The sequence below is a fragment of the Tachyglossus aculeatus genome, chromosome 10 (genome assembly GCF_015852505.1).
Source record: "Tachyglossus aculeatus isolate mTacAcu1 chromosome 10, mTacAcu1.pri, whole genome shotgun sequence".
Taxonomy (NCBI): domain Eukaryota; kingdom Metazoa; phylum Chordata; class Mammalia; order Monotremata; family Tachyglossidae; genus Tachyglossus; species Tachyglossus aculeatus.
Genome location: NC_052075.1, coordinates 12004764 through 12076852, shown reverse-complemented (window position 1 = coordinate 12076852; position 72089 = coordinate 12004764).

Here is a 72089-nt window from a genome sequence, read left to right as displayed (position 1 = left end):
TGACAATCATCTGATAATGGTCTTCAAGAAAATGCCAGTCTCATACAGAATTGAAAGGCATTTATATTTTCTAAATGCATTTGTTATTGTTCCACACTACTGTGAATATAGCTTAACAATTCAAGATACCAATATATCATATAAATCTTGTTTCCTAGAACATCTTTAAAACTGGTCAGATGGTAAACAGTTTGAGTCGGTAATAATTAGAGTTAAAAGGAATCACTGACTCCAAACAACACTAAATGACATTCCCACCAGGAATGAGTTTGCTACTTTAAATATTTGCACTGCAGCTACCATATTTATTTTAATAAAATATTAATTCTGTATTTGCTCAAGATGAAAGTTAAAATATGAGCTTTTAAATGAAGAAACATCCAAGGCATTTTGTCTCATGAATGTTCATTATCATTTGATCTTGAATTTTAGTTGGGCAAAAAGTCATTTTTACTTGCCTGCTACATTGTAAAACAAACTCATTTATAATGATACAGTGTAGGACTTTGATTTCCAAATATCATTTGACAATGACACCATATTGGAACTTCCATTAATAAAAACATATTAACAACAGAATCCACAATGTCAACATTAGGATTTTGATGCTTACTGATTTAGGGTCTACTTTTTCCAAATTTAACTCCCTTCCTCCCAGGCATATGGAAGAGTTTCTTCAGCTTCCTATTCGTTCTTTATGGTGTTCTCTATTTGATTAAATTCATTCATTCAATCATATTTATTGAGCACTTACTGTGTACAGAGCACTGTACTGAGTGCTTGGAAAATACAATACAGCAATAGAGACAATCCCTGCCCACAACAGGCTTACCCAAAAATGACTCCATGGAGTCCTTGAGAGAGCCACACTTTGCCATATTGTACTCTCCCATGTGCTTAGTTTACGGCTCTGCAAACTTGTACTTCCCAAGCACTTAGTACAGTGTTCTGCATACAGTGAGCGCTCAATAAATGTGTTTGAATGAATGAACAAATACCATTGATTGATTGATTTGTTGATTCTCTCCCTGACAAGAACTTATTGAGGCTGTGATGGAATGGTAATGGAGACACCTGAAAATGGAACATCTCTTCCCTTCAACAAGTGGAACCAAATTTTCCCAAGGAGGGGTTGAGCGCACGGAAAAGCCCCCAGTGAATTCATTTTAGATTCCTACTCCAAGCCAATGTAGGAGTGGAGCATATTGTTCCTGCAAGCATACCGGTGCCACTGTTGGAAGCAATACAGAGCTGGGTGAACCACTGGTCTGACACAATAATGACAACCTGGAAGGCTAAAGAAACAATAGCGCAAGTAAGAACATTTTCAATTTTGCGGCATAGCTATAAACTGCTGGGAGAACAGCGAAAGGCAAACCAGTCTGTCATACAGCAATTAGAAGCGAAGCTGTCTTAGGTCAGAATCTTTGAGAAGATTATGACGGAGAAAAAGATGAAAAAGAGCTAGGCGCCCTGAGTAACAAATGCCACCACGGAGCAAATCTTTACCATCAGACCATGGAGACGGTACTGTCAATCATAAATCGGCTATTTGAGAGGCACCACGGCCTAGTGGAAAGAGTGTGAGCCTCAGAGAAACAGATCTAATCCTGGCTCCACCACTTGCCTGCTGTGTGTCCTTGGGCAAGTCACTTAACTCCTCTGTGCCTAAGTTTCCTCATCTGTAAAAAAATGAGGATTCAATCATTGTTCTCCCTCCTACTTAGACCTGTATATATGTATATACCTGTATATATGTATATACCTGTATATATGTATATATGTTTGTACATATTTATTACTCTATTTATTCTACTTGTACATATCTATTCTATTCATTTTATTTTGTTAGTATGTTTGGTTTTGTTCTCTGTCTCCCCCTTTTAGACTGTGAGCCCACTGTTGGGTAGGGACTGTCTCTATATGTTGCCAACTTGTACTTCCCAAGTGCTTAGTACAGTGCTCTGCACACAGTAAGCGCTCTATAAATACGATTGATTGATTGATTGATCGATTGTGAGCCCCATGTGGGACAGGGACCATGTTTGGCCTGATTATCTTGTACATACCCCAGTGCTTAGAAGAATGCTTGACTCATAGTAAGCAATTAACAAAATACCATAATTATTATAATCACAAATACTGATACAATTTTCCCCAGCCTTAATGACATTTTTGAACTCATAGATAGATGTCTCTCACCTGTTCTCTCCCTCTCTCTCCTCTCATCTCTGTCTCTATCCCTCCCTCTTTATCTCTCAGTACTCTCTCCCTCCCACCCTCCTCTCATCTGTTTCTCTCCTCTGCCTCTCCATCTCTTTCTCTCTCTCCCTCTGCCTTTCTCTCTCTCTGCAGTGCAACACCCTTGTCTTTGAGAACATTAGCTTCTACCATTGTTTAAGCTGCATTTCTCACTCATTTTGAGCAGCTGTTTGGATGGAGAGAAAGGGGTGGATCTGGGAAATTTGGTGGTGGAAAAACCAACATGATTTTGCCAAGGACTTACTGTGAGATTTGAAAGAGATTGAACAGTCAGGGATAATTCCAAGGTTGCTGGCTTTGGAGATAGAGGGGACAGGGAGGTAGATCAATCATGGTGATCTAATCAGGGTTAAAAATACATAGTCAGGAAGTGAGTTTAGAAATGGGTTCAATAGTGTCAACAGTGAAATTTTATTCTGTTCAACCAGAGCAAGCTGAATGGCTGTATAAGAATTCCCTGCGTTAAAACTCTTCACTTAGCACTCTTTTAGAATAGCGTTCTTGAATTTCAACGTCCTTATTTTTACAGTGCTCTCTCAGTTCACTAGAACACTTAGGATTTGTAGTGCATGGCCTCTCAGTGTTCATGCGTTGTGCAAACGTGGCTCCCTGACACAACGACAAGCACAAAATCACACACTGCTACGTTTTTCACTGACAACAGAATTAACCAGCAAGTGATGAAAATAAGCCTGGAAGCCTTTGGGTTACTTACATGTCTGTATATATGCAAATTATTTAAAAATTACTATTCGATTATTGTTATACATGATCAATGCTATTTGATCATGTTTGTAAATTAATAATGATAATTGTTGAGCATTTAATTACAGGTTCTAATATATTTATTTCCTTTTGTTCAATTATTTGCATTTTACATTGCACTAGACAATAAACTCCTTGTGGGCAGGGAATGTGTCTACCAACTCTGTTGCCCTATACTCTTCCAAGTACTCAGTACAGTGCCCTGCACCCAGTAAGTGCTCAAAATATTCCACTGATTGGTTGTGCTTCATATTATTTTCAATGGGAAATGTTACTTTGTTTGACTCAACAGGGACATAATTAAGAGCAGTTGCCGGGAAGCGCCCTTATAGACCTAAATAGCAGTCCCCAGATGCAGGGTGAACAAGTCCTGACGTCTATTCAAGGATCAACTTCTCTTCCCATGTCTATCAGGAGAATTTAAGAAATCATCCTCCCTCCATTTCTCAAACCAACACAAATCCCACGGCAGACTGCAGCAGGGCAGGCGCCTCTGACAAGTAGCTGACGAGGCCATAAGGTCAAACCACCACCTTCTCTCAGCTATCTGATAAAATTTTCATCTCCCGGCCCTTCTCTTTATATCTGCCGAGGGAAAAAAATGTCTTGACAGCACTTTATTTCGCCTAATTTTCCGGCTTCTCCATCTTTACTGTGTTGTCATTAGTATCGTTATCTTTTTCTAGCCTTTCCCTTTCCTCTTCCTCCTTTCACACTCCTCACCCCCAATCCCACTCCCCGTACATTCTGCTTCTGAAGTTGTCATCCAGCTTTGCCTTATCCTAATAACTGGGGAGATGGGGACTCGGTTATCTTACCCTTCTCTTTGTCTTTTTAAATGCTCTTGTACCTCATCATTAGATTCTCCCAGTGTCATCACTACTCAGGCTTTGCCTGTCTGGATCATTTGATCCTTGAAGACAAACTGCATGAGCTGCTGTTTATTAGCTTTGCTCTGCAGGCCATCTAGTTGCTAGGCGATACCTCCCAGCCCCTGCCATAAATACTTGATAATTTTAAGATTAAATGTTCTTGTTACTTTTCATTTAAGTGGCAAGAGGCACCTGGCCGAGGGTGATTTAAACTGCATTATAAAGTGGCCTGGATTAAAGGAGCATCCTGATTGGCCTGTTAGATTAATGTAGAGGGCTAGGTTTATTTATGGGAACTTTCCAGTTCAGCTGAATCAGCTGTTTGGAATTTGCCAGTGTCATCCTATCAAATGCTGCTGTGTTGTTTCCCTCTGAGAATGAAGACATCAAAAAGAATCTAATAAGACATATCTAAAAGCGGGGTGTTTGGTAAGCAGGAGTTAACATTGTAGTGGGATGGAATTAGGAATTAGGCTGTAGCATTATTAGCTCTGATAACATTTTACTCCTCATTATTCCTGACTGCTTAATTCCTTCCCAATTAAAAGTGGACTCCCTGATGAAGGCATTTTGGAAAATACTCCTAACAGTCATATCTACCAAGCAGAACTGGTGGATCCTGCCCAAAGCATTGCCCAGGTGATGGAGATGATGGCCCCAACATATAGTCTGGGTCCAGAAGCCGAGTAGGAAAATTAAATTTCCTGGACTTGATTGAAAAATACGTATTGATCCTTCAGCGATTTTAATGTGGACAGGTCCACTCACTGAATTGCAACTAGTCAATATGGAGAGTTATCTCTTCAACGCTGAATCCTTTCTATTCTCAGTAATTAGTCTGAAGCTTCTCTCTGAGTCTGAGATCAACATTCCAGGAATCCAAATTTTGAGTACTCCAAAGTGCTTTCCTTTTAATCTACAGGCATTATGCGTCACAGACTCATCACATTCTGTTCAGGCTCTGCATCATTCATCTGGTTAACTAAAAATAAAACATAAAAACGGGGGAACAATGCATCCCTCACCATTTATATGTTTTTTCCTCTCTCCTTCTCTCATCAATGCAGGGCATTTGAAGGAAACATTCATTGACTTAGTTATTGGTAATCAGTATTTCCTCTCATGTAGACTTCATCTGACTCATTCTGCATCAGAAAATCATCATCATCATCATTAATGGAAATCACATTTTCCAACTAGTCACTAAGTCAGCTAAGTCAATTACAAAGGGCTGGCAGGCTTCGGCCCAAAATAAATCAACTCTGAGGAATAGAATTTTTTAAAAAATGGAAATGATCAGTCTAGAGCATCAGTTCTTTTCTTTAGCATGTGATGGTCACAGTTGTTACGTGAAACAGCACTAGCTATGTATGGAAGCTAGATCGCCGTTTTATGAGTGAGTAAAAATGTTGATAGGAAGCAGGATGCTTTCAACTAGTTGACGAGGCTAAATTCAGATCCATATTGTAAACTGGTCAATTTTTTTTCCTTCTTTTTCCTTCCCCCAAAACTTCTTTAGTCGCCCAGGCAATATCTCCTCTGCTGCCTGTGACTCAACTCCCATTCTAAGGAAAGCCACCAAGGGAATTCCACTCTGGGAAGTAAGTAGTAAGTAGTAAATGTTTAAAACTGAGAAACAGCGTGGCTCAGTGGAAAGAGCATGGGCTTTGGAGTCAGAGGTCATGGGTTCAAATCCCGGCTCCGCCACTTGCCAGCTGTGTGACTTTGGGCAAGTCACTTCACTTCTCTGGGCCTCAGTTCCCTCATCTATAAAATGGGGATGAAGACTGTGAGCCCCCCGTGGGACAACCTGATCACCTTGTAACCTCCCCAGTGCTTAGAACAGTGCTTTGCACCTAGTAAGCGCTTAAGAAATGCCATTATTATTATTAGTAGTAGTAAGGACGCCAAGCTTGTCAAAGGAGAAGGAGAGCTCACCTCCTCCAGAAGGCCTTCCCAGACTGAGCCCCTTCCTTCCTCTCCCCCTTCGTCCCCCTCTCCATCCCCCTCATCTTACCTCCTTCCCTTCCCCACAGCACCTGTATATATGTATATATGTTTGTATATTTATTACTCTATTTATTTATTTATTTTACTTTTACATATCTGTTCTATTTATTTTATTTTGTTAGTGTGTTTGGTTTTGTTCTCTGTCTCCCCCTTCTAGACTGTGAGCCCACTGTTGGGTAGGGACTGTCTCTATACGTTGCCAACTTGTACTTCCCAAGCGCTTAGTACAGTGCTCTGCACACAGTAAGTGCTCAATAAATACGATTGATTGATTGATTGAAGTACCCCCCCAAATAGCAGCATATGGGGTGAATGAGGGCCCAATACTGCCTGTTGTTGAGTAGCATTCTGTTCTCCTTCCACAGACCACGCCTTTAATCATGGCCAGTCATTTGTTGGGGAATGTTGGGGAAAGATTGTAGGTTCCTCAGTGAAAGCCACTACCCAATAAATCCAAGGCAAGTCCTAGTTTGACCTTGAGCAAATCATGGCCTAGTAGACAGAGCACGGTGCACGGACTCAGAAAGACCTAGGTTCTAATCCCGGTTCTGCCACTTGTCTGCTGTGTGACCTTGAGCAGGTCACTTCACTTCTTTATGACTCAGTTGCCTCATCTGTAAAGTGATGATTAAGACTGAGAGTCTCCTGTGGGACACAGACAGTGTACAATCTCATACGAGAAGCAGCGTGGCTCAGTCGAAAGAGCCCGGGCTTTGGAGTCAGAGGTCAGGGGTTCAAATCCCAGCTCCGCCAACTGTCAGCTGTGTGACCTTGGGCAAGTCTAAACTGTGAGCCCACTGTTGGGTAGGGACCGTCTCTGTATGTTGCCAACGTGTACTTCCTAAGTGCTTAGTACAGTGCTCTGCACACAGTAAGCGCTCAATAAATATGATTGAATGAATGAATGAATTTCACTTCTCTGGGCCTCAGTTCCCTCATCTGTAAAATGGGGATGAAGACTGTGAGCCCCCCATGGGACAACCTGTTCACCTTGTAACCTCCCCAGAGCTTAGAACAGTGCTTTGCAAATAGTAAGCGCTTAATAAATGCCATCATCATATGTTCTGTTTTGTTGTCTGTTTCCCCCTTCTAGACTGTGCTCCTGTTGTTGGGTAGGGAGTGTCTCCATATGTTGCCAACTTGTACTTCCCAAGCGCTTAGTACAGTGCTCTGCACATAGTAAGCGCTCAATAAATACGATTGAATGAATGAATTATTATTATTACCCAATGTTTAAAACAGTGCTTGGCATATAGTAAGAGCTTAACAAATACCACACACAAAAACCCCCCATGACTTCTCTGTGCTTCAGTTTCTTCATTTGTAAAATGGAGATTCAATATTTATTCTCCCTTCTACTTAAACTGTGGTATACGTACAACTACACTACACAACTACTGAGCCCCATGAGGTGTCAGGGATTCTAATTTGATTATTATGTCTCTATCATGGGAAGCCACTAGTATGGCCTAGTGATAGAGCCCGGGCCTGGGACTTAGAAAGCCATGGGTTCTAATCCTGGCTCTGGCACTTGTCTGCTGTGTGACCTTGGGCAAGTCACTTCACTTCTCTGTGTGGCTTAATGGGAAGAACATGGGCTTGGGAATCAGAGGACGTGGGTTCTAATCCCAGCTCCACCACTTGTCTGCTGTGTGGCCTTGGGCAAGTGACTTAACTTCTCTGTGCCTCAGTGACCTCATCTGTAAATTGGGGATTAAGACTGTGAGCCCCACGTGGGACAACCTGATTACCTTGTATCTACCCCAGTGCCTCGAACAATGCTCGACACATAGCAAATCCTTAACAAATACCATCATTATTATTATTTTCTCTGGGCCTCAGTAACCTCATCTGTAAAATGGGGATTGAGACTGTGAGCCCCAAATAGGACAGGGACTGTGTCCAACCAGATTTGCTTGTATGCACCCCAGTGCTTATTACAGTGTCTGGCCCCTAGTAAGCATTTAACAAATGCCACAATTATTATTATTATCATTATTATTATTACCATAATGCTTGGCATATAGAAAGCACTTAATACCTCAATTATTATTTTTATTATTATTACCAACTGTTTGATTGGGGAAAGGGCTAGAAAAGCTCATAAATATTGCCTCCACCAATTCTAAGCAGTCCCTCCTTTCAGTCCTCAATCAGCTCTTCCATAGTTTCTTTACACATTATTACACCTATCCATCAATCAATCTTCACAAAGGCATGGTGGAGCAAAATAACTCGAACTTGGATAAATCTTAACTACCTCTAAAACATCAAATTCACTTTAGTTACCATGTTTTCTTCATTAAAAAATGTATTCTTTGCAGGTATTATCCAGCCTGACAATTGTGGGAGAACTATGAAGAATGGAAGCGAAGAAAGGTGACGGAATAAATAATTGGAACTGTCTTATGAAGTATGGTTAAAACATAATAAACAAAGCAAAAAAATCAGAATGAAATGAGAGCATGAGGAGGACACAAAAAAGGATGCCACACTGAAAGAAAGCACACAGGGAGCCAGAAGAACGATCAACAAAAGAAATTAGAGTAAAACTCTAGAGACGTTAAGATTGTGTCAGACAAAAGGAGAGGAAGAAGAATCTGAAATTCAAAAGCGCAGCAGGAGAAAAGATGCTTATTTTTTCAGGATAACTAGAAATCATTAGTGGTAAAACTGAAAATAGAATTCAAAACTCCATATTCCCTAAAAAACAGAGACCTGTCCCTCTAATGCAGTAAATAATATATATTATATATATGTACATATATATAATATATATATTATATATATATTACATATATATATATAATATATATAACTTCCTATGCAACTTCCTACGAGCTGCATGATCTGAAATCCAATCATAAACTTAATTTTGTGCTCTAGCTGTCTCAGGACAATTAGTGCAAATTAAATTTCAAGTTAATAGCCACACCATGAAACTCTGATTTCCATGGAGTCTAGTAAAAGAAGTATGCGACATATAAATAGCACAAGCAAAACATTCAGCACTGGACTACCTCATTCACATTATGCTGCATGTAACATTGAGGAAAAGCTCACATTTCTCCTGTACAAATTTCATTTTTCTTGGAATCTAAAAAACGATGTGCATGTCTGCTTTAGGCCTTCAGACTTATTTAATAAGGACAATTTTGCTTCTAGAATTACCTTCATAATCCCAACGTTAGGACACTACAGCAGGAGACAATTATCAGCATTCAGACCTGGAGAGGTATTTGTAAAAAGTCAGCCCGTCGTTGGGTAGGGATTGTCTCTGTTGCTGAATTGTACTTTCCAAACTCTTAGTACAGTGGTCTGCACACAGTAAGCGCTCAATATATATGATTGAATGAATGAATGAATCACAGGCCCAAAAGATCATTCCCTTTAGACTGTAAACTCATTGTGGAGCAGGGAATGTGTCTGTTATTGTGTTGTCCTCTCCCATTCGCTTAGTACACTGATCTGCACACAGTAAGTGCTCAATAAATGTGATTGATTGTAATAGGATCGATTGACTGTCATCACTGGAATAGACAGATGCTTCAGTTATTCTTCTTCTAGACTGTGAGCCCGTGGTTGGGTAGGGACCGTCTCTATATGTTGCCAACTTGTACTTCCCAAGCGCTTAGTACGGTGCTCTGCACACAGTGAGCGCTCAATAAATACGATTGATTGATTGATCTGATCAGTGTAAAACTTGGACGTTCCAGATGCCATCTCTGCCGTTGAACAGCATGCAAACTAAGGATATCTTCCAACTTCCCCTCATACAAGAAGAAAAGCCTTCTCCCTCCATAATACAGGTGAATATCATTTGGAGACACTGTTCTCTTAGAGAAATGCTCTCTTCCCAGATATTTCACACAGCATCTTTCAGAGGAAAATTGGTAAAGTGAGACTGCTGTGCTTAATTGGCCAGTTGATCTAGTCCTGAGCGCTTGGTCACTTTAAGAACACGGACCCAGGAGTCAAAAGTCCTGGGTTCTAATTCTGGTTCCACCACTGGTCTGCTGTGTGACCTTGGGCAAGTCACTTCACTTCTCGGGGCCTCAGTTACCTCATCTGTAAAATGGGGATTGAGACTGTGAGCCCTATGTGGGAAAGGGACTGTGTCCAACCCGATTATCTTGTATCTATCCCAGCTCTTAGTAGAGTGCCTGACACATCATAAGTGCTTAACAGATACCACAGTTATGACTAGTATCATTATTTGAATGCTTGGATTTCCCTATCTGGATTGAGGCCTGCTCAGTTCTTACTCATTTAGGGTCTTATTCATTTACATTCTGGGAATTGTAGTCTGGACTTCCTGAAACCCTAGGTAACCTTAACCCTAAACTGCTCTTCATTTCAGGGAAAAGACCATAGTCATATTCTCTTACCGCCAGGTATGGCCTGTATAAATACAATTCTTAATACATCTTTCAATCGTATTTATTGAGTGCTGTCTGTGTACAGAGCACTGCACTAAGCACTTGGGAGAGTACAATGTTAGTAAACATGTTTCCTGTCCACAACAAGCTTACAGTCTAGAGGTGGAGACAGACATTAATATAAATTAAATAATGGATTTGTACATAAGTGCTGTGGGGCTGAAGGAAGGGTGGATAAAGGGTGCAAATCCAAGTGCAAGGATGACGCAGTGAAGAGTGGGTAATTACTAGATAATGAGGGCCTAGCAGGGAAGGCCTCTCGGAGGAGATAATAAAGCTAGGGTTTAAGATTTGGATTTTTTGAGGGGGGAAACCACAAGAACTGCTTACTATGACAGTGAGACTATGTCAATCACTAAAACTTCCAACATCTCCATCTTGTACTTGCTGACTCCCATGGGTTGATTCTTCATCTGGCTAATTTTGCTAATTGTGTGTACTTCCAAGACTTTCATGCAGTGGCTTTAAGAATGGGACCACCCCTTACTGTTTCCACTGATGGGCTTTATGCGGTATGAGAGGCTTGGGGAGGAAGGGAGATAGTAATGAAACTCCAAGGGGCTGGGCAGACAAGTAATCTGGAATAGACAGCACCAACAGATAATACTGACTCACTGACAACAGACGTGATGATGCGGGATCAATCATGGTACTGGTCACTGCTAAATGACTGGACCTGGTATTGCCTTGCTACAAGAATGTGATGACTGAAATAGAGCATTGGATTTGATTACCTAGAAAGGCCAATAAATGGCCTCTCTCCAATTGTGTTGGACCTCCAGTGTGGGCTCCAGATTTTGAATATACCAATGACTGAATACACTGTTGGAATTACTATCCTGCCATTAGACTGCAGAGTCCTCAAGGGAAGGGATTGTATATGCCAACTCTACCACCTCTATTTTTTTGGACTCTCCCAGGTGCTTAGTAGTACAGTGCTGGGCATGTAGTAAGCACTTAACAAATACCATAATTATCATTACATTGCTCTACACAGAGTAAGCACTAAATAAATACCACTGATTGGCTGATTGACTTTGAACTCTGGTTAATTAAGCGACTCACTGACAACTATTCAATTTAGAGCCTAACAGTAATACATCGAAATTCCCTGGAAAGCTTGTCTGCCTAAATTCTGAGGATTAAAGACGTGTCACTGCAACTCATTCCAGGAGCAGCAAAAAGGATTCTGTCAGTCTCACTTGTAAATATTTGGAATATCCGCTTTGGTCCCTGGGCAATTCTTGACAGGAAAGAAAGCAGTTGAGCTAAGAAAGGAAAAACAAGGAGTCTGGAAAGAAGGCCAGGCAGTCTCTTGATCTGAGAAAAAAAAAAAATGTGTTAAAGACTCAGGTGATTGTTGGGTTTCTTTTTTTACAAAGTGGCAGTGTTCACTGTATGAGAGGCACTGGTCCTCAAGGATATATAAGAATTCATAGGAATGCTTTACAGAAGTGTCTTTAAGCTCAAAACCTCAACCTGCAAATGGAGGCTAATTAAAAGCACTTAAAATTTCAACAAAATCATTTCCCTTGGATTGCTCAAATCCCTTGACAGGGAAAAATGCAAGTTGAAATGATTCAGTCTTTCAAATGGCACTGCTAGCTTTTTATAAATAAAGATCCGGGGCTTTCAGACTTACACTATACATTTAAATACCAGGCGCAAAGCTCCAGACCGAGCTATTGTAAATAATTCCTTCTCAACTGTGTAACACGGGGCTGATGACATTGACAAACAACTAGTTAAATTCATAAGAACTATCAAAGAGGACACTGTCAGACTGAGCACTCTGGGGAACCGTGGCTAAAATCAGCTAAGCTTATAAAACAGTGTTTAGTTGGCAGTTCAGATTGTAAAAAAGAATGGCTCTCCGAACTGTTTGTATATGCAAATTTGACATGCATTTTATGCGGCAAGCACAACTAACAAAGCTGTGAGATACGGTTGGATTATTTCCCAATCAAAAGCCTGACTTTCCAGATAAAGACAAGGGATTTCTCCATCATATTTCCCTTCCACCCCCCTCCTCCAAGTGTCAGTGAAACTAAAATAGCATTACCAGAGAGGAGAAGGTGGTCCACTGTGGCCAAATTGACGGAGCAGTCAAGGAGGAAGAGGCCGTAGTGGAGAACATTAGATTTGGCAAGGAAAAGGTGGCCTTGGAGAGTGCGGCCTTAGAGGAATAAAGGGGGCAGAAACTCGATTTAGGTGATCATGAAGGGAGAGGGAAGTAGAGGCAGTGAGTGTATAAATTCTGTTCCAGGAGTTTGGACAGGAGTGGAAACATTCACTTATTCATTCAATCGTATTTATTGAGCTCTTACTGTGTGCAGAGCACTGTACTAAGCGTGTGAAAGGTACAGATCCGCAAAATATAGAGATGGTCCCTACCCAACAACAGGCTCACAGTCTAGAAACAGGGAAATATAGTGAAAGTTGGAGAGGAGAGGCAGCGTGGCTCAGTGGAAAGAACCCAGGCTTGGGAGTCAGAGGTCAGAGGTCTAATCCTGGCTCTGCCACTTGTCAGCTGTGTGACTTTGGGAAAGTCACTTCACTTCTCTGTGCCTCATTAACCTCATCTGAACAATGGAGATGAAGACTGTGAGTCCCACGTGGGACAGCTGGATAACCTTGTATCCTCCCAGTGCTTAGAACAGTGCTTTGCACATAGTAAGCACTCAACAAATACCATCATTATCATTATTAGTATTATTATCAAGAGAAGACCTTTTTAGTATGGGGCAACTCTAGAGAGTGAATGGTTGAAAATGGCACCTAGGGAGGGAACAATCTATGGCATTGAGGGTTTACTGAATGCACTGTACTAAGTATTTGAGAGAGAATAGTAGAGTTGGTAGTTATGATCCCTGCCTTCAAGGAGCTTTCAATCTAAAGTGTGGAGGTAGACTTTCAATTAAATTACAGATAAGGCAAGCAGTAGAGTTTAAGCGTGAGTGCTGTGGCGGTGATATGGAGGGAGGGAGTATCAAAATGCTTAAGGGGTTCCAAGTCCAAGTTCATAGGAGATACAGAAGGAAAGAAGGATGATGGAAGGTAAGAGAGGGTAGTGGTTAGAGGAGAGCAGGTAGGTTTTTGAATGTTGTGGGAGTTTGCCTCAAGACATGGCTAGAACAGATGGGAGGAAGCAGAGGAGGTGATGAGGAAGCACGTACCTAACGATTTCCATTTTCCCAGCAAAGTAGTTTGCCAGTCATCAGGGGCAAGATGCAATGGTGATGTCGAGCAATTTAACCCCAGGGAAGGAGGATCACTGACCAGGAACTCTGCTCTCAAGCTCATGTAGAGCCTGTTCTTCTATGGAACCTGAAGTAAAGACCTGAGCTTAGAAGATCAACTAACTCTCCCAGAGAACCTCTTAACTTCTCCTCCATCAGACAGTTAGTTTGCTAATATCTTGGGAGCCTTCAAGAGAGCCATCTAGAGCTGTAGAAATTGTATTTTCAAGTTTTCTTGCTCGGACATTATATAATTTGGGGTTTGAGCCACCTGAATTAGAAATATTTCTTCAAATTTGGACATGGGGAAGACTGACAGGCTAAAGAAGGGGGCTGAGACTGCCTGTTTGTGAAGGAGAGGACACTATCTGGTTCTTGGAAGTGGGACAGTAGAAATGCCTTTTGTGGAAAGGAAAGCTCAGTACAGTGCTCTGCATGCAGTAAATGCTCAATAAATACAAGTGATTGATTGAAAGGGCAGATCTCAATGTCCTCCTTTTGTTCTGGACTCTTTTCCAACCAAGGGAGAACATTCAAATGAGCAATTAATGCTTTTCCTCTACTAGCTCTTCCTCTAAGAAGAGAGGATTTGCCTCTCTTCTTAAGAGCTGGTTCAAGGCTGGCCCATCCTGACCTTTCAGATTCAGATTTGAGGGGAAGTCTAGGACTGGTCCTGAGCCATTCAGAGTTCCTAATGAATAGCTTTCTCACCTTAGAATGAGGCCCATGGTAATAACCAAAGCCACCACTGAATTCAGTCCTTACCTCCACAGATACTCTCATTCAAAAACCAGAGGAGCTTTCAGCTGAATGAATGACACCGCCCCAGAAAACCACTGATTAGCCACTCTCCTGGCTGAAGACACTGAGTCTTTCACAAGGAATCCATCATTCCATAACTGTTTTTCTTCACAGCAGAAGGGCAGCCCCAAATGCCTCTTCAGATAAGCTTTCCCCCTAGGAAATTCCTCAGTTGAATTGTGACACAGAGTTAATCGCAATCACAACATATTACATTGATTGTCATCATTGTGCATTGTGACCCGGGGTCTCCAATAATCTCAGAGGCACTAGATTGTACATTCCTTGAGGGCAGGGACCTTGTCTATCTCTTTATTGCACTGTCCTCTTCCAAGTGCTTAGTATAGTGCTCCACACACACAGTCAGTGCTCAATAAATTAAATTATATATCATCATATTTGAATTTATGAATATAAATTATAATCACATTCATAAATTATATTTAAATTATATATTATAAATTACTTATTCATATAAATTTCTGTCTCCCCCTCTAGGCTGTAAGCTGATTATGGGCAGGGAATGTGTCGGCTAGTTCCATTGTATTATACTCTCCTGAGTGCTCAGTATAGTACTCTGCACATAGTAAATGCTCAGTAAACACCACTGATCAATTCATTGCATAAATACAATTGATCGACAGTTGCTTAGGAGATAAGAGGGCAACATTTCTGAAATAAATTTATAGAAAACTTTCTTCCTCCTTTATAAAAAGATTTGAGATGTATCTCAGGCAAGAGTGTTCTAGGCTATGAGCCCACTGTTGGGTAGGGACCGTCTCTATATGTTGCCAACTTGTACTTCCCAAGTGCTTAGTACAGTGCTCTGCACAGTAAGCGCTCAATAAATATGATTGAATGAATGAATGGTGTTGTAAATTAATTTTCCAGCAGAAGAATATGTTTTATCCACAGGGCCGCAACCAGGGAGAATAAGGGCAAAGATAAAGAATATATGCCCCAGGGGTTTCTGGCTCATGAAGACCTAGAAATTCTCCTGATAAATGACGGAGTGACTTGAGATTGCATTGCCACCAGTGAACGCTTCCCTTCTAGAAAATAATAAATGTAACATTTATTTAGCACTCACAATGTGCCAAGAACTGTGCTAAGGGTTGGGGTGTAGTCAAAGCAGTCTGACTGTAAAGGAAAACTGACTTAATAAAGACAAAGAACATTGTCTATCTTACGTCTGCTCAGTGGGGATTGTGCAGGCAAAACAACGGGAACCCAATCAAAGTCCGTTGGACATAGCTCCCGTTTGTTCTGGAAGCCTTCTTTACTTGCCCAAACACTTTCCTCAGGCTTGTTGACCTTAACAGGCTCCAAGGGATATGGGGCAAATCTGATAAATGGTTTGCTACCTCTAAGTAACCTTTCCACTTTGAGCACTTGCTTAATCAGTCTCCGGCCGAGTGTTATCCTGGCTCCATGGCTCTCTATGGTGAAGTCAGGGGGAACTTACCCTCCAACCCCTCTTTCCAGGATATGCATCTAGTTAGTCACCCCACTTTCCTCCCCTTCTAATAATAATAATAATAATAATGATGGCATTTTTTAAGCACTTACTATGTGCAAAGCACTGTTCTGAGCACTGGGGAGGTTACAAGGTGATCAGGTTGCCCCACGGGGGGCTCGCAGTCTTCATCCCCATTTTACAGATGAGGTAACTGAGGCACAGAGAAGTGAAGTGACTTGCCCAAAATCACACAGCTGACAATTGGCAGAGCGGGGATTTGAACCCATGACCTCTGGCTCCAAAGCCTGGGCTCTTTCCACTGAGCCACGCTGCCTCTAGGCAGCTCTGTCCAAGACTCCTGGGAATGTCACAGAGCTCCTGAACTATTTTCCCCAGAAAACACAATGAGTTAGAAACCAGAAGATAAATTACTTTTTCCCCCCGATGCAAGACACCTGGAAAGTATATCTGTACGAGGATAAATGGTTTATTTACCTGGCCGATATGATTAGAGGACAAAGACTCCAGCAGAAGCCTTTATGTGTCATTTCTGGAGGGATGGCCTGTTGGTAAGTAGGTAAGGATCTAGGAATTAGGAGTTTATGATCTTGACAATTTACCTATGAGAAGCACGCTACTAAACGGATGATATCCTGCAAATTATTTCTGTCCTCAAGGCTAATGTTTTGGATTGTCTCCAAACAAGACAGATTTGGGGCTAAAGAAAAACTACAGCTTAGAAGGGCGAGAAGCAAGAAGAGTTCACTTAGATGTAGCTTTAACCTGTGAAGTTCTGTGTTCCAAATCACAGCCCAGGTGCATTGTTCCTCCAGTTGTTTGGAAGCTGAGACCATCAGAGACACGGGTAGTGAGTGCCCAGAGGCAGGAAGTCTAATGTTGGCTGCGTGACCTTGGGCAAGTCACTTCTCTTCTATGTGCCTCATTTACCTCATCTGTAAAATGGCGATTAAGATTGTGAGAGGCATATAGGACATGGACTGTGTATCTATCCCAGCGCTTAGAACAGTGCCTGGCACATAGTAAGTGCTTAATAATGAATAATAATAATAATGGCATTTATTAAGTGCTTACTATGTGCAAAGCACTATTGTAAGCACTGGGGAGGTTACAAGGTGATCAGGTTGTCCCACATGGGGCTCATAGTCTTCATCCTCATTTTACAGATGAGGTAACTAATGCACAGAGAAGTTAAGTGACTTGCCCAAAGTCATACAGCTGACAATTGGCGGAGCCAGGATTTGAATCCATGACCTCTGACTCCAAAGCCCGGGCTCTTTCTTCTGAGCCACGCTGCTTCTCTCTGCTTAATAAATACCATTATTATTAATATTATTATTATTATTATTATTACCAAATTCAAATCAACAATGTGAGTAGCCCCATGCTCCCAGGCCCAGGCTCTTCCTTCTAGGCCAAGATACTTCCACAATTTGTGCTCGAATTCCAGGTTCCTGACACCATTGGCTGGCACAGCAAATGATTTTTCCATTCAGCGGAGGCAAGGATTCAAGCTGCAGTGCAAGATGGAGCTTCAAGAGGACTAAAAAAAAATGTGGTATTTATTAAGTGCCTACTATGCACCAGGAACTGTGCCAAGCTCTGAGATAGATATAACATAAGCAGATTGGACACAGACCTACCCCACAGAGGTCTAAGAAGGAGGCAGAATTGCATATTAACCCCAATTTACAGATGAGTAAACTGAGGCACAGAGAAGTGATTTATGTCAGGTCACACAACAGAACCAGGATCGGGACCCGGATCTTCTGACTCCCAGTGTTGTGCTCTATCCATTAAGCTACACTGCTTCTCTCCTAAAAGACATAATCCAGAGGTAGGTCCCAGGACTTTGGGGAGACAGAAGGTGAAGTGCCAGCCCACAACAGCTGCAGAATTGAGGGTAAGGCCCTAGATTCCTAAGGACTGAGGGGTTGGGCAGGAAACTGTCAACTGGCAAAATGGCAGTGTCAGGCGGGAAGAGAAAGGAAGGTTAGAAAAGGCCGACAGAGGAACAGAGGAACGGATACAACAGAGGAAAATCACCACTCTGTCCTCTGTCCTTTGGATTGCTACCTCGTAAAGATCACTGCCATCTCCATGGCAACTAGATGTCATTAGACTCAACAGTGAGGATTAAAAGGAATTCAACAAAGAATAAGAGAATTAGGTCACTGAGGAACATGATGGGGGATCAAATACAGTGTAGAGAAAAGCTCAAACTTAACTGATGGGAAGGAAGACCATCAGCGAGGCCATCACTTGGTCAGATCAATGATCCATCCATTCCAGGATTCCATCTTTGATGGGGGCATCAAAGGAGGCTGGGAGAAACTGTGTGATGGTTGCCCTCCTGACACACATCCATATGGATACGGATTTGCTATCTAAAATCTCTTTTTCCCTCCCCGTTCCTAACTTCTGTCTCTAACAACCCATCATGGCTCGGTTTAAAATTGGCTCAGGTTCACCCACAAGGAAATAATCTGGCTAACCCTATAAAATCTGGGAAATCAAGATTTAGGAAGGTTGAGGGTCACCTAAAATATAGTACCAGCATTAAAGCTTCAAACATCCAATACGGAAAGTTATCACAGGCATGTAAAATTCAGACAAAGTGATAAATGATTGTGTCTATGGCTGGAGATTTTAAAGCCAAGGGCTAGAAAACTGAGGGCAGGGATTATATCTGAATCCCTCCAACTGTTCATTGCCAAATGGTCACTTGCTTCCTTTTTCAAATGGCTTGTCACAAACCTAAGTCATTCAGGATGTATCAGATACTGCTGGTTTCATTTATATCCAGGACAAATCCTAAAAGAGGCAAATATGTAATCGCCTCCAGATAACTAAATTCCAGCAAATTTACTGAAAAAGGCCTCATGGAATGGATTGCTTAGCTAATATTGTGGTCAGCAGCCTACTTTTAATTACATCTTTTCTCAAGGTGATTCAAACCCAACTCAAAGCCCCCAGACAACGTGGTTAACTGTAGTAATATTCTATAATCAATATCTCATTTTTAGAAGAGTGAATAACTATGAGCTCAGTAAATCCCAGAAGCGCTTTCTCTGAGTTTGGCTTACATATTTATTCAGCCCTTAAACTGCAGCAATAGCCCAGCCTATATTCTAGGGTAAAATAGTGGGACAATTTCTAATTCCATGTTCCACCGAGTGCTGGGCATATATTTGGAGCGTAATAAATGCATGGTAATGAGAATAACCATCACTCTGATATACTATGCATAGCAAATAATGGCAAATTCACCTACAATCAATAAAACACTCCTGTTTCCTAGCAGGACAAAATGTCTGGCTTGGAAAACAATTTCATTCTGCAATCGTTTCCCAGAGGACGTGGTTGAAGATTTTCTTCTCTACCTACCCATTTCAAATTAAGCAGTTTGGGACGGAAGGGATAGGGAAAATGACTCATTAAACAGTTTAAACCCGAATTTCTATGATTCCAAGAGAGATTTTGAGATTTGGGAGACTTAATCCAGATCAAACCTTTTCGAGTGGAAAACAGCATTGACTGGAAAAAAGTAGAATCTCCCAATATCAGTGTGGTTCCTCGGGCCCCAGAGTTCCTTCACTGTAGGGACTCTGGAATGAATCCACGGAAGGGACCATCCACCTCAATCTGCCACTGGGAATGAGAACGCTGACAGGAGCAATGAGAAGATGACAGAAAAAGTTCTTCTTTGCTGGGCCACTAGATTGTAAATCCCTTGAGGTCAGGGATCACCGTGGCTACTGACTCCATTAGTCCTCTACTGCTGCTTAGGATGGTGCTCGGAATTATTATTGGTATTCTGAAAACACTCAAGAAATACTATTAATTGTTGGCTTTAATTTTGTTTAATTCAGCCTATTTTTACCCTCTGTCAATCTATAGAATTTATTGAGCATTTGTTGTGTGCACAGCACTGTGCTAAAACCGTCTTTCCCCACTTTTTGATTGTGAGCCCATGAAAGCATTGTAAATTTCCCACCACACTGTCAAGGGGCCAAATCTTTGAACTTTCATCGTATGCCTCCAACCACGATACTCTACAAACAATAGGCTCTCAGAAATCCCTACCGTATGAATGAGGGAATTAATTATAGATTTAATTAATTAAGTTACAAATGAATGAATTACCCACGGTGGGGCAAGTCGTTTCACTGCTCCGGATGAATGGATAAATGAATTTATGAAAGAATTAATTCATGAATGAACGTAGGCTAGGGATTGCATCTCATTCGGAGAATTCTTCCCAACACTTAGTGCAACGCTTTGTATATTATAAGCACTTAATAAATGCTATTATCATTACTTATTAATGGACAAGGGGCCACTAGTTGAAACTTGAAGCTTCAGGTGGGAAGAAAAATCACTCCATCGGCAAGTTGTGCAGGCAAGAAAACATCAGCAAGAAGGATTTGAATAAATGAACTGGCAAGCTAGCTGTACTGACTTACTAGAGGGATTGTTGGAGCTGTCGAGGGAGAAGTTAGAGACTTTATTCATCCAATCCAAGCCTTAAAAATAATATTCAGGAGGGACCATAATCTGAATTCTTCCAAGGGCTCTGGGCCCATTGACAGAGGCAGAATCCTGGATTAGGGCAGGATGAAATATCTAAGTACCGGTATCGCTCACAGTCTTATCATCGACCGTAACAACCTAACAACCAATAACAACCTAAGAAGATATGATTTCATCAGGTATTGCTCTACCCTGGAGGCCTCAGAAAAACATATTTCAGGACGTTCTTACCACACGCCCATCCCCACAGCACTTATGTACATATTGTTTATTGTATTACTTCCCTCTACCTGTAATTGATTTTAATGTCCATCTCCCCATCCACATTGTTAGCTCCTTGAGAACAGGAATCGTATCTACCTACCCTATTGTTGCACTTTCCCAAGGGCTCAGTATACTGCTCTGGCAAAAAGTCAGTACTCAATAAATTTGATTGATTGATTGACTACTAAGGTTGATTTCCCATCCCACGGAAGCAGCATGGCCCATTGGAAAGCGCAAGGGCCTGGGGGTCCGAGGACCTGGGTTCGAATGTGCCAATTTCTTGCTGTGTGACCTTGTGCAAGTCGCTTAACTTCTCTTTGCCTCGGTTCTTCTGTTCTTCCTCCTACCTGAAGCAGCGTGGCTCGGTGGAAAGAGCAAGGGCTTTGGAGTCAGAGGTCATGGGTTCAAATCCCAACTCCGCCAATTGCCATCTGTGTGACTTTGGACAAGTCACTTAACTTCTCTGGGCCTCAGTTACCTCATCTGTAAAATAGGGATTAAGACTGTGAGCCCCCCGTGGGACAACCTGATCACCTTGTAACCTCCCCAGTGCTTTGCACATAGTAATTGCTTAATAAATGCCATTATTATTATTACCTGGACTGTTAGCACCATGCAGGACAGAGTCTGTGTCCAATCTAATAAACTTGTATCTACCCCAACACTTAGAAGAGTGTTTGACATATAGTAAGCGCTTAACAAATACCATAGAAAAAAAGCATAATTGCTGGGCAACACATATGCCATTGGCACACCACAAAAAGCCCCAGATCAGATAGCCTCTGATTTGCTCCAGCCACCCTTAATAATAATGATAATAATAATCATCATCATCGTCATAGTGGCATATGTTAAGTCTTTCATATGTACCGGTCACTGTAGTAAGCCTAGGCACAATATAATCAGTTTAGATACAGTCCATGTACCTCAGGGTGTTCTCAGTCTAAATGAGATGGGCAACTGGTATTTGTCCCCCATTTTGCAGATGAGGAGACTGAGGCCCAGAGCAGTTAAGTGGCTTACCCCAGATCACCCAGCAGGCCCAGATTTGAACCCAGGTCCCCTGACTCTCAGATGTGTACTCTACCCACTAACAAGATCCACTTCTTCCCATAAACGAGCTGTCCAGCCAAGACCCCTATCAAAGAGTGGCTACCATATAGAGTGGGGTTGGCCATTTTGGGAGAGAGGGCTAGCCGTCCTCCCATTTTTGTGGGACAGTGGAGATGGAAGCTGAAGTTGTCTTTAGGTGCCATTCTGCTGATCCATTCCCCATGAAAAATGCTTTCAAAATATTGATCTAGATTTGAGTTTGTCTACCTAGCACGCAAATGTTAATTGTGTGCACTTTCAGATGAATATTTAATCGATGATCTTGATGCTATGTTCTGCATTGCTAAAATGTTTGAATTCCCATTGCCCTCAGATTAGATTAGTCCTTTGAAATCACTGTTTTCCTTTGCACAACAAAGCGGAAACCTTAGGTGAAAAAGATGCATTGAGCTTCTCTGAGTGATGGGAGAAGGCTGAAATGATTTGGGGTTACACACGGTTTTCAATTATGCACGCCACCCCTCTCCCCATTATGTAGAGAATCAGGAATTCACTGAAATGTTTTAGAATTGTGACCTGGTAGCTCAGACAACCTTTCTGGTTCTGCGGCTCTGTCCAAATGTATTCTCAAAGAGAAAGTCTTGGGGAGACTTTCATGGCCTAGTGGATAGAGCATGAGCCCAGAAGTCGGAAGGACCTGAGTTCTAATCCCGGCTCTGACACATGTAGGCTGTGTGACCTTGGGCAAGTCATTTCACATCTCTGTGCCTCAGTTCCCTCCTCTGTAAAATGGGGATTAAAACTGTGAGTCTTGCGTGGGACGGGGACTGGGTCCAACACAATTACCATGCATCTACTCCAGCTTTTAATACAGTGCTGATAAGACAAGGTTGAAAAGATGAGCACGAGGCCCAGACACTCGCTTGTGAATCTTAGGCTGGCTTGTCACTCCTAAATCAAGGGAAATATCTTTCCCCCTTACTAACTCTTCATATCCACTCCACCATATGTCCTACAGCAGCGTGGCTCAGTGGAAAGAGCACAGGCTTTGGAGTCAGAGGTCATGGGTTCGAATCCCGGCTCCACCACAAGTCTGCTGTGTGACCTTGGGCAAGTCACTTAACTTCTCTGAGCCTCAGTTCCCTCATCTGTAAAAATGGGGATTAAGACTGTGAGCCCCACCTGGGACAACTTGATCACATTGTATCCCCCCCAGCGCTTAGAACACAGTGCTTTGCACATAGTAAATGCTTAACAAATGTTGTTATTATTATTATTATTATTATTATTATTATTATTATTACAGCCCACCGAGGATGAGGTAATGGACAGACTTGGGGAGTCAAACTGGTGTTTCACTGTTGTAAAGGAAGGACTGCTACCTGAAATTTAAACATGTGTCTTCTCCCTAGAACTGAAACAAAACCAGGCTAAAAATAAGCAGGCAAGGAACACGTCTACCAAATCTGTTATATTGTACTCCGAAGCGCCTAGTACAGTGCTCTGCACACAGAAAGTGCCCAATAAATACCAATAATTAATTGATAAGCAGTGCTTTGTACAGGAAAAATGCTTCAGAAAACCTCTTGGTAGTATTTTTGTATCTTTGTTTTTCCTCTCATTCTGAGGATCTGTAAATAATTAGTGTCTGGCTTTCTTTTTGGACTGTAAAGGCCTTGAGGTCTAGGATTATGACTTTTCTCCTTTTCTACTTACTCTCACAAGGGTTTAGTAAATTTTCTGCATGCTAGAAGCTCAATAAATACTGACTGACCGATTAACAGAAATCACTTGTCTTATTGACCTACTGTTTAAATAATGGTTGCATTACTTGAAATGATGATGCTATTAATACTGAATAATCCCATTAAAGGACATTATTAACATTAGGATTCACTGCGTGCCAACTGTGTGCTGAAAACTAGCTTAGGTGTTTGGGAATATATGATGAAAGTAGAAGATACTGTCGGTTCCCTCAAAGAAAGTAAATCTAAGGGAGCTGAGCTCAACCATGAAATTAATACCACTTCATTTCTTCTTTTACACATGCTAGAAGTTCCTTTTGCTTTCTTGCACTTCCAGGCTTTCCCCATGAAGAAATTTTGATTAACCTTATGTCAGTGGAGCTCAGTTAAACAAGTTGTTACTAAAGGATTATTTCCTTTTGTTCTCTCCAAGACCCACTAAATCAGATCCCTGGACAACCACGGAGAATGGACATTGGTAAATTACAACCATCAAGGGGCTTAGGGTAGATGTGGCGTACCTCTTGGGTAGGACCTGGAATATCAACGAGCTCTTCTCATATACAACAAGGTCATAAGTGACAGAAAGGCGGAGGGGAGGTGGAGTCTCAAGATCCAGCATCTAGCTGAAGGTACACAGGGCTATGACCCTCAGCGATCACTCTAAATTTGGCTAAAATGGATCATCTGTGCATTTACTTCATCTAGGCTATCCCTCTCCAAGAGCACAACCTAAAGAAGCTGAGTGCCTCCAGGGAAAGAGAAGGGGCTTTGGAGTCAGAAGTTATGGGTTCAAATTCCACCTCCACCAGTTGTCAGCTGTGTGAGTTTGGGCAAGTCAGTTCACTTCTCTGAGCCTCAGTTACCTTGTCTGTAAAATGGGGATTAAGACTGTGAGCCCCACGTGGGACAACCTGATCACCTTGTATCCTCCCCAGTGCTTAGAACAGTGCTTTGCACACAGTAAATGCTTAACAAATACCATCATCATTATTATTATTACTTGGAATAACTGGAATAGAGGGAAATAATTCATTCATTCAATTGTATTTATTGAGCGCTTACTGTGTGCAGAGCACCGTACTAAATAGTGATAAAAGCGATAATTATTGTGGGGCTTGTTAAGCATCTACTATATGCCAAGCCGTGTACTCATCATTGGAGTAGGTACAAGATAATCAGGTGGACACGGTTCCTGTCCCAAAGGGGCTCAGTCTAAGTCAGAGGGAATCCTCATTTTACAGACGAGAAGCAGAGGAACAGAGAAGTGAAGTGACTTTCCCAAAGTCACACAGCCAACAAGTGTGCAGAGCCAGATCCTAGAACCTTCTGACTCACAGATGCATGCTCTACAATAATAATAACAATAATGATGGCATTTATTAAGTGCTTACTATGTGCAAAGCTCTGTTCTAAGTGCTGGGGAGGTTACAAGGTGATCAGATTGTCCCACGGGGGGCTCACAGTCTTAATCCCCTTTTTACAGATGAGGTAACTGAGGCACAGAGAAATTCAGTGACTTGCCCAAAGTCCCACAGCTGTCAAGTGGCAGAGCCGGGATTTGAACCCATGACCCCTGACTCCGAAGCCTGGGCAGTATCCACTAGGCCACACTGCTTCAAGACTCCCTTGCTTTCATCACTACTTTCACCACCTTCAAATTTCTCCTAAAATCCTACCTCCTCCAATAAGACAAGATGAAATTGAGACCCAGAGAAGTTAAGTGACTTGGCCAAGGTCACACAGACAGCAACTGGCAGAGCTGAGATTAGAGCCCAGGTCTTCTGATTCCCAGGCCCACGATTTTTTCAATAGGCCACACTGCTTCTCCTGTGTAGTGCTTCTCGTACAGTGTGTATCTGTATATTTGTGTTTGTAAGTTTCTCAAGGGCAAGGACCGTGTCCTCTACTTAGAAGTTCTTAGACACACTAAGTATTCAATCAATATCGATGATGAGTGTACAGATTCTAATATTTAGTGCCAAGCACAAATCAGATGTTGCCTTCTGGAAGTGGCTTCCATTCATTCATTCATTCATTCATTCAGTTGTATTTATTTATTCATTCATTCAATCGTATTTATTGAGCGCTTATTGTATGCAGAGCACTGTACTAAGCGCTTGGGATGTACAAGTTGGCAACATATAGAGACAGTCCTTACCCAACAGTGGGCTCACAGTCCATTGAATCAGTCCTAAGCTCCCATCACCCCAATAACCTTTACATTGAGATGAGTAGCAGCAGGCTACTCTGAGAGACCAAGACTTTCAATAATAGTAATAACTGTGGTATTTGTTAAGCACTTACTATGTGCCAAGCACTGTACTAAGTGTTGGGGTAGATAATCAGGCTGGACATGGTCTCTGCCCCAAATGAGGCTCCCTAAGTAGGAAGGAGGGTAGATGTTTATCCCTATTTTACAGATAAGGAAACAGAGGCACAGAGAGGCCAAATAATAATAATAATGGCATTTCTTAAGCACTTACTATGTGCCAAACACTGTTCTAAGTTCTGGGAGAGATACAAGGTTATCAGGTAGTCCCACATGGGGCTCATAGTTTTCATCCCCATTTTACAGATGAAGTCACTGAGGCACAGAGAAGTGAAGTGACTTGCCCAAAGTCACCCAGCTGACAAGTGGCGGATCCGGGATTAGAACCCATGACCTCTGACTCCCAAGCCCTGGCTCTTCCCACTGAGCTATGCTGCTTCTCGTAGCCTAAATGACTTGCGCAAGGACACATAGGCAAGGGGCAGAACAAGAATTAGAATCCAGATCCCTTGATTCCCAGCCCCATGTTCCTTTTGTTCAGCCACATTTCTTCTCAAAATCTTAATGATACACCAGGTAGTTTTTTTTAACCCATGTCTTTTTTGTTTGTTTAGGCTTTTCAATCCCGCCAACCCACTGTTTTATTTCCAATTTTTGTGTTTTCAGTGAGGGGCTTCCTTGTGGTGGAGATGACTCGCCCGGTCCTGCCGGTTGAGAAGTGCTGAGTTGACTACAGAAACAGACTTTATGTAATGCCTCCAACATGCTGTTCAACACACTCGAAATGAACAGCCTTAAAGGGATCATGTGGTGACAATTAGGTTTCAAACCGCTCTGATCCCTCTAATAATGGTACATGATCTAATAACACGGGGCAGGAACTCAGACACAAAGGTCAGACCGCCCATTTATCTGTGGCTTTCTGGCATCAACAGCTTTTAAATTATACTGGCTGCCCGTCTGACTCTCTATTAAAACGAGTGCAAGTTTCTAGATAAGACTTGTGTCTTATCTTTACCGAGCTGCAGAGCAAGGGAGAGGGAGGAGAGAGAAACAAGAGTTGTGTTTAAGAACCAGAGCTGTCAGGAAATACAGAGATAGAGACACTATGAGGTTGAATAAAGCTTGTAGAAAACTTAAAAGTGAGGCGATTATTAGTTGTCAATTAGAAAATAAAAACACTTATGCAGCTACTGGAGCTTCAACCTCCAGGGACGGTTTAGCCTACAGGTTTTCTTTTAATTAAATCAGAACTATTGATGCAATTTCTAAAGCAGCAATTATAGTATACTATTTCAGTTTCAGTTTCTCTTGAGTTGCAAAAGGGTATGAAACACGACTATCCACTCCCTGCCGCATTCAGATGACTCCTTATTATCTGAAACCTCTAGCCCAGTTAATTAGAGGAAAGACTCTCATTTGTCACCTAAGGGATGGGCAAATGGAACCTGAGATGCGCAGTGCAATATTTTCCCTGCGATGGGTCAGCAAACTCTCCTCCTTCACCCTGTTCTGGCTTTCGTGGATTGTTGACGATAATTGGGCCAATTCGGAATTACTGATCTGAGGTCGCTGATTCCTTGGAAATCATTTGGACTGTTTAAGCTGCCGAAGATGAGGAAAACTGAGAGCTTCGGCGATGTATTTAGGTAACGAATGTTTGGAAACTAAATGAAAACTAAGGTTTGGGAAAGTGGCTGGGGTCAGGGCAGGTTGGCATGGACACAGCAGCGGAAAATCTGTCATGAGGACGTATCTCATCAATCTGAACCATCATGAGTTTCATCATCCTCAGACGGCCCATCTGGAAAACAATCAATCACTGAGTGCTTATTGTACTAAGTGCTGGGGTAGATACAAGATAATCACGTCAGCAGACACAGACCCCATCCCATATGGGGCCTACAGTAAGGCAGAGGGGGAATAGGGGTCCCATCTCCACTTTACATATGAGGTAACTGAAGCCCAAAGAAATTTAATGGCTTGGCACAAGTCACACAGCAGGCAAGTGGCAGAGCCAGGATTAGAACCCAGATCCCCTGACTCTAAGCCCGTGCTCTTTCCACCAGACCACTCGGGTTCTTGCAAGAGCGATAAGCACTCTGCTTAGTCGTCAGGTTTGGTCACGGCCTTTTCCCTCTTCCCTGGGGTGGGTTAAATGGTGGAGGAGAGGGGCAGGAAGTGGAGGAGGTGCTCCTCTTCCCATTCCCTAAAGAAGCCACTGTGCAGCTGTGCTAGAGTATCCTAAATGAAGATGGAGAGGTGGAGGGGCCAAGGGTAGCATGGTGTAGTGGATAGAGCAGGGGCCTGGGACTCAGAAGGTCATGGGTTCTAATTCTGACTCCGCTGTGTGACCTTAGGCAAGTCGCTTCACTTCTCTGTGCCTCAGTTACCTCATCTGTAAAATAGAGATTGAGACTGGGAGCCCCATGTGGGACAAGGACTATGTCCAACCCTATTTGCTTGTATCTACCTCAGTGCTTAGTACAGTGTCTGGCACATAGTAAGCACTTAACAAATACCATTAAAAATAAAAAAGAAGGGTTAAGTGCCCAGTGACACACAAGACGGGAGGAGGCCCTTGTCAGAGGGTGGGGCAAGGTACAATGGGAATCAATATCCCCTTACCACCTAGACCAGTAATAATAATAATAATAATGGCATTTATTAAGCACTTACTATGTGCAAAGCACTGTTCTAAGCGTTGGGGAGGTTACAAGGTGATCAGGTTGTCCCACGGGGGGCTCACAGTCTTCATCCCCATTTTACAGATGAGGTCACTGAGGCCCAGAGAAGTTAAGTGACTTGTCCAAAGTTACACAGCTGACAGTTGGTGGAGCCAAAATTTGAACCCGTGACCTCTGACTCCAAAGCCCGGGCTCTGTCCACTGAGCCACGCTGCTTCTCCAAGTAGCACAACTAATTCCAACCAGCTGGGCGGCACAGCCCAAAATGTAATGATAACTACCGTAGAATTTGTGAAGCTTTCACTGTGCAAGATCATCAGAACGGACACTGTCTCTGTCCCACATGGGATCTTGTTTAAGGGAAGGGAGAACAGGTACTGAATCCCTGTTTGATAGATGACGAAACTGAAGCACAGAGAAGTTAAATGACTTGCTCCAGGTCACACAGCAGGCAAGTGGCCTTCAGGGCCAAGAAGTGGAGATCACGTCATAAGTGCATTATGCCAAAGTACCTCCCTGTTACTTGATGGCACACCTCCTCCAGGAAGCCTTCCCAGACTAAACCCCACTTTCCCTCCACTCCCACTCCCTTCCGCGTCACCCTGACTTGCTCCCTCGGCTCTTTCCCCTTCTCCCCCTGCCCCACCACAGCACTTATGCATATTGGTATATATCTGTAATTCTATTTATTTCTATTGATGCCTGTTTACTTCATCATCATCATCATCATCATCATCATCAATCATCAATCATATTTATTGAGCGCTTACTGTGTGCAGAGCACTGTACTAAACGCTTGGGAAGTACAAATTGGCAACATATAGAGACCGTCCCTACTCAACAGTGGGCTCACAGTCTAAAATTGATTTCTGTGTCCGCCGTCCTCCCATCCAGACTGTGAGCCCATTTTGGGCAGGGATTGTCTCTCTTTTTTTGCTGTATTCTATTTTCCAAGTACTTAGTAATAATAGTAATGATGGTATTTGTTAAATGCTTACTATGTGCCAAGCACTGTTCTAAGTGCTGGGAGAGATACAAGGTTATCAGGTTGTCCCACTTGGGGCTCACAGTCTTAATCCCCATTTTACAGACCAGGTAGCTGAGACACAGAGAAGTTAAGTGACTTGCCCAGAGTCACGCAGCCGACAAGTGGTGGAGCAGGGATTAGAACCCACGACCTCTGACTCCCAGTGCTCTACACACAGTAAGCACTCAATAAACATGATTGAGTGAATGAATGATGGCTCTATAAAGTCAAAACACTGCCGAACTGAATATGAAAAGCCCCGACTGCAGTTCCTGATGACTAACACTGTTCATTCACTGAAGACTCTCTAGTCAAAAGATAATGAATGCACAGAAAGACTCTGAATAGCAGAAATGGACGAGGCAATTAATTCTAAATGAGCTTTTAAAAAACAAATGGAAATAGACACACCAGGGGACAACCCTACAAAGCATATTCCTTTGAATATCCATAAGTAAGAATGTAAAAACCCTCCAGCTCCAGGAACATGAAGAGCTTTTCAGATGATGATGATTGTTTGATTTAAGGCCCAAAGAGGGTCTGCTTCTTGATCAGGATTGCCTCTGGCAGAAATGGAAACTTCTCATTCTCCATCTTCCATTTCGCCTCAGGACTTGAGTTAGTCTCTCTTGCTCCCCGCACACCCGAGTGCTTACGTACAGAAGCAGCATGGCTGAGTGGATGGGAGCACTGTCCAAGGAGTCAGAAGGACCTGGTGGCTCCGGGCTCTGCCACATATCTGCCGTGTGACCTTGGGTAAGTCATTTAACTTCTCTGGGCCTCAGTTACCTCATCTGTAAAATGGGGATTTAAGAGTGGGAGCCCCATGGGAGCCAGAAACTGTGTCCAACCTGATTAACTTGAATCTACCTCAGTGCTTAGAATCTACCTCAGTGCTTGAATCTACCTCAGTGCATCATCATTATTATTATTAACACATAGTAAGTGTTTAACAAGTACCATAATTATTATTAGCATCATTATTATATCTTTAAAATCAGTTTCTTCCCCTTATAGTCTGTCTCCCTTTCTAAATCTACCAGCACTCTTGTATTCTCTCAAGACTTTAGTGTAGTGCCCTGCATAGAATAGGCACTCAGCAAATATCATTGATTGACTGAATGATACAATCTCATCTCCTGACCAGACTGTAAAGCTGGGTGATGGTACTGGTGAAAATCCAGAAGAATCATCAGCTCAACTCTTGGGTGGGGACCGTCTCTATATGTTGCCAACGTATACTTCCCAAGCGCTTAGTACAGTGCTCTGCAAACAGTAAGCGCTCAATAAATACGATTGAATGAATGAATGAATGAACTCTCCCCTTCACATCCAGGAAGATGCCATCAATGGAGAGGAGAGAAAAAAAAAGAAATAAAGCCTGTCTTTTGCCTTCTAGATTCCTTGCCTCAGGCATTCTCTGCCCTGGAAATGGAAAGTAGATTTTGTGCAACTGGAATTCCAAGCCAGCCAAGACCTTAAAATAGCAGTAATCAATTTTGAGATTAATAGAAATAGCTTGTCCTTCGATACCCACTTTGAGCAGAGAACAAGCTGGGTATGATATGAAGAATGTTGCAAAGAAGACACTTTCCATGCAGTCCTAGGAGTCAGAGGACCTGGTTTCTTAATTCCGGCTTTTCCACTCATCTGCTCTGTGAGCCACGTGGGGGCTCACTTAACTTCTCTGAGCTTCAGTTATCTCATCTGTAAAATGGGTCTAAGACTGCAAGCCCCCACGTGGGACATGTGCTGTATCTAACCTGATTAGCTTGTATCTACTCCCAGCACTTTGTACAGTAACCACACACAGTAAACACTTAACACGTATCATTACAAACAACAAGCAAACATACTTGTGACATTGCCAACTGCGCCTTTGTTCTTCCTCCTAAACCCATTGTTTATGACTAATGTGTCTGCTTACCACCACAATTACCCGTCTTTGAGAGCAAAAACCCTGTTCTTCCACTGGACTTCCCCAAGAATTTACTCTAGTGTTTTGCAACTAGTAGGCATTCAATGAATACAATGGTTTGACTGATTGATTCAAAGTGATGGGTAAGCAGAAAATGAGAAAAGGAAAAGAGCCCTGTTAGTATGAGGAATCTTGGTTAATTATGGCTCGAGAGATGAATAGGAAGAAATCCAGTCTGCTGATGGGCCACATCAAATGCAGTGCTTTTCAGCAAAATTTGCAAGCAACTTTGCAATGGAATTAATTTCCATTTAATTCCATAAATTCAAAGATGACTGCTTAAACAAAAGGAATAGGGGTGAAGGGGCGTGGGGGGGGGGGGGGGGGCGGTTGTGTGTGTGTGTGTGTGTGTGTGTGACAGATCACCGAGTACCAAATAGCTATACATTCCAGCAAAAAAACTCCACAAATACCCATTGACTATCATCCATATACTCCCAAAGATGAAATCAGAAGCCAGAATCTCTCCCTTTCTGTTCAATGCTCTTTTTACTGGGCCACATTTCTGCCAGCATCGCAGCAAAATTACACTGGATGGCTTTAAAAATTGCTCCCAAAAATCAAGTAAATGAAAGCTTTCCACACAATAAAAATAAAAATAAATAAACGTGAAGTCTGGAGAGGGCTAAAAATATAATTCCGTGTTTGAAGCTCAATGAGCGTGACTCATTTTATGAGTTGGGCAACCTAATTAAATCCAAAAAGAACACGGATTTTTTTTTGACAGAAAATTAATAAGACATTAGCTAACAATATTAGTTAATTTGGACCAATGAAAGCAAATATTTTCTTTGTAAACAAAAATCTTTCTCTGTGTGTCAGTGCATTGACTGACTGGGGAAATATCTTGAATTTTCCAGGTCTCTAGCCAGGCTCTGAGAACAGTGGAAATTTCTTTTTAACTCTCTCCAGTAGGATGAAGGCACAGGAAATGCTTGTTCTGCATATTAAGTGATTAATGGACCTTGGATTTGTTTTGACTGATTTGCTGTCGAGTTCTTTGCTGTGAGATCCCGTCAGCACTTAAGTCTCTTACAATACTGTATAAGGGAATTAATTCATTGCAGGGCTTTGCAGAAGCCTTATATAACATGCTTGACTGTAATGAAAATTAAAAATACCAAAATAATACATATGCTGATCATGCCACAAGCATTCAACTAAAATTGCTCATTTTGATTCTGCTAAACTAATAACAAGACATTCTGGTTTAATGAAGTTGCTGCATTAAAAAAAGATATTCAAGACAAATCAAGAACCATTTGGAAAAGTGTCTCAAGGCAGAAGGAAGTATATGAATTCTTTCAAGTCCAAGATCCTGCAAACACGAGCAGAGCTCACAGCCAGTAAAACGGTGGCATTCAGACCCCGGCTGATTTCAGCAGTAACCGATTTTTTAAAGGCACTTTTCCTTTTTATCAAGTTTTCGTTCTGTTGCTGGGAACTTTTCGGTTGGCGGGGGAAGAGGATGCAAACTATTTGCTCATTCTGGTTGGGATGACCTCGAAAATCAGTTAGGCATTCATGCAAATGGACAAACTCTGATTTGTTTTTGTTTTTTCCTTCACAGTTGGTCTCTGTGTGAATGATATTTGAGTTCTCAGCACAGGTAGAAAATTGTGTCTATTATTTCAGACGCCACAACAGATGTACAGAATTAAGAACCTTGTTGGAAATAAGCCAACCCCCTTCACCCTGCCTGATCTCTCTAGTGTGGCAGGGTTCTGTTGGTTCACCACACCCAGTGTGTTGGCAGGTATTAAGCCTGTCTCTCACGCTGCTGTGACCCTTGAAGAAATGATGTCAGCATGAGGCTCAGTGTAGTTCACAGAAGCAGGAGGTGAGGGAGATCCTAAGGAAGTAATTTTTCCTCAGAGCTAGAGAAGGGAATGACTGCTTCAGCACAGGCCAGGAGAGCTGAGATGTCATTTTAGGGATTAAATGTAAAATGAAACTGATGATAGTTTATAATCCTCCAAAACCCCGAGGCATTTTTTTTCTAGAGGAGGAAGGTCATTAGCTCGATGACCTTATAAAATTTCAGGAAAAGCTTATTCTTCTCTATCCACCAGATACTCCATGGAGGTGTTCCTCGATGCTCACTGGCTTAAACACTGACTTCAGCTGTCCTGTCACAGGGGTCCCGATTGTAAAGTGCTTTCTCCAAAAGGGGGGCTAAAGCCCACTAAAACTCTTTCACTAGTTCTCCTTTAGCAGAAATAAAGATAGTAGTGAGATTTCAGAGGCCTCTCCTTACTAAAAGCCAATGAATCTTCATTGAGCATGTGGTTTTCCTCATGTGGAATGTCCTTTTGGGAGCTTCCTGTTTCTCTCCCCAGAGCTCATTCTTAGGTGAACACTGCCAGACCCTGACTCCCTAGGAGAGGGAACAAAACAAGCTAATAGTTATTTGGTTTGGGCCTCACTTCCTCATTTCATGGGTCTGGTCCAGACCAGAGTGACTTTTCCAGGTTTTCCTCCACTAGAGTGGCCCTGGATACCTAGGTTTGCATGGGAATTTGGGAAATTAGTTTGGTTTTTAACTAGTCCTGGAGACTCTGGTCTGCGAATGGCCTAGTGGATAGAGCACAGGCCTGAGAGTCAGAAAGACCTGGGTTCTAATTCTATCTCTGCCACTTGTCTGCTTTGTGACCTTGGGCAAGTCACTTAACTTCTCTGGGCCTCGGTTACCTTATCTGTAAAATGAGGATTAAGACTATGAGCCCCCATGTGGAGGAGGAATTGTGTCCAACCTGATTAACTTGTATCTACCCCAGTGCTTAGTACAGTACCATTTGTAAATGCTTAACAAATACCATTTAAAAAAAAATACATCAGGGTTGTTATTAGGTCTCAGGTCCAAGAGCCCATCAGGCCCCCAGGGCTCCCCTAAAGCAGGCTGAAACCCCCACTTAAGGCCTTGGGACATCCAGTCCCCTCTGGACCCTGTTGGGGGAAACAATCAGTACCTGAGGAATAACAGAAAGCCCTACATCTACTCCGGGACATGCATGGGAAGGGAGAAGGCCACTTTCTAGTGCTTTGTTTCTACATTGAAACAATTTCTGCGGTCTTTTTTGCAGAGGATCGGTTTTGCAACATTTCCTCTGTGGGGTGGCTGTTTACGGGGAAAATGTCCATTGTTAAAGCCATAGCAACCTATCACCCCCATCTGTCCCTCATCCCTAAGTCAAAGCCATCCTCCAATGATGAGTGATGATTGGTAAAACACCCTTCTGTTGAATGGGGTGACCCCAGGTAGATTGTCCTCTTGTGCCACCCTGGTTATCTCCATCCCTCCACTATTTTTCCATTCCTTCACCTCACCATCCCGGACCAGTGCCCCTAAACCTGGACTTGACCTTTTGAGACTTCAGGATAAGTGTTGCCCAGTGGACAGAGCACAGGCTTGATAGAAGGATCTGGGTTCTAATCCCAGCTCTGACACTTGTCTTCCATGTGATCTTGGGCAAACCACTTAACTTTTCTGTGCCTCAGTTCCCTCATCTGTAAAATGGGGATTAAGACTGTGAGCCTCATCTGGGATATGCACCACGTCCAACTCATTTGCTTGTATCTACCCCGGCACTTACTACAGTGCCTGCCACATAATAAGTGCTTACCAAATACTATAAAAATGGGGGACACTCCTCAGGATGAACTCTATTCAGCTCTCCACCTTGTCTTCAATACCCAACTTCTGTGCACAATCACACTTCATCGTAACCCACACTTATGATATTAAATTCCTTCCTCATGATGTCACCTGTAGTTAGGCTTTTTACAGGACTAGGGGATGGGCTGACTGCCCTTGATGGACTAGAGTCCAAGTGAAACTTTCCATTGAAAGTTTCAGACAAGAGGTCAATCTGTGAAATGCCCTACTGGGAGTACTGGTGACATAAAACTGCCGGGTGTCAATGAAAGCAATCCTGTCCCACCAAAATAGCAGGTGTCACTCAAACAATTATTCTGGGTTTAGTAAGACCTCTGTGTACAGAAGGGAGCAAGGATGTAATCTCTGTCATTGCATATTGTTGTGATAAGAGTTATGAAAGTGACATTTGGCTTGAGGATAAGATGGGTGAAATGTGTTTGTGGAATTCATTCATTCATTCAAACATATTTATGGAGTCCTTACTGTGTGTAGAACTCTGTACTAAATGCTTAGTAAGTACAAAATTCAGCATCTCTCTATTCCAGGATGGTAAACTTGCTTATATTTTTCGTTTCGGGGGTTTTCTGGGGGGGGGGGGGGGCGGATGGAGAGGAGCTGTTGAATGGGAGGCTTGGATGTACTGAGATTTTGCCTTTTACAAAGAAGAAATCAAAGCTATAGTTCATTTAGAAATGGTCCTGGAGTCAAAGAGAGAATTCAACTGTTTCCTTTCTGAGTGTGAATTAGGATAAACAAGACAGTGAAATATACTTCATTTTAGAATTCTTGAACAATGTTTGAGGACTTTGGAGTGTGAAAGCAGCCCTGTCTGTAAAAATGAAAGAAAGCACTGTAAATAGAAGTAGGATAACAATTATCATCTGCTAGTGTCTGAGTAGACAAGAAATGTCCCTTCCTCATTTAGCATATGATCAACCTTTGGTTAAACTATTTTGCTATTTTCAATAATCTATTCCAGCATCCCTCAAAGAGTTGTGCGGTGGATGTAAATGGTGATTATCCCAAGAATTTTCTGTGTAATAACAATTTGTGGGAAATTCCTGACCCTCAAGTGAGCAGAGCTTAGAAAGATCATTCGAATCAGAGGATTTAAATCCTGGAAGAACTGAACTATGTCATTAACCTCCCCACTACAGGATACAGGTAGTTTTAACCTCAAATCAGCATGAAGATTTATTTCAAATTATAGTAATAATATAATGACAATAATGATTATTATTATTACTAATGATAACCATAAAATTGTTGTATTTGTTAAACACTTAAAATATGTGCCAAACACTGTACTAACCACTGGGGTAAATATGAGATGATCAGGTCCCACATTCTAAGTAGGAGGGAGAACAGATATTGAATATGCATTGAATTTTCATTTAACAGACAAGGGAACTGAGGCCCAGAGAAGTTAAGTAACTTGCCCAAGGTCCTCAGCAGACAAGTGACAGAACCGGCATTAGAAACCAGGTCCTCCGACTCCAAAAGGCCCGTGCTCTTTCCACTAGGCCAAGTTGCTTCATCTCTCCCCTTGAGATATGACAAAAAGCACACATCCTAGACTGGTTGAGAAGTGTCCCCAAAAACTAAACAGCCTGACGAGAAGGTGAGCAGTGAACAGACAACATCCCCCCGCAGCCACTGTCAATCAAGAAGACTTTCAACCAATGAGGAGATACACTGGAAAAAGTCCTCTGATCTCTGACAGCCCTTTTATGATGACTTACAACAAAGCCTCCTGATGGCTAGTTTCCCTGTCAGTCACTCAAATTCTGCCCAAATGCACCCTCTTCATCCTCTGCAGAACTTTCCTGGAAAATGCAATAAGGTGATAGTCGAGGGACAGTTCAGTGCATACAGGAAATATGGCCATCCTACCTCAGCTGCTTGATCTTCATCCAGTAAACCGCACCACCTTTCTGTTGCTTCTGGAAAAAAAAAGGGGAGGTTTTCAGTGTGTAGACTGGAAGAATTTACATTCTCACTGCAGAACGAAGTGAGTTAAGAACAACCTATATTGAGTCAAATGTATCATTGTGAACTGAGAATGACTCAAGTGGATCTTCCAGTCCAATATTATAAAGCTTCTGACCACACCATGATAGTTCCAGCAGATTGATGTGAACTGAGCTAGAGCATATACATCCTTCATCAAAGACCATTGAAAAGTAGGGGTGGAACCACCCGACAAGCCCAGAGCTGAACCCACAACTCTCTGACCCTCTGAATCTGATTTTCTCAAGTGCTCAGGCCCAGGTATTCAGAGCTATGATGGTTCCAATGTGCCCTTCTCTGTTGAGTATTCTCACAATACTTTGCACCTCTTCAGAAAAATTCTGTCAAACAGCACAGCTTGAGTTAATAAACTGAAGAAGGATGCCCATTACCAGTTACAGACATCCTTGGCATTTGAGGCTTTCAGTAGTTCATTATTTCTGCATCAGCCCTGGTAGTCTTGCGACTGAAAAGCCATCAAAACAACGCAGCTTGAAATGATAAATGAAAGTGGCAGCACAACTGTGGGAGAGAGTACTCGATTCTAAGGACTGCTTTAGAGAAACACAGATTTGTTCATTCTCTCTCTCTTTTTCTCCTTCCCCCACCTTCTCTCTCTGTTGTGCAATCAACTGCTACTCAAAAAGTCTTTGTCCAGACTGACTCATGGCTAGCATTCTTTTCTCCAGCAGAACATTTTCCTAAATGTACTAGAAAGCATAAGTGATTGTTCTTTCTCGTCCTCAGACTTGAGATTTTTCTAATTCAGTTTCTCCTAATTTTATTTTTCCAGAACACCACAAGACACTAGGGAAAAGCAGCTTTTCTTTTCTTTTTTCTACTTGTTTTTGTCTTAGTTTTGTGAAAAGGGGATGATTTTTGAAAGCTAAAATCCATTTCATCTGTAGGATGTTGCCCCCTGATTTGATAGCTTGTCAAATAACAGTTTCTCGCCACACAGCAAACCTAAATGTAAAGCTCTTTGTTGGAGACTAATGAGAGACTCATCATTACCATACATAATTAAATAATTTTCTGGAGGTGGCTGGAGAGTTTACTTGCTTCATGTTTAACGATCTCTATTAGAAAAGGATTACTGTAGAAGGCATGTCCTTAATCAAACTTAAAGCCATAAATATAACTTCAAATTGTTTCGATCCTATTGAAATTATAGAGTTTGTCTTTATCATCACTTACTAATAACCTGTATTTAGGATATCATAACCTATACCTTTCCCAAAAGGCCGGAATTCATGTGCTGGGCCCAAATGGAGAAAAGTTAACTATGTAGCTCTCATTTTCATTATTATCTGGAACTATAAGATGCAGGTGTTTCTAGTAGTACTGTACTTTATCACTGGGACCAAATATTATATTCTCCTCCCATATTTGTTTAGGTAGGGTGCTAAAAGAGAAGATCTAATAATGCATTTTGGGTACAATTATCTGGATAACTTAGTAAAAAAAAAACCAAAACCTCAATAACTATAAAATTTTTGTCGCTTTTGTCTGAAAATTCCCAAATAAATGAGGTAAACATATATTTTAAAGTTTAGGGCGATTTAAAGAATTTGTGACAGCCCAGTTGTAGTCAGTGGAAATAATACCCCCCCACGCCATCCTATCTTTTTCAATTTCATTTCCTAAAATGTGGGATCTAAATTCTCAGCAGTGTCCTTCCTTTTACTCTTCAAAACTAGACACTTTAGCAGGTTTCAATTTGCGCTTGTCTCTTTGTAGTAATTTATTTACTGATTGCCTAGCCCCAGTATCTCTTAGGCAGGCAAGCTTAGTGAAAGGATCATACAGAGTATCTCAGTCAGCCATTAAGCAAACACAGATTAGCTGGCAGCAATTAAATGGAAACTAGAATATCGAAACCCCTGCATTTACTGTTCTCCTTTTACTAAACCTGTGTAGCACTGTCAAAGGAAGTTAGAAAGATCTAACAGCCATTACAAGTGGCTCTTTCTCCTAGATACTTATTAACAGCAAAAATGGTGAATCAGTGACCCAAAGGGATTCAGTCCCTTCAAAGAGCCTCCATCCATTAAGCAGAGACTCACATTTTCTAAATGAAAGTATTCAGGTGGCTTTAGAATAATGTCCTAAACAGGCAGAGTCAATAATAATAATTATTATTGTGGTATTTGTTAAGCACTTACTATGAGCCAAACACTGTTCTAAGTGCTAGGATAGATAAAAGGTAAACAGGTTGTCCCACATGAGGCTCACAATTTTAATCCCCATTTTACAGATGAGGGAACTGAGGCACAGAGAAGTTAAGTGGCTTGCCCAAGGGCACACAGCAGACAAGTGACAGAGCTGTGATTAGAACCCACGTCCTCAGACTCCCAAGCCTCTGCTCTTTCCACCGAGCCTCGCTGCTCTATTTACTGTCCCTGGGCAGAAAGCAGTATAAGTTGAAGCCTCAGTACATTTATTTACCTGTCTCAAATAAACTTTCCCATCTGTGGAGAGCAAGGACAGTTACTTCCCAATTGTGCAGAATCTATCTGTGTATTCAGCCTGAAAGAAATTAATTAACCACCAGGATCTGTATGATAAATTATGGACTTGCAGTGACCTCACAGGGAGGGGTAACACTTCTGTTTTGTTCTAACTGGAAGACGGAGAGGACAAATGGATATTGCAGCTGAGAGAGGAGACATCTCAGGATGGAGGAGCTTTGGGGTACAAAAGGATTCACAAACAAACAAAAAAGGTGCAACAGCTCTGTCTAATAGCTCATACAATTTGTAAAGAGAAAGACTTCAAATTATACAGATGTCCTCCCTGATCGAAGATACTTCCAAGAGTGTGAGGTCCCTGAAATGCAATCGCTTGCATAGGGTGCCTGGTATACTAGTACTAAGAATAATGAATAATTATGATATTTTTAAGCACTTTTAAGAAGGAGTTTTAACATAGATAGCACTATAAAGCACTTTTAAGATAGATAGCGCTTTTAAGCACTTTTTTAAAGAGTTTCGAAGAGGGGCAAGCAAGTCCTACTGCAAAATGAGCATGAAATTCAGGAGATTTTTTTTCAGAAGCAGTGATGGTGTCCAGTGAGCCATCCATACTCTTTCACCCAGATCCTTTGTATTCAACAGCTGCTGCTGTGAGACAGCTGGCAGAGACAGGGGGCTGTAAGCTGTGGACGTGGAACCAAAGCTATCTCTGAGGCCACCAAACAACAGGCACTGAAATACCCCCATGTGTTTCATAGGTTGCTGCTGATAATGGCCTTCAGGTTGCCTTTAACAAAGGAATGGGGTCCTTTTCTGCTTCTTGGGGAAGTAGTGGAATAGTAAAACGGAGCAAAGCAGAAATAAAAATTAAAATCCAACAACAAAAAACCCAAAAGCAACCATGAGAAAACCCAAAAGAAAATGGAGAATTGAACTAACTTTTTAAAAAAGTATAAATTGGAAGCAACATGGCCTAGTGGAAAGAACAAAGAGTTGGGAGTCAGATGACCTGGATTTTAATCCCAGCTCAACCACTTCATTCATTCATTCATTCATTCATTCATTCATTCAATCATATTTATTGAGCGCTTACTGTGTGCAGAGCACTGTACTAAGCGCTTGGAAAGTACAATTCAGCAACAGAGACAATCCCTGCCCACAATGGGCTCACAGTCTCGAAGGGGGGAGGAGATAAACATCAAAACAAGTAAACAGGCATCAATAGCATCAATATAGAGTTATAGATACATACACATCACTAATAAAAATAGATTTATAAACATGCACATATATACCCAAAAGTGCTGTAGGGCTGGGCGGGGGTAGAGCAGAGGACGTGAGTAGGGGCAATGGGTGTGCTGTGTGACCTTGGGCAAGTCACTTCATTTCTCTGTGCCTCAGTTCCCTCATCTGTAAAATGGGGATTAAATCCTACTCCCTCCTGCTTAGACTGTAATGCCCTTGTGGGTCAGGGACTATGTCCAACCTAATTATCTTGTATCCATCCCAGGGCTTAGTGCTTGGCACACAATTAATGCTTAGCAAGCATACTACTACTGCTATTGATAAAATCAGCCTTTCTTCAAGGCAGGTCCTTCTTGGATATGGGACTCCACCCTTCCCTCTAGTCCACTGCTCATTCTCACCCTTATTCTTTCTCACCCTGGGACTTAAGGAATAAAGCCATCTCTTGCCAGATCCCATCCCTTTTTCCCCACCCCCCAGGATAAGCGTAATCTCACTGCTGAAACCCCTGATTCTGACTCAAGCCATAATTTCTCTCTGGTCTGATTGCTAGACCGTGAAATCCTTTAGGGCAGGAATTGTGTCTATCAGCTGCATTGTACTCTCCAAAGTGCTTAGTATAGTGCTCAGCCCAAAAGTCCTGGTGGCATAGGATGGGGTGAACACTAATTCTGCCTTTGCCTTGTCGGTATCTTACATCACCTCCCCTTTCAGCCTGTGTCTTTTTGAATTAGAGATAATCTCTTCATCTACTTTCCTGTGGGAAATCTTTCATCCCTTTAACCATCTTGGCTGTCCTCTTTACCTTCTCCAGTTCTATGATGACATTCTTAAGATGCTGAGAGCATAAATGCTAAAAGGATTCTGGGAGTAGACCAGTGCTTAGAACAGTGCTTGGCACATAGTACACACTTAATAAATGCCATTATTATTATTATTATTATTATTATTATTATTAATTATCCCTCAGGGGGCCAAAGGAAGAAAATCAGTGCCCTTGCATTATTTTGGAGATGGAACAGTTGGATGGGAGGATGCTAAAACAGGCAAGAGAGAAGTGGGAGATCTGTATCCTCTAGGAAGAGAAATGATAGAGGGAATATTGTCATAAGCCATGGTTGAAATGACCTCACTGGCTAACCCTGGTTTAGAATTATTGCTCATTTTTGTTTGAATCTTTAGGTTCTTTTTGTTTTTTGTTTCAGAACTGGGTTCTTATATGAGCCAGAGTCCTGATAGGTGGCATCCTAGATATTATTTGGAATAATCACAATGCTATGGCAGTTCATTGTAAAATTCAGTCATGCATTCTCAATAAAATCTTAAAAGATGTTTTGCTACGTATATTGCAAAAATGGGTCAATCATTTCTTTCATTTCATTAAGTTCTTGGGGAAAGGATGAAAAAAGTTAACGTCAATACATGCAGTGAAATACCTTCTCTGATTGGCCTCTAGAATCTGAGATCTGTAAGAGATCACTCTGCTTATTACACTGGTGACAGATATGACTTCATTCCTAGAGTGAAAAGGCTGTCAAAATTTCCATTAAAAACTCGCCTTTCCAGGATTTATTATGTGCCAGTAAAATTTGCTCTGGGCTTTAACTTAGTCCAAGAGCAATTTCTATTTTCATTTTTAAATAAAAGGATGGCTTCAATCCAACCATTACCCTGCTCCCCCCACCAATCCCTTTTAGAGGGAATCTGGAGTTCTCAAGTGAAGGGCAAGTTAGAGCCAAGTATAAAATGCCTCTGCTCCCCTCATTTTACATTCCTTAATCCTGTGCTTCACCCCTGCTTGGAGACAAAGAGGTGGAATTCCAGCAGCAACAGGCTGTGCAGGGAGGACACACATTTATAGGACTGAGCGAGCGAAGTCCCGCTGGGCATAAAGCAGCTGTGTCCCTAGACAACCCATGAACAGCATGGAAAGAGCAAAGGCCTGGGACCCAGAGGACCTGGGTTCTAATCCCAGCTCTTCAAATTGCCTGCTGAGTGACTGGGCAAGTTATTTAACTTCCCTGTGCCTCAGTTTTCTCATCCATGAAACAGAATCAATGTCTCTTTGGACTCTGAGTCCCATATAGGACAATGGACTGTGCCCAACCTGATCAACTTGAATCTTTTAAAAATTTTGGGTAAAGGTTCCCCCCTCCAACAACACCCCAAGGCAGAAGCCTACACCTGAAATAAGAAGCAGCTACATCTAGGTCTTGTGACAAACACCAATACGTAGGTTTAGCTTGTATACTTCTCAAGGACAGTGACCAGGACTTGTGTTGCTCATGTATGTTCCCAAGTACCCAGTTCAGTGATCTGCACACAGTATTCATTCATTCATTCAACTGTATCTGTTGAGCGCTTACTGTGTGTAGAGCGCTGTACTAAGTGCCTGGGAAGTACAAGCTGACCACATATAGAGACGGTCCCTACCCAACAATGGGCTCACGGTCTAGAAGGGGGAGACAGACAACAAAACAAAACATGTGGATGGGTGTCAAGTCATCACAATAAATAGAAATAAAGCTAGATGCACATCATTAACAAAATAAATAGAATAGTAAATATGTACAAGTAAAATAAATAGAGTAATAAATCTGTACAAACATATATACAGGTGCTGTGGGGAGGGGAAGGAGGTAGGGTGGGGAGGATGGAGAGGAGAGGAAAACGGGAGCTCAGTCTGGGAGCTTTTGATGATGACGTTAATGACATATAGTATGAACATTGGGGACCAGTATGGCCTGGTGGAAAAATCATGGCCCTGAGAGACAGAGGACCTGAGTTCTAATCCTGACTCTGCCACTGTTTTTTTTAATGATATTTGTTAAGCATTTACAGTCTTAATCCCCATTTTATAGATGAGGCAGCTGAGGCACACAGGAATTAAGTGACTTGCTTAAAGTCATACAGCAGACAAGTGGCAGAGATGGAATTAGAACCCAGGGCCGCTGACTCCAAGGCCTAAGCTCTTTCCACTAGGCCGTGCTGCTTCTAATGCTGCTTATCTGCTGTGTGGCCTTGGGCAAGTCAGTTAACTTCTCTGTGCTTCAGTTATCCCATCGGTAAAATGGGGATTAAATCATCATCAATCGTATTTATTGAGCGCTTACTGTGTGCAGAGCACTGTACTAAGCGCTTAATCCTTCTCTTTCTGATTTAGACTGTGAGCTCCACGTGGAATAGGGACTATATCTAACTGATTATCTTGCATCTACCCCAGTGCAAAGTACAGTGCCTGGCACATAGTAAGGGCTTAACGAGGGACACTAAAAAACAAACACCATGTCATATGTGTATATGTGTCCCTAATTACAGAGCCATAAATGTCAACTCTATGGGAGTGGGGTATGGTTAATCACACCATCTAGGGATCAGATCTAGGAAGGGGAAAGCTAATGCTTTGTTCCAGATTCAGTTCCAGGACTGATTGATCATCCTTCTTCGTCCAATAACTAACGGATAACTTGAGTTTCATGACAACTGGAAGTTTTAACACATTTGTAGAGACTGAAATAGTTGACAATTTTTCTCTCCTGGGATCGATAATCAATAATGAAGGAACTGGTAGCCAAGAAATACGCCGAAGATTAATGTTAGGAAGATTTACTATGAAGAGCCTGGAAAAACTCATGAAATGTGCTGATGTCACAGTTGCCACAAAAATACAAATTGTCAATCTACGGTGTTTCCAGTGACAGTGTATGGATCTGAAAGCTGGACAGTGAAAACACAGGTTAGAAAGAACATTCATTCTTTTGAAATGTAGTATTGGGGAAGGCTTTTGCAAACACTGTGGACTGCCCGAAAAACAAACAAATGGCTTTTAGAGCAAATTAAATCAAAGCGGTCTTTGGAAAACCAAATAACTCGACTAAGATTAGCATATTTTGGACATATAATCGGGAAGACTAATTCTCTGGAGAAGACACTAATGCTTAGGAAAAGTCCAGGGAAAATGTGGAAGAGGCAGACCAGCAGCTAGATGGATGGAGACCATAAGAAAGATAACGGTAGAACCGTTAGAAGAGTTGCAGATTACGGCAAAGGACAGGTCATTCTGGAGAAAGTATATCCATGGAGTCACGATGAATTGGAAATGACTCAATGGCACTTAATTATTATTAATAATAATAACTCAAGAGGGTTAACTAGGCAGTTTTCACTCAAAATCTCTTTTTTCCCTCTGATTTCTGGAGTGGACTATATGTTTGTACATATTTATTACTCTATTTATTTATTTATTTATTTTACTTGCACATATCTATTCTATTTATTTTATTTTGTTAGTATGTTTGGTTTTGTTCTCTGTCTCCCCCTTTTAGACTGAGAGCCCACTGTTGGGTAGGGACTGTCTCTATATGTTGCCAACTTGTACTTCCCAAGCGCTTAGTACAGTGCTCTGCACACAGTAAGCACTCAATAAATACGATTGATTGATTGACTGATTGATTGACTAGCAATTCCTTCTTTACATCCTGCATGTGGAGCCTGACACACACACACACAACACAAACACACACGCACACAGTGAGCCTGCTGTTGGGTAGGGACCGTCTCTATCTGTTGCCGACTTGCACTTCCCAAGCGCTTAGTACAATGCTTTGCACACAGTAAACGCTCAATAAATACAATTGAAGGAATGAATGAATGAATTCAATCACATTTATTGAGTGCTTACTGTGTGCAGAGCACTGTATTAAGCACTTGGGAGAGTACACTATAACAATCAACAGACACGTTCCCTGCTCACAAGTTTACACAGACCCTATCCTGAATTCTTCCTTTCATCCACAGTTATGGTGGCCTGAGAAAAGCAACAACAGACTCTCACTAAGGCATGAAGGCTTCCTCTTGGACTTGCATCAGGAGTGGAAGTAGATTTTGCATAGGGACCGTCTCTATATGATAATAATAATGAAAATGGCATTTATTAAGCACTTACTAAGTGCGGAACACTGTTCTAAGCGCTGGGGAATCTACAAGGTCATCAGGTTGTCCCACGTGGGGCTCACAGTCTTAATCCCCATTTTACAGATGAGGTAACAGAGGCCCAGAGAAGTTAAGTGACTTGCCCAAAGTCACACAGCTGATGAGTGGTGAAGCCGGGATTTGAACCCATGACCTCTGACTCCAAAGTCCGTGCTCTTTCCACTGAGCCACGCTGCTTCTCTACATGTTGCCGACTTGTACTTCCCAAGTGCTTAGTACAGTGCTCTGCACACAGTAAGCGCTCAATAAATACGGTTGAATGAATGAATGAATTTTCAACCTCTGGCAAAAAAATGTCCTAGTAACAACACTTAGAAGGTGCTGAATAAGTATAAAGAGAATGAGCCCGTTGTTGGGTAGGGACCGTCTCTATATGTTGCCAACTTGTACTTCCCAAGCGCTTAGTACAATACTCTGCACACAGTAAGCACTCAATAAATATGATTGAATGAATGAATGAACTAACTATAATAACCCTTCCACAGTTCCTTGGGTCCGAATGGACACTTGATTAAAAGGACAATCAGGTTATTTCACTCCCACCCTGAAACACCCTGACACTTTTTAGAAATATTAGACTGGAAGCTCCTTGAGGGCAGGAATCAATCAATCAATCGTATTTATTGAGCGCTTACTATGTGCAGAGCACTGTACTAAGCGCTTGAATGACATCTATCAATCAATCAATCATATTTATTGAGTGTTTACTGACTGTGAAGCATGGTACTAAGCCCTTGGGAGAGTACAATAAAGCAGAGTTGGTATACCAATGCTACATCTATCAATTCTATTGTAGAATCCCAGGCTCTCAATACAAAATTATTTATGTATTTATTTATGTATTTATTGAAGTAAATGTGCAATAAAAACAACTGATTGATTGCTTGACTGACAGAGTTCTTTGGGAGGGATATTTCTGAACAACACTGTATGGTTTCAATGAACTCTACTTTGCTCTGACGTTTCCAAATGGATCCTGTAAGGATTTTCAATCAGTTGTCTACTCTAAGATTAAAAGCAGTACTTAAGGTGTGGGTGGGAGTCATAAAGGAATTGAAAGGCTAATTTGAAAAAGTAAAAACAAAGATCAAGAAGAAAATAAGAGAAGACCAGCTCTGGATTTAAGCGCAGGACATAATAGTTGGAGAAACAGTAGATGAAACCGAACAATACAACAAAGCGCACAAGGACTTAGGTTGCTTATACGCAACAAGATGAAAGCATGTTCCAAGCAGCTCTGAATACCAATAAGTGACATGTCTCAGGGGAAATAAAGAATAGCAAACAATTTTGTGTGTCATTAATCACAGAGAATCAAAAAGTAAAAGCAGCTAAAAAACAATTGTGGGCAGAATTAAATTTGAATTATAAGCAATAAGAGGAAAAAAGATGTGTATCATTAAAACAAACAGAAAGTAGCAACTGTGATTAAGTAGGGCAGAAAAGAGTCTATCTACTGTTATTAAATCAACACAAAAAAGCCTTCAAACACACTCATTAGAGGGAATAAAAGAAAATGAAGAAGTAGAGTACCGGTGGAGGTACAAATTCAAATGATTTCCAATAGTTTCAGTCTGATAAAGTCCTTTTCCACTGGGACCAAGAAGACAGTTGCTGTACTAAAATTGACTTTCTTCCTGAAATAACATGTTCTTGTTAGGCTGTATTCAATCAAATGAGTAAGTGGAAGACTAGAGGTATTTCATCCATTCTGAATCTGGCCTTCTCCTAAAGAGTCAGATTTCATCAGGACCTTATCCTGCCCGCTCTGCCGGGGTATGTCCATTTCATGGCCCATTGAGAAATGACTTAGGTATCCCGCAACTGTCCATTCTGCCATTAGATTGTAAGATCCTTGAGGGCAGAAATCCTTGTATTAACTCTATTGTTTGCACTCTCTCACGCTGTGCTAGGAAGACTTTGAACAACAGGCAGGTTAGTCTATTTTCTGATGCCAAACTAAACTCAATGGGTAGCCACAAACAACAGCCTAAGGGCCGGGCCCACCCATAGTCCATTTGAAGCTTCTTGTCCAAGAGCCCTAGGATCCATTGCATTAAGAAAGCAGCACAATTCCACCTTTATTTGATCTCGTGGCCCTGTAGCCAGAAACTTTCACTTGCAACTCCATCTGAGACGCACTGAGAGGGAAGAACTTGTGATTTCTCCCCTTTCAGATTTCAGACCCATGGTTCCTCACCTTTCAAACTGCATTTCTATGTGCAGGCGCACGCACACACACACAAACACACAATTAAGGTCCGTTTTTTAGGGACAGGAATTTTCCCTGATGCAGAATCAACCTGTTAGGATTCTGGAGATGCTAATACAATAGTTTTCCGCAGCCATCTTTTCGCAACACATTGCAGCCATGAAGTAGAAGATCATTTTAGACTTGCTTTTTACAAGGGAAATTCCAACAGGAAAGTTTTGATTTACAAAAACTGCCAGGAAAATAATAAGGAAGGAACTGCAAGGAAAATGATAATAATAAAATAAAAAAGGAACTCTGCATGTGAGTGTCTTCCAACGAAGACACTCACATGCAGAGTTCCACTGCACCAGTGGGGTCTTAAAGGATAAAAAGAGAGAAACACTGGAAAGTTCTACCTTTTAGAGCTCTCCCAAGTGCTTAGTACAGTGCTCTGCACACAGTAGGCACTCAATAAATATGTTTGAATGAATAGAAACACATAAGAACAAAATGAGGTAATTTACTTATTAACCTATTTTTGTCAGCATCAAAACTTCAACAAGGTTCTGCAGGTTAAGAACTTTTGATGAAAAAACAGGGTACTGTCACTTCCAAAGCATGGTAAAATGAGAAGCAAATAATTAGTGACTTTTTTCTGTTCAGCTTAATGAAAGTCACTAATGTGACAGAAAGACAAAGCGATATAATGAGACCTTTATTATAATGACAATTCCTACTTTACATTAGTCATTACACTAGCACATTAATGAATTTTATGTTTACTAATACAGTGGAACTCTGCTGACATAATTCATGAACATCATAGGAAAGTCATTAATATAATACACGTGATATAATGAAACATTTGTAACTTGTTAAAAACAAAATTAATATGATACAAAGGAAGTATTTTGGTACAGAATAGTGGATATGAGGTACTATTCATACTGGTTGACTGTAGGTAAAATAATCCAATATTTATATGAATAATCCAATATCAATGGAATGAGATTAAAAATATAAAATTGCCATGAATCAAAGAAAAAAAAAAGACAATAGAAATCAAAGACTTAAGTTGAGGACACTATTCCCCCTGGATTCCTTGCAATTTAGTACTCAAGATTGATTTTCTGAATCACATGGTTTCATTTTAGTAGTTCATAACTTCAGTTAATCATTTTTGGAATTCAACGGCCAGCTACCAATATGGCTGCCAGGGTCAAGGACAGAATTATCAAATCAGGTAAGGCTAAATGGCGCTTTTCTCCAAAGCAGAATTTCCCGTGAACCTTCTCCAATAGTCAGAAGCCCTCAAGAGTCTCCAGAGGACATGGGAATCATCCAACACCACAATATATGGTCAAATGGTAAGTCACAGGAATTCAGTGAGGTGATTGTATGGTCAAAATTCCAAACTAAATGGTGGAAATTGCCAGGGTTAACCACTTTCACATAAATATTGGCTCAATAAATCAATAGTACTTTATTGATTTCTTATTCTATGCAGAGTGCCAGACTGAATACTTGGGAGAGTATGACAGAGTTAGTAGACAACTTCCCTGTCCCGAAGGAGCTTTCTATCACAGTCGCTCAGTGGTTTTTATTCATTCATTCATTCATTCAATCGTATTTATTGAGTGCTTACTGTGTGCAGAGCACTGTACTAAGCGCTTGGGAAGTACAAGTTGGCAAGTTGGGAAATTTATTGAGTGCTTACTGTGAGCGAAGCACTGCACAAAGCACTTGGAGAGCAACATACAACAAAACCAGTAGACATGTTCCCTGCCCACAAGGAATCTAGAGGGGGGAGATAGACATTAAAATAAATTACAAACATGTGCATCTGTCGGGCTGAGAGTGGGGTTATTATTCTAGTGCTTGAAGGGTTGAGATCCAAATGGCTAGGTGACGCAGAAGGGAGAGGGAGTAGGAAACATGAGAGTTAAAACAGGTGGCCTCTTGGAAGAGATGCGATTTTAATTCAGCTTTGAAGGTGGTGATGGAGGGGGTGGGAATTCCAGGTCCAAGGCAGGACATGAGTGAGGAGTCAGTGGTAAAATAGACAAGATTGAAGTACAGTGAGTAGGTTGGCATTAGAGGAGCAAACTGCAGGCTGTTTGAAATCAGTGAGGAAAGGCGGTAGAGAGGGCTAAATAAGTACTTAAAAGGTTATAATAAGGAGTTTATCTTTGATGCAGAGGTGCATAGGTAACCACTGGAGGTTCTTAAGGAGTGGGGAGATATGGACTGAATTTTTTTTAGAAATACACACAGTGCATGATTAAAGATTACCATAAGATGAATAAAAGGAAACAAAAGACCCAAATTCCAGCTCAGGGATAGTGATTATTATTCTATGTACTTTCAGATTTTTGTTATACTAGTGTTAATTCTGAATTATTTAAGTGAATCCCTAGATATCTGTATAGCACCACAGACTTATAACAGGCACAGAGAAGTTAAGTGGCTTGCCCAAGGTCACATAGCAGGTGGGTGGCAGAGCCAGAATTAGAACCCAGTTTCTCTGACCCCCAGACTTGTGTCCTTCCCATTAGGTCACAGATGTTCTCAAGTCAGCGTACCCAAAAATTTAATTTATGCAGAGTGAAAATCTATTTTAAAACTCTAATCTGATGCAATTGTGTGCTTCCCCAAGTGCTCTCTCTCTCTCTCACGCACAAACACACACACACACACACACGCACACACACACACACACACACTCTTCATGATCTTCCTTGACTATTTTCTGCCATTTTAAACTCCATCACGCCTTTTAAACTGCCTTTTGGATGCTGGAAATCTATGGGGAGCACCAGACATCCTCCTTCAGACCTTGCCAATCCTGAAGAGCAATTCTGGAAAGATTTTAATATGTAATGTTCTCAGTGTTTGCCCTAGTTTTCGACTGCCTGTCACACCACTAGACATGACTTTAATCCTTGACATATTTCATTTCCTGTACAGCATCATGTACAAACCCAACCCCACATCAGTAAGATAATGAGGATGTAAATATGCACTGTGTATACCAAGAGGATGTGCTATCTAACAGTGCTCCATTTTCCCAGTTCATGAGCCCCCAAAACTGTCACTTAGAAATTCTCCCCAGCCTCCTCGCCTCCTGACTTCTTCCTCTCCCACTCTCCCAGCCTTCTCCCCTTCTCCTGACTTTTCCTATCCTAGCCTCCTTCCCTCCTGACTTCCTCTTCTCCCAACCTCCTCCCTTCCTGACTTCCTCCTCTCCTCCTGACTTTTCCTCTCCCAGCCTCCTCCCTTCCTGACTTCCTCCTATCCTAACCTCCTCTGCTCCTGACTCCCTCCTCTCCCAGCCTCCTCCCCTCCTCACTTCCACCTCTCCCAACTGTTCCTTTTCTCCTGAATTCCTCCTCTCCGACCTTCCTCCTCTCCCAACCTCCTCCCTCCTGACTTCTTCCTCTCCCAGATTCCTCCTCTCCTGATTTCCTCATTTTCCAGTCTCCTCCTCGCCTCCTGACTTCCTCATCTCCCAGCTTCATTGCCTCCTCCTTTTCTCCTGTCTTCCTCCTCTCCCAGGTTCCTGCCTTCCTCCTGACTTCCTCATCTCCCAGCTTCATTGCCTCCTCCTTTTCTCCTGTCTTCCTCCTCACTTCCTCATCTCCCAGCCTCCCCTCTTGACTTACTCTCGCAGTCCCCCTCCTCTCCTGCTTACGGCAGCAAGTTATCAACATGTCAGTTGCTCGAGAACTTCCAGGCCCAGGCTCTGTGGGAGATGATAGTACTATGATCCTCAAAAGTGATTGAAACCCTCCACTCCAGGAGAGCAATAATGCACACTTGACCCCGCTAGAGTCGTTTGCAGGGGATCATTGACCCCACGATCTCCCATGATGATACCTCCAGTAGGAATCTACCCTATTATCCCCATTTTTGTGGTGTCATCTTGGAAATGAGTGCTTTAGTAGAACTGATAAATCAAAGTGCTGCAGTGGGAAAACTGAAGACCCCTAGAGACTGGCTTAGAACTTGCTGCTTGTAATTCACATATTACTGTTCCTAAATCAAGAGGAAGTGCTTAGGACTAAAAAACAAAGGCTTGTCTTAAAATAGCAGTTTTAGCAATTGCACCCAAAGCAATTGCACACAAATAATCTGGCATGGAGATTATTGTATTTACTCCCTGTCCCCACCTGCCAGGAATGCTAGAAGCTGGGAGCAATTTGAAGTGCTGGAGAAAAATTTAAAATAAGGTTGCTTTTTCTCCTTTATATTTTTTTCTATGGTTCAGAGTCTCTGTCTATCCCTCTTCTCGCTGTCTCTCTTTCTCTTTTTCTCCTCTGGCTCTTACATTAGAGAAGCAGCATGGCTCAGTGGAAAGAGCCCGGGCTTTGGATTCAGAGGTCATGGGTTCAAATCCCGACTCTGCCGGTTGTCAGCTGTGTGACTTTGGGCAAGTAGCTTACCTTCTCTGTGCCTCAGTTCCCCCATCTGTAAAATGGGGATTAAGACTGTGAGCCCCACATGGGACAACCTGATCACTTTGTATCCCTCCAGCGCTTAGAACAGTGCTTTGCACATAGTAAGCACTTAACAAATACCATTATTATTATTATTATTACATACTCTCCCTTTCATTCTTTCTCTTTATGCTTTCATTCTTCTCATAAGCAGCAGCATAGTCTAGTGGAAAGAGCACAAGCCTGAGAGTCAGTGAACCTGGGTTCTAATACCAGCTCTGCTACGTGTCTGCTGTGTGACTTGGGGCAAATCACTTAATTTCTTTGTGCCTTAGATACCTAAACTGTAAAACGAGGAGTAATTCCTACTCCCTTCTATTTAGACATGAGCTTTTTGAGGGTCAGGGATTGTGCCCAACTGGATTAATTTGTATCTACCCCAGTGCTTGGCAACAGGTACACACTTAACAAGTACCATTAGCATTAAGCTCTTTTTCTCTCAGTCCTTGGAAAGGAAAGGGACATAAGATGTTGTAGAAGAGAAGATAAAAGAGAAGTCGCATGGCTTAGTGAAGCAAACATGGGCATGGGAATCAAAGGACCTGGGTTCTAGTCCTGGACTCTGCCCACTTGTTTGTTGTGTGAGCTTAGGCAAACCACTTAACTTCTCAGTGCCTCAAGTTTCCTTATCTGTATAATGGGGATTAAGAATGTGAGTGGCAGGTGGGACATGGACTGTGTCCAACCCGAACTGCTTGTATCTACTGCAGTGCTTAGTACAGTACCAGGCACACGGTAAGAGCTCAGTAAATACCATTAACAGATTGATTATTAATTATAATAATAATAATGGTATTTGTTAAGTGCTTACTTTGTGCAAAGCACTGTTCTAAACATTGGAGGAATACAAGTTGATCAGGTTGTCCCACGTGGGGCTCACAATCTTAATCCCCATTTTACAGATGAGTTAACTGAGGCATAGATAAGTGAAGTGACTTGACCACAGCCACACAGCTGACAATTGGCAGAGGCAGGATTTGAATTTATGACCTCTGACTCCAAAGCCCGGAGTCTTTCCACAGAGCCACGCTGCTTCTATTGATTGACGGTAAGCACTTAAATACCATTAAAAGGAGAACAAAGAAGAGAAACCAAGACAAAGGGTTTTCAGAATAGGGGAAAAGTGACACTCGGATGTTTTGGGAACAGGAAATAGAGGTTTTAAATTGCTTTTCCATTTTGGAACATCTTTTGGGGGCTGTCAAACCAAGAGCTTGACTTCCAGTCTTAAAGAAAAAAACCTAATGGGCCATTTGTCCTGGTGAGTGACCTCAGCACTGCCCTGCCCCCCCCACACATATTCCTCCAATGAAGAAAATACTACCAATCAATCAATTAATCGTATTTATTGAGCGCTTACTGTGTGCAGAGCACTGTACTAAGTGCTTGGGAAGTACAAGTTGGCAACATATAGAGACAGTCCCTACCCAACAGTGGGCTCACAGTCTCTGAGGGGATCCCACTCCATGTTGGCTCCATGGGATTAAAAGCCTAAACAAATTTCTAAAATCAGTCCAGCCCCCAAAGGTCCCAGTGGTTTTTCCTCTTGCCTTATGCCTAACCTGCTCTTTTAGCTTATAAGCAGCATGAACTTGTGGATTGAGCAAGGGACTGGGTGTCAGAAGGATCTGGGTTCTAACCCTGACTCCACAACTTGTCTGCTGTGTGACTGTGGGCAACTCACTTCACTTCTCTGGGCCTCAGTTACCTCATCTGTGAAATGGGGATTAAAACTGTGAGCCCCAAGTGGGACACAGACTGTGTCCAACCTGATTAGGTTATATCTACTCCAGCACTTAGTATAGTGCCTGGTACAAAATAAATGCTTAACAAATACCTTAAAAAAAACCCAATGATACAGTTTTGGGGGCACATTTCCAGCATTATGCTCTGGGTTCTGGCTGTTTGAACAAGTACCATCATTATTGTTATTATTAACAAATACCATTATTATTGCTATAATTAATTATTGTAATTAATAATGTTTTATTATTATTGTTTATTATTTGTTCATGTTTTATTATATATATTTAGTGTATATTATAATGATAATAATGATAATGGCATTTGCTAAATGCTTACTATGTGCAAAGCACTGTTCTAAGCATTGGGGAGGTTACAAGGTGATTAGATTGTCCCACGGGGGGCTCACGGTTTTTAATCTCCATTTTACAGATGAGGTAACTGAGGCCCAGAGAGGTTGAATGACTTGCCCAAAGTCACACAGCTGACAGTTGGCGGAGCCGGGATTTGAACCCATGATCTCTGACTCCAAAGCCTGGGCTCTTTCCACTGAGCCATGCTGCTTATTATTGATATATAATATATTCAATATCAATTAAAACTATTATTAATAGCAATAATGAAAATTCCCTTTATTTGTATTGATGCCTGTTTACTTATCTTGTTGTCTGTCTCCCCATTTCTAGACTAAGCCTAGCGTGGGCAGGAATTGTCTCTATTGCTGAATTGTACTTTCCAAGCGCTTAGTGCTCTGCACACAGTAAGCACTCAATAAATATGATTGAGTGAATGAATTGAACAATTCCAAATTTGATTGGTCTGTGAGAACACATTTCATAAAGAATAAGGGGACAAAGCAATCCACCCCACTCCAAGCAAGACTACACTTTCACCTAAGTCTCCATTTATTTTCCAAGCATCTCCAGAGAAAATTCTATAATCTCCCTTGATAATGACACTTGTTTGAACATCTTTGACACTCTCAAACATATGTAGATTTTCAACTCGGGGGAATTAAGTAAAATATACGTGTTTTAGAAAGATATGTCTTTGAACTCCTTTTCCCCATTCTCCTCTTCCCTGCTGACCTAGAATGACAAAGTATGTTGAAAGTATTGTTGATCTAAGGTTCCTCTATGGTGATTTCTTCTGATCCACAGCTGGGGTGGATCAGAATTAAAAACCAACACCCAATTCTGCTGGGAAAAATGGACACCGGAAAGAAAGGAATTCATATACAACAACTTTTGGGGTTGTAGAATGAAGGAGAGTGACAGAAAGAGAATTATGGAAACAAAAGGAGAGACAAACAAATTGTTAGGTGGAAGTAGAAGTTAAAGCCCCCGTTCTGGCAGAAGAGAGCTGGGGTCAGAAGACAGCAGGCTGAACACCCCCAAGATCTCCGCTCATTTTGGGGAGCATGTGTGTACCCATCTTATGGACCCCACTTACTAAGCACTATCTTCTGTAACTATCCCGTTTTCCTCGAGAAGCAGCGTGGCCCAGTGGAAAGAGCCCAAACTTGGCCTTCAGAGCACTTGGGATCTAATCCCAGCTCTGCTCCTAGTCTGCTGTGTGATCTTGGACAAGTCACTTAACTTGTCTGGGCCTCAGTTGCCTCATTTGTAAAACTGGGATTCAATACCTGTTGCCTTGTGGGACTAGAACTGTAGTCCAACTGCATTGACTGGCACCTACCCTAGCACTTAATATAGTGACTGATGCATGGTAAGGGCATTATTATTATTATGAATAAGACTATTTTAGAATTTGAGCATCCTGAGGGCCAGGGATTATCTAATTCCCCTCAGTAAGCACTTAAATACTATCACTATCAATCAATCACTCTACTAAGTTCTTGGGAGAGTAAAATACAATAGAGTTGGAAAACACATTCCCTGCCCACAGTGAGCAGGGAATAGTCTAGAGTCTGCAGCCCAAGACTTTTCAAGAAAGAACCATTCATAGCACAGCTACGTAATATGCCTTTGTCTGGTATTCAGTAGGAAAAAAAAAGATGGGAAAACAGGAAGAAGTGAGGACTAAAATAAGGGGGAAAAGATTGTCACTCAACTATGAAAGAGAATTCCCCTTATCCCTTTTTCTAGTTCAGCATTCGTACACTCCTCTGGGTGTGTTTGCATTTTAATGTATATGCGGATGTTTATGTGCATGCCTGGAGAAGCCACCAAACTGTAAAAAGGTGTTAGCGCACATACACACAAATATATTTTATTTCCTCAGATAGAATTGTGGCTCTCTGTCAAGAGCACTTGGGAAAATACTTTCTCCAAGCCAAGTGTGCTAAACCAAAATGAAAAACAAGTACATTAACTCATGGAAAAAAAAGGGCCGTTCCACCAGAGTTCCATAATCATTCACTGAATATTTGCTTCTCTTTCCTATTTCTATTCTTTCTATTCTTCTAGAAATTGGGAAAGTTAACTCTCCTGCATTTGTAAGAAAATACTGTAGAGGATAGAATTTCATTCAACTTTCAAGGGCTTCTGAATGGGAATCCAAAAGGAAGCGTTTGGTGTTAGTCTGAGTGTTCTAAGCATAATATTATAGGATCAAAGTAATGAATTTGCCTATTGTTTCATCAATATAATGATGATAATAATCATAATGGTATTTGTTAAGCGCTTATTATATGCCAGGCACTGTATGAAGCACTGGGGTAGATACAAGCAAATTGGGTTGGTTACTGTCCCTGTCCCATGTGGGGCTCACAGTCTTAATCCCCATTTTTACAGATGAGGTAACTGAGGCATAGACAGAGAAGCTAACTGACCTGCCTAAAGTCATACAGCAGACAAGTGTCCCAGGCCCGTGCTCTACTCACTAGGCCAAGATGCCTCTTAAATATTTTGTTCAAGACCCATTGGAAATATGGAAAATCTCATCAGCTTCATATATCATTTACTAAACACAAAGTAATATCTTAAAAAAACAAATTTATGGCCTTTAAACCTGGCACAAAACATTCTGATGGGTTATAAAAAATAGACATCTTCTTCCTCTACTTTGTAGGTGACAGTATTTGGATCAGATCAAAGTCAAACTGAATATACTGTCAGGCTGGGCCACTCAGATTACCATAAATGTCATTGGTTTCAATTCCCAGTTGCTCCATTATTACAAATCGGAAAGGCACCAGAATTGATTTTTGTCTGTTGAGGGAAGAGAATAATTGCCGCTTCCTAAATTGGTCTGGTAATATTCCTGATGCTGCCCTCTCTTTTCTAGAGGGGAGGGCACTGGACACAAGCAGTAAGAGTTGGCAGAGTTTTCCTACTCTGTCTCCAAAACGAAAAGTGGTGGATATGACCAATCTTCTGATGATGTCAGTGTTAAAAGATTCTTCAGCAATGGAAGTCCCGCTCTCAGGAATCTACCTAATGCACCATCTGCTATGACAAGGAGGCCTCATCATCATCAATGCTATTTACTGAGCACCGACTCCATGCCTAGCATTGTACAAAGTGCTTGGAAGAGTACAACACGACAGAGTTGGTAGTCATGTTCCCTGCCTCAACGAGCTTACAGTGTAGGGGGTAAATGCAGACATTGATGTAAATGAATAATTTACCTGATGACCAAAAAACAAGCCCATTTGGATCAACCCAGCTTCCTTCCATCCATGCATAGCCATGCTGGTTGCTGGATGTGAGGGTGGCCTTACTGAGAGAGTCAAGTGTGTCTGAATGCAGTTATCACTCTACCAGGTGACATTATTATTATGAATTTACTATGTGAAGAGCTCAGTACTAATAGTAGCATGTATATATTGACTACATACTTTGTGTAGTATACTGCACTAGGTGCTTGGGAAGCCCAAAATAAAGAAGTGACATATTCCCTATCCACAAAGAGCCTCTGATGGGAGAGACAAACCTGAACGTGTTTAGAGCTTAGAGTGGTCAAAATACAGAAATTGAGCAAATCAGTTCACTTATAAGTACTAGATTAGGTGATGAAGATGAATAGTAGGCAATGAATCTGGAGCACAACCCAACTCTTGTGTCACTGGGATGGAGCTGAGTGGTGACTGAGGCTTTGTCCTCTGTATCTTCTCACTTCTGACTGCAGCACCGTTCACCATCATGGAAGCCAAATCTCACCTCTTCCCATGACTGGGAGTGGGCAAAGATAGCGTGTGGCTCACGTAAACTCTAGCCCATTAGAATAAATCCATCATGGCATTGAGGAGAGAAGGATGGTACCTGGGTTGTTCTGAAGTCGTCATTTGCAGCTGATATTTCTTTCTACAATGCAGCCTATTAAATATTCCATGTTTCTCTTCCTCCTCAGGTTGTTTTTTTGTGTATTTTAATGGCATTTATTAAATGTTTACCATGTGCCAGACACTGTACTAAATTAGATACAAGATAATCAGGTTGGACCCAGTCCATGAGTGACATGGGGCTTCCATTCGTAATCCCCACTTTACAAAAGAGGTAACTGCGGCACAGAGGAGTTAAGTGACTTGCCCAAAGTCACACAGCAGGCAAGTGGCAGAGCTGGGATTAGAACCCATGACCTCTGACTCCCAAGCCCTTGTTCTTTCCACTAGTCAGTCAGTCAATTGTAGCGAAGCAGTGTGGCTCAGTGGAAAAGAGCATGGGCTTGGGAGTCAGAGGTCGTGGGTTCTAGTCCTGCTCCGCTGCTTGTCAGCTGTGTGACTTTGGGCAAGTCACTTCACTTCTCTGGGCCTCAGTTACCTCATCTGTAGAATGGGGATTAAGACTGTGAGCCCCACATGGGACAACATGATCACCTTGTATCCTCCCCAACGCTTAAAACAGTGCTTTGCACATAGTAAGCACTAGACTGTGAGCCTGTTGTTGGGTAGGGACCGTCTCTATATGTTGCCAACTTGTACTTCCTAAGCGCTTGGTACAGTGCTCTGCACACAGTAAGCTCTCAATAAATACGATTGAATAGAATAGAACAAATGCCATTATTATTATTATTAATAGAGCACTTACTGTGTGCAGAACATTGTACTAAGTACTTGGGAGGGTACAATGTAATAGGCATATTCTCTGCCCACAACAAGCTTACAGTCTGCCCATGCTGCTTTTCAGGGTATAAGCTCCATCAGGGTAGGGGTTGTGCCTACTTAATTTTCTGTGAACATTCTGCAGTGTTCCCCATAATTTGGCACCAGATAAATACTTCTGATGATTATGATGATTAGTGAAATAAAGGGTATCCAAGGATAAAGGAAAGAAGTCATGATGCACAAGAAATGAGGAGATGAAATGGAGATATTAGGAGATTTTCCCAAGCAATCAGCAGAACAAGTGTGGTGAAATAGTGGGAGGAAGTAGAAACTGGAGGAGGTATCAAAGAGAGTTTAGCTGTCATGTGCATTCACAAACTATTTAACAGGCACGGTAAATATTTGGTTCTAGTCAACATTGCAGGAACATAAATGGGCATTCCCATTATTTGGGCGTAATTATGATTTCCGAAATATCCACAAATAAATTATGTGATTATACATACCGTAAAAGGAGGACAGCTCAAATTGACTTTTCCCGGTGAGGATCACTGAGTGGCAACCCACTGATAATGGTACCAGTGAACTTTTCCCCTGCATGTTCAGCTCCAGGACTCTCTGTTCGGCTCCCATCGTCAACAGATCAATTTGCCCAAGTGCAAATTCAATCTCCTGATCTTTAATAGACTGAATGAATGGTGAGGCTGCCTCATCAGAGCCCTGCTAAATTGGCATAACCCTGGATTTTATTAAGAAAAGGAAATGCATTTCTGCATTCCATATCCAGGCAGAGGTTGAAGTCAAAACTAACTCCCTTCAAACATTCAGGCTGACAGTTTTTAATTGCAAGGGGTTTTTGAGACACTTTTCACTGGCTGTCAATATAAGTTTCCACATATTTGGGGCTTGCCTACTTCTCTATACTGGCTGTTTTAATTCATTTCAGATTGATATATTTTAAAAGTCAGCGCTGGTATTTTTAACTTACAGAAAGGTGCTAACGATTAGTGAATATATGTATTGCATTCAGCCTGCCTCATCATTTTCTTGTTTTGAGCCCAAGGCTTAAGCATTTGGAGTATGCAAACAGCCAGCTTTAATGTCTGTGACTGACATGTCATTTTTGCTTACTTTAAATACTTTTTTTCTGCTCGCTTTGCCTTTGCTCATATTTTTCCCCTGTCTATAATCACAATGCTCCATAAGCTCTTTTGTGACAATAAATATTGTCATTTATTTAAACCCCAACAAGGTGTGGGTTCTTCTTCAAAGAGTAGCTATTAAGCATATGAGGAGGAGCTTGTTCCACTCAGAGAGGTTCTTTTTTATTATTTTTATGTCTTAGTTACATTTCAGGGAATAAAGATAATCCATTAGAAATGCCAAACCATCACAAATCATGGTTTTCTCTATAATCAAGCAGAAAGAGTTCTTTGCTTGAAGTGAATTATGGTAGTTACACAACTTAACAAAAACTTCCAATTCAAAGAAAAGGAGTGGTATTTTTTCCTCCTCTCACATCACTATTTCAAAGAAATTAAAAGGAAAATTAGCATCAGTTAAAAAACAGTCTCTGCGGTGCCATTCTTCCCCAAATAAACAATGCAAGTGGGAATCACAACTTAAAATGTTCATATAGACCAAATGCCCCTGGTAGCACATAGCAGCTACTATTGCAAATGTAAATTTCTTCATCTTTGCCAATAAATATAGATCCCTCAGCAGGTTTAAACCAACCCTGAAGAGTGCAGGTTGTTTTTTTTTTTCTAAGAATAGACACTGACTAAATTTGCTATGCCATAGAGGTTGGGAAACAAGGGACAAAATTATCTGATGCTCCCAAGAAGGATAAAATCAAACAGAAAGTGAATGCATTCTGAACTAGAGGAGAAGAGAGACGGGGGAGGGAAAATGTTAAAAGAGAAAAACAAATAGGATAAAAGAAATGATTCCTTATAGCATCTGCCAGCTCTGAAGAGCCAATGCAGATGATTTCTCCATCTTTCCAAGCAGTATCTCAAGAGATCTCCCACCTCCTCTCAAAATGCACCCTGTCCACTTATGCTTCCAATGCCAACTCTTTGCACCTTTTCAAAACACCTGCCCCCTCCCTTCCTTAATAATAATAATAATGTTGGTATTTGTTAAGAGCTTACTATGTGCCAACCGCTGCTTTAAGCGCAGGGGTAGATACAAGGTAATGAGGTTGTCCCACGTGGGGACATTCATCCCCAATTTACAGGTGACATAACTGAGGCACAGAGAAGTTAAATGACTTTCCCAAGGTCACACACCTGACAAGCGGCAGAGCCAGAATTAGAACCCATGACCTCTGACTCCCAAGCCCGTGCTCTTTCCACTAAGCCACGTTTCTTCCTGTCTGATTACCACTTTCAACTGTTCACTCTCCAACGACTCCTTCCAAACATGCTCATGTTGCCCCTTTCCTAAAAAAAAAACAAAACTCCCTTGGCCCCGAGACTCCCTCAGTTATCACCCCATCACCCTCCTGCTAACTCTCTCCAAACTCCTTGAGTGAGTTATCTACACTGGCTACCTCCACCTCCTCTCCTCCAATTCTCTCCTTGACTCCCTCCACACTGGCCCCTGGCCCCCTTCGATGGAAACTGCCCTTTCTAAGGTCACCAGTGACCTTCTTCCTGATAAATCTGATGGCCTCTACTCCATCTTAATCTTTCTCAACCCCTCAGCTGCCTTCGGCACTGAGGACCATCCCCTTCTCTTTGGTATGCTCTCTAACCTTGGCTTCATTAACACTGTCGTCTCCTGATCCTCCTCCTATTTCTCTGATCACTCCTCCTCAGTCTCTTTTTCAAGCTCTTCCTCCACCTCCCGCCTTCTGGGGAGTCCCTCAAGTCTCAGTTCTGAGTCCCCTCCTCTGCCGCTAATCTCCTCACTGTGCCTCATTCTCGCCTTACCCGCCGTCGACCCCCAGCCCACGTCCTCCCCCTGGCCTGGAATGCCCTCCTCCGCACATCCGCCAAGCTAGCTCTCTTCCTTCCTTCAAAGCCCTACTGAGATCTCACCTCCTCCAGGAAGCCTTCCCACACTGAGCCCCCTCCTTCCTCTCCTCCTCCTCCCCCTCCCCATCCCTCCCACCTTACCTCCTTCCCCTTCCCACAGCACCTGTATATATGTATATATGTTTGTACATATTTATTACTCTATTTATTTTACTTGCACATATTTATTCTATTTATTTTATTTTGTTAATATGTCTTACTTTGTTGTCTGTCTTCCCCTTCTAGACTGTGAGCCCACTGTTGGGTAGGGACCCTCTCTATATGTTGCCAACTTGTACTTCCCAAGCGCTTAGTACAGTGCTCTGCACACAGTAAGCGCTCAACAAATACGATGGAATGAATGAATGAATGAATGAATGAAATACTGCCATTCTACCGTCACATCACTAAAATCTTCCCTTTCTCTTCATCCAGATTGCTAGCTATCATGCTGATACAAGCATTTATTACATCTCACCATGACTAGTACTGTGCTGTGCATACAGTAAACACTCAATAAGACTGAATGAATGACAACTGCATAAGCCTTTTCAGTAACCCCCCCCCCCCGCCTCCTGTTTCTCCCCACTCCAGTCTTAACTTCACTCTGCTATACAAATCATGTTCCATAAAAACCACTGAGTTCACTATCTCCCCATTCCTCAAGAAACTCCAGTGGTTGCCCATCTACCTTCATATCAATCAATCCATCAACCATATTTATTAAGTGCTTATTGTGTGCAGAGCACTATATTAGTCACCTCACCCTGCATCGTCTATGCCCTTGGTTCTAAACCTTCTAAACATTTTTTATAAACACTCCACCCTCAACCCCACGTCACTTCTATGCCAAGTCATAATTTAATTTGTTGTCTGTATTTCCCTCTAGACTGTAATCTCCTTGTGGACTGTAAACTCCTTATCTACAAACTCTATGCTGTATGGTACTCAAGCACTTAGTACAAGGCTCTGCCCACACTAAATGCTCAATAAATGCCATTGATTGATCTTTGTGTGTATCAAGTAGTCCAGAATGAATTCCTTAGCAACTTAGGTCTATCTAATCTTTACCTGTCTTTTTGGAAACATTTATGCTGCAACCCTTAACTTCTGAAAACATCAATACAAGAAGTTCTAGCAGTACTGAGCATCTCTGAGCCATCTTTCAGAGAAGCAGCGTGGCTCAGTGGAAAGAGCCCGGGCTTTGGAGCCAGAGGTCATGTGTTCGAATACCAGCTCCACCACATGTCTGCTGTGTGACCTTGGACAAGTCACTTAACTTCTCTGAGCCTCAGTTCCCTCATCTGTAAAACGGGGATTAAGACTGCGAGCCCCACGTGAGACAAACTGATCACCTTGTATCCCCCCAGCGCTTAGAACAGTGCTTTGCACATAGTAAGCACTTAACAAATGCCATTATTATCTTTCATTCAACATCTTTCAGCTCTCATGTTTAATCAGACTACTCAATTTTGTCAGTTATTCCTCTACAGTATTTCTAAGATCTGCCCCTTCCTTTCCACCTACACAATCAGATCATGGTTAGACCATTGTATCAGTATCCTCGCCAGTCTTCCTGTCCCTGCGTACTCCCTCATTTATCACTACCACACACTGCCACACAGATCATCTTCTTGAAGTGATGCTTAACACGCCTCTCTCCACTCCTCAAAAGCCTTCAGTGGCTATCCATTCCCTCTGCATCAAACACTCCTCAAGCGATAATTTCATCTCTCGTCCAGCTCACTTCATTTTTCGTATCAGTTCTCTTCAGCCCACCTCCCCTCAGTTCTCATCTTGAACTCTTAGCCTTTCTCAACCTCATCTTCTACCTGTTCTCATCTCTCCAGCCTCTCACCTCACAAAATTCTAACAGCCTGGAATCATTTCTTTGAAGCCCACCAGACCATAGCTCTCACCATCTTCAAACTCCTCTGAAAAGCGCACCTCTTTCAGGATTCACAATCTTCTAGTTATATCAATCCTAAAGCCGTCCTTAGCACTTGAGGGATTTTATTCTTATCCTCAGCACTAGGATATTTATTTTTATTTAGTTATTTCATTTGTCATTCAGCTAGTTTATCTTAATATTACTGAACTATATCCTGTAATAGCTTTGCTCTTCCTCTATTTATCAGTATTTTGTGTCTGTCTCCTCCATTAAATTGTAAGCCCCCAGAATGCAGAAAATGCAAACAATTGCTTCGGTCACTTTTCCTGGGCTAAAGAGGGTTCAAAATCTAGGGAGGTTCGAGGAAGACAATAGAAACACGGGGGTTGACTATCACATTAAATGCAATAAGAAGCAGCAATTCAACAATGATAATTCAACATCAACAACAACATGACAGTAGTACTTCAGTGCTGGAAGGGAATAGTCCTCAGGCTCTTCTCTGTTCCAGGCCTAGCTATTGCGGAGCTAAATCTCCTGACCTTTCTGCAGGTCTGATTGTCGCAGAGAGCACTCTCCCCCTTCACCCTTCTTCGACTCCAGCAGAGGAATTCCGGACTTGGAGCCATTCTAGTGTGCAATAATTTGCGGGGGAGGCCTGGGAACAACCCTCTGAAAAGTCACTCTCTTCCTTTCCTTCTCCTCCACTCGTGAGCAGGTGGGCAAGCCTGGGAACCACAGTGGTGGATGGAAAATGTCTCCCTCCTCCTTTCTGCCCCCCTTCTCTCCCTACACCATCCCAGTCCCCGTAGTAGGGCAAATCAATATAAGCTGCCTTTGTTCTCACGATTGGCTGCCACAGGCCACGCATCAACCAGTGGTATTTATCGAGCGCTTACTATGTTCAGAACACTGTACTAAGCACTTGTGAAAATACAGCAAAGTCAGCAGATACATTTCCTGCCCACAACAAGCTTATGCTCTAGAGCTTACATGTAAATGAAAATGTAACAGAACTATTGGGCTCAAATGATACTATCAAGGTTTGCCTCATTGTGAGATAGCCTGAAATCAAGTCAGAAAGTGAGTAGAGTTATTCCCACATTCTAGGTATGTAACAATATATACCTACAGTGCAACAAGAGAAAAATAAATAAAGGCTATTATCGCCAACCCAAAGGAGGGCAAGTTTTAATAACTGGAATTAGAGTTGATGCCCATTTATTTACACCTCTAAGGCTTTTCATATCGTTTGAGCTAAGCTCTGTAATGGATTCCAAGCAAATGAAACCTCAGCTGCTATTTGTTGTTCGCAAGAAGAGAAAGCCAGGAAGGTATTGCAGTACAGAAGGAATGAATTCTATTTAAATAATTGAAGATTCTTGGTGTGAGAGAACTGAAGCAAAGTTCACGGGCCTTTCCTTTAATTTTCATTATTTCTCAAGCTTATCGGAAACCGAGAAGAGGAAATGAAATAATTCACATCGGTTGAGTTTTCCAGAAAGATGAAAATAGAGCAAAAAGATCTCTGCAAAAACAGTTGGGAATTTTCCATCTTGTTGAGGTTCATTTCTGGGTTCTCTAATAGAAAAAGTAAAGGCTTCCCATTACAAATGACTAATTTCACAGGAAAATGGGTTTCTTCATAAGGAAATGTCTGTAAACCACTTGAGGCTACTTTGCTATAATAAAGAGAGCTTAAATTGTGTAGGCGTGTCAGTTTCTTTGATATATTCAATCTAATTTTTTGAAAAATGAAGCAATTTCATTTAGAAAAAGGAGTCAATTTTAGGAGGCATTATGATTCCCTTGAATGCGTCTCTCTCCGTACTCCTCTCTAATAGTTGGGGCTTTCCTCTTAGAAATCCCTTTTTTGGGCATTTCAGAAGGTCAGTCACTCAATGAATTGTATTTATTGAGCACCTACTGTGTGCTGCGCACTGTACTAAGAGTTTAAGAGAGTACAATATAACAACTTAATGGAGTTATTCCCTGCCACAACAAGCAAACAGTCTAGAGGGGGAGACAGATACTAATATAAATATTAGGTCCAGATTGAGGCTGAGCAAAATGAGTCAGGAAGGGGATGGTTGGATTTACCTAACGGGATGACATTTCCACTAGGTCAGGGGCCTAAGACTCCAGGGTCAGGCCCAGATTAAGCGCTCAATAAATACGATTGAATGAATAATCAGCAGCGCTGAGAATTCACCCAGAACCTAACATTCCACCATGATTCCATGAACAGTAGGCCTGGGAACTCTTTCCAACCCATTTCCCCTCCCTCCTAAAAGAATCAAGGTCCCAGCCTTAGGCCATCCATAACTGGGCAATCATCAGGTTCTTCCTGAACTCTAAACTCTAGACCCCTTCTAGACTGTGAGCCCACTGTTGGTTAGGGACCATCTCTATATGTTGCCAACTCATACTTCCCAAGCGCTTAGTACAGTGCTCTGCACACAGTAAGGGCTCAATAAATATGATTGAATGAATGAATGAATAAACTCCTTGAAGGCAGGGACTGTGTTTTCTCTCTCTATCTGCTCTGCATACAACAAGCAGCAGTGAACATCAGTGAGGCACAGTGGAAAGGGAGAAGGGACTTGGTAGTCAGAGGATGTGAGTTCTAATCCTGCCTCTGCCACTCACCTGCTCGGTGACCTGGGACAAGTCCCTTACTTTGTGCCTCAGTTTCCTCATTTGTTAAATGGAGATTCAATACCTGTTCTCCCTCCCACTTAGACTGTGAGCCCCATGTGGGATAGGGACTGTGTCTGACTGGATTGACTTGTATCTACCCTAGCTCTAAGTACAGGGCTTTGCCCCCAGTAAGCATTTAACAAATACAGTTACCATCAGTAGAGGCTCAAGAAATACCATGGAGTTAGAGACCTGAATAGGCCGTAGTTTCATGGTTCTACCCAACCTGTCTGCGAGGAGTCCTGGCACTGGACCATCTGGGCCTGATCCATGTGGCACAAAACCACATGCAGGCTGGCGTAAGAGGAGTCTGGCCTAACTTTTCAGTGTGTGAGTACAGTGTTCTGGCTGGCCTAATAGGATTGCTGTTCTTGTCCGATTGCATCCCTGGTGCTCCAACTCTGGTGCCACATAACTGTGGGCTGACACTAGCATTAAGTAAGGGGTATCCAAGAAGAGAGGAGGGAGGCTGGCGAGAGATTGGAATAGTTCAACGATCTGTAGGCCAGACTCAGCCCTTCAGAGATGGGACTTCCAGGTTGGACCTGACCTGTGCAGATTCCACATTAGCAACCGGCTCCCTACTTGAGGCCCACTGAGCTCGTAAAAAGGGCGCTCAGGAAAAGTCGTCTCCCAGGGCCTCCGGAGACCAGTCGCACACCCTGGAGGATTCTGGATAAATTCACTCAGCAGCTACTTTCTTCCTTACCTAGCCCTTGTCCCTTCAGGAAACTCTCCAATCAAGTTTGTCATGGGTCTTAGCCTTCATATTCAGGGAATTTGGATGATGATGATAATGGCATTTATTAAGCGCTTACTGTGTGCAAAGCACTGTTCTAAGTGCTGGGGGATACAAGGTGATCAGGTTGTCCCACGTGGGGCTCACAGTCTTAATCCCATTTTACAGATGAGGTAACTGTGGCACAGAGAAGTTAAATGGCTTGCCCAAGGCCCCACAGCTGACAAGTGGCGGAGCCGGGATTCAAACCCATGACCTCTGACTCCAAAGCCCGTGCTCTTTCCACTGAGCCACGATATTAGCACCGTATGATTTAGATGAAAATGTCAGTTTGTAGAGGATTCTTTGCTAAAGGAAATAAGCTGTTTGTAAAAACAGACTGTAATTTGGAGGAGTTCTGAAGAATCCAAACATGGAGCCTCACAGTAATAATAATAATGGTATTTGTTACGTGCTTCTTATGTGCCAGACACAGTACTAAGCTCTGGGTTGTAAACAAGCAAATTGGGTTGGACACAGTCCCTGTTCCACATAGGGCTCACAGTCTTGATCCCCATTTTACAGATGAGGGAACTGAGGTACAGAGAAGTGAAATGACTTGCTCATAGCCTTCCAGCAGACATATGGTGGAGCCAGGATTGGAACCCATAAAGAACTGACTCCCAGGACCCTTCTCTATCCATCTCAGGAGGCACTGAGATCAACAGTATTCTGGAGCTTCAACTGAATGCACAGCACTGTACTAGATGTTCAGTAAACCTGCAGCATAGCAGGAGACAGGGACCCTGCCTTTCGGCTGCTTACAATCTAGTGGGAGAGATAAGAATTTACAAACTGATGACCATGTGAGACAGACACTGAGTTTGAAGTGATTATCTTGTATCTATCCCAGCACCTAGCACAATGCTTGGCACATGGTGAGAGCTTAACAAATAGCACAGTCATTATTACTATTATTAAAAGGATGTTATTATAGAAAAACATTATAAAGAAGAAGTGACCCCATTAGATTGTAAGCTCCTTTAGAACAGGGATCGTGCCTACTGATTGTCTGGCGTTGTACCTTCCCAAGTGTTTAGAATAGTACTCTGGACACAGAAAGTGTTCAATCAATAACATTGGCGTATTGATTGAATACACAGGACTGCTGAGGTGCATTAAAAGGGAGCATGATTAGGAAATTGAAGTTAATCAAGGAAAGCTTCATCAGTGGTATTTATTGAGCGCTTATGTATCAGGCACGGTTCTAGAGAAACAGCGTGGCTCAGTGGAAAGAGTACAGGCTTTGGAGTCAGAGGTCTTGGGTTCAAATCCCAGATTTGCCACTTGTCAGCTGTGTGATTATGGGCAACTCACTTAACTTCTCTGGGCTCAGTTACCTCATCTGTAAAATGGGGATTAAGACTATGAGCCCCCCGTGGGACACCCTGATCACCTTGTAACCTCCCCAACACTTAGAACAGTGCTTTGCATATAGTAAGTGCTTGATAAATGCCATCATCATTGTGAAAGTCCAGTAGAATAGAGCTGGTCAATGTGATCCCGGTCCACAAGAAGCTTACAGTCTAGAGAAAGGGAGGACATGGATTTTTAAAAATAATTTTGCAAGATGGGAGGGATGTGGATTGGAAAAACTGAAGCTGAAGGAGAAGCCTGAGTGACAGATCAAAGGCAGGATGGTAAACAGCAAAGACAATTAGGAGATTGCAGGAGAGAAGCAGCGTGGCCTTGTAGATAGAGAATGGGCCTGGGAGTGCGAAAGTCCTGGCTCCTCCATTTGCCTGCTGGGTGACCTTGGAAAATCATTTCACTTCTCTGTGCCTCATCTGTAAAGACTGTGAGTCCCATGTGGGTCAGGCACTGTGTCCAACCTGATTACCTTGTATCTACCCTAGCGCTTAGAACAGTCCCTGGCACATACCATAGGGGGAAATAAAAGTCGGGGCATGAGCTGGCTGGGGTGAGGAGGTTAAAAAAAATGAATAGGTAGGGAAAGGGAACCAGGTGATGGAGAGCCTGAAGCTGAGAGTCAGGAGTTGTATTATACGTGGTAAATAATAGGAAACTCTAGGATGTAAACCAAAAATCTTTCTACTCTCCCCTAATGATCAATGACAGATTCAATCTGAAGCTTCAGCTTACATCTTGAGTGCCCTGAAAGTTCACAGAACACTTTGTTGTTAGACAAAAAAAAATCATTTGCCCTCAACTGTGGTTAAAAAGGAAATGCATAGAAGCACTGAACTACAACAAATATGGATACGTTCTTGTTTCTAATTTCCATGCTGTAATCAAGGAATGCACTCCTGACATTCTGTCCTGTTCAATCTCCATGCTGCCTGCCGTTTCGATTCAAGAAAATACACCCAAGCTTATTATTTAGCATTTTCAAAGTTTCATTGCTGCAGATACAACTTTTCAGAAGTCTAGTTTAAAAAAGCACCTACAATTAGTTTACCCGGCATAGCAACGGCCAAAAGTGATAAGATTTCATATATGATATATTTTAATATGTAATTCCTCTCAAATCCTTGGAGGAAAGGTATATCAAATTGAATAGCTGATGCACTCTGAACACTTAGCTCCAAAAGAAAGATGACATTTTTTTCATTAGTTTAAAATTTATATGCTACAGTATCTGTCACAATAATAATAAAACCTGACAGTGCAGATCATATGGATATTTCTCACAGCAAAGGTAATGTGTTTTTGGGGGAAGATAAAATGACAATTTGTTTAAATCATATATTTAAAAATTTTAGACAAACAAGGCCGCTCAGAACTTCTCCATCTGATCTTTCAGCATCAGTCAGTTGCTAATAGCGTGTTATTTCAACTTCTACATGATCCAAATTTTGTAGATTAGACAGCAAATTGTAGGCTATTGTTTATTCACAATAGAATATTTTGATTAGTGGGTGAACACCTCCCCAGAAATATCCATTTTGAGAAGTCTATGGCTAAAATGACCATATCCTTAGGTAACATATGAGCACCACAACCAAAAATCTCCCCTCTCCTCTTGATGTGACTGCGTAATCCAAGAAATATGGGTGCCAAGACCCTGTTCACAATACAGAAAGAAATGAGGAACTGTATTAGAGAAAGAAAGAGAATGAAGGAGGTACAAGGGCAGCAAAAAACTTACTTTCCCAGAACACACTGAGACTGTACTTCTCTTCCCATCCAATCACAACTCTATCTTCTTTATGAAAAAAGACCTTTAGAATGGTCTTCATTTCTTTTTATCCTGAGATGCATTTTGTAAAATTGTAGTTTATAAGAATAACATAAAAACCTGAAGACATACCCTCAGGTAAAGAAACTCATCTTGTTTCCAGCATGAGAAGGATTAATCACAGATAACGATAATACTGAGCAATAACATTTTATAACATCACTAAAAGCTTATTACACAAATAGAGTGGCTGAGACTTTCAGAAGGGAAAAGGAGTTGTCATAATCAAAGTTTACATTAGGAAAAACATAAAAATTCCCTCCAGAAGAGAATTTTCTCAGGTCATTTTTTAAATGCACAGAGGGGAAATAATTCATCTGATCCTAATTTCTCAGAAATGTTGTATATGACAGCACACAGCTGCCTCCATAGGTAACCCTCAAACTTCTGGCTTCGCCAGGCAGGCTCCCATCAATTTCTTCCCATTTTTTTAATATGTTCATTTTAAGAGTGTGAAACCTCTTTCAGCGTCTTAGAAGTTGGTGTCTGTTCGGGATAGATGGGAATGAAGAGAGGGAACTAAAAGTTTACTCAGCTCTCTTATTCCATTTACTGGCGGAGGTCCTTATGAGTCAAGGTGGCTCGAATTAAAAGGATTCCGTCACTTTTCAAGGAAAACCTTGGGGTCTCCGTCAGAGAGCAACAGAGCTGCTGTCTTGAGCTATGGTTGACATCAACAAATGGCATTACTGTGTGCTGAACACTGTACTAGGTGCTTGGGAGAGTACAGTTTAGTAGAGTGGGTAGATATGTTTCCTGCCCACAAGGAGCTTACAGTATACATGACATGCCATCAAAATCATAAGCCTTTCCACTGTTGAAATGAATTTCCTGGGAAAAAGGGTTAAGGCTCTTCAGAGAGATCCACTCACTGCCATCTGTAGATCCCCATCTTTTCAGAGATTGATACCAGGTCCAGAATCATGACAGAGACCCAACTCAGTGCTATTCCACAAGGTCCTGCATTTCCCCAAAGACACTCAGCTCATTTCTGATTATTTGGGGAAAATAGGCTCTGCCACTTCTCCGAGCAGAAAGGAAAATGATATTGCTCTGACAATTGCTCTGCCAGGAAATGGCAAATAAGGGGCCGGTGCACTTCACTGGGAGCAGAGGTATTTTACAAAGTCCTCGAGAGCTATGAAGTGTTTTTATAAGCCTGTCTTGGAGAGCATCTTCCTTCTCTATGTGCTCACAGAACCCATCTTATGAGGCTGCAATTTCAGACTTGGCTTGCCTGAAATAGCGGACCCT